Source organism: Arachis hypogaea, chromosome 14 (genome assembly GCF_003086295.3).
Source record: "Arachis hypogaea cultivar Tifrunner chromosome 14, arahy.Tifrunner.gnm2.J5K5, whole genome shotgun sequence".
NCBI classification, from domain to species: Eukaryota; Viridiplantae; Streptophyta; class Magnoliopsida; order Fabales; family Fabaceae; genus Arachis; species Arachis hypogaea.
The window spans coordinates 58,008,549-58,080,637 of record NC_092049.1 but is presented as its reverse complement, the minus strand read 5'-3'; the positions used below and the strand labels follow the sequence as shown (position 1 = coordinate 58,080,637).

General features: G+C 41.5%; 1 protein-coding gene across 1 annotated transcript; it reads right to left on the bottom strand.

Moving 5' to 3' along the window:
* Nucleotides 1-14,177: 14,177 nt before the first annotated feature.
* On the bottom strand, nt 14,178-67,979 carry LOC140178597 (uncharacterized). Its single transcript, XM_072215795.1, has 3 exons — nt 67,937-67,979; nt 15,845-16,078; nt 14,178-14,851 (listed from the first exon to the last, which is right to left on the bottom strand). Exons 1-3 carry the CDS (start codon nt 67,977-67,979, stop codon nt 14,178-14,180), a joined length of 951 nt encoding a protein of 316 aa, XP_072071896.1.
* Between the last annotated feature and the right edge of the window lie 4,110 nt (nt 67,980-72,089).

Genomic DNA, 72,089 nt, shown 5'->3' with positions numbered 1-72,089 from the left:
ATAATCCACACAAGAATGGAAGTAAGTGGTTATGTATGATGTAACCACACATTTAAGCTCAAATCTCACATGCTTGTGTTCTTAGCTCAAAACATGATCCACAAGTATATAGTTCAAGCAAGTTCTAAAAAAAAAATTTTTTTTTAACCAATTGAGGTGGTGCCCTAAGAATGAATTTCTTGGAAATTTTCATCATATTGACTATGCTTATTCTAATGCAATATTGTGATTTAGAAAATTTAAAAAAAATTTTGCTAGTTTTACCCCTTTTCAATCAAAACACATTTCTTATATAAAAAGGGTTGACTAAATTTTTAGCAATCCAGAAATTTTCTAATCACAATCAACAACTAAGATGCAAAACACACACACACACACACACACACACACACACACACACATATATATATATACACTAAGAGTGTGCAACAACCAAAACAAGAGTATCCCCAATAGCAAATATGTACAGTAATCCCAAAATGATCTAAAACATAAAGTGTGGAATGAAACATAATAAAGTAGTAGCGAATAGAAATAGAAGTCTGAAAGTTCACCACATAAATGCAAATACCGGTCATGAACGGTGACCTCCCCACTTTGCCTTCAAGTGGACCACGTGAGAGTATCGGCGCGTGCGTGCCATGTGCGCATGCGCATCGATTGGCAAATTCTCAACCTGTGCGGACGCGGCGTGTACGCGTGCGCGTCTATAGGTGAAACCGCTTTTGCACGTGCGCGCCTGGTGCGTGTGCGCATCCTTTGGTGCATTCCCAATCTTTGTTTCTTCATGCATTCTCCCTTTTTGTATGCTTTTCTCCTCATTTCTTCCTTCCAATACGTGCCTTATGGACCTGAATTCACTCATCAAACACATCAAGGCATCGAATAGAACTAAAGTGAATTAAAATCACCAATTTAGGGCCTAAAAAGCACATTTTTATACTTAAGAAAAATTCAAGGGAGAATTACAAAACCATGCTATTTCATTGAATAAATGCGAGAAAATGTGACAAAATCTCCCAAAATAAGCACAAGATAAATCACGAAATCGAGGTTTATCAATGCTCAATCTCCACCGGAAGGTGGCATGCCTTACCATAGACGATCCGGAAGGGACTCATCCCTATCAGAGTCTTGTAGGCTGTTCTATATGCCCATAGTGCATCTCCTAACCGGAGGCTCCAATCCTTCCTTTGCGGATTGACCACTTTCTCTAAGATTCTCTTAATTTCCCGGTTGGACACTTCTGCTTGTCTATTTGTTTGCGGATGATAAGCAGTAGCAACCTTATGTGACACTCCGTAGCGCTTGAGCAATGCTTCTACCTTCCTGTTACAAAAGTGGGATCCTTGGTCGCTCACGATTGCTCGTGGCGACCCATAACGGCATACAATGTGATTCCTAATAAAAGAAACAACGGTATTGGCGTCGTCAAGGCGGGTAGGTATGGCCTCTACCCACTTTGACACGTAGTCAACTGCTAACAGAATATACAGATACCCACTAGAGTTGGGAAATGGTCCCATAAAGTCAATGCCCATACATCAAATATCTCACAGAACAACATAGGTTGCTGAGGCATTTCATCCCTTTGGGATGTGTTTCCCGACTTCTGACACTGATGACAAGACACACATAACCGGTTAGCATCCTTGAATAAGGTTGGCCACCAGAATCCATAATCCAACACCTTTTTAGCGGTTCTTTATGGGCCAAAGTGGCCTCCACATTCGGACAAATGGCAAGCTTCAAGAATAGGTTGGATTTCAGACTCCGGGACACATCTTCGAATTACTTGGTCCATGCCTATCTTCCATAAGTGAGGGTCATCCCAAATATAGTATTTGGAATTACTCCTCAACTTATCCTTTTAGTTTTTCGAAAAAGTGGGAGGGAAGATTTTCGCAACCAAGTAGTTCGCCATTGGGGCGAACCAAGGAAAGCTATCCGACACAGCATGCAAACTATCCAATGGGAATGAGTCATTGATCGGAAATGGATTAAATTTCAAATTCTCAATGCGGCTTAAATGATCCGCAACCAGGTTTTGAGATCTACTCCGGTCCCTAATCTCAATGTCGAATTCTTGCAAAAGAAAGATCCAACGTATGAGTCTAGGCTTTGACCCATTCTTTGTTAATAAGTACTTTAAAGCTGCATGATCCGTGTATACCACTATCTTTGATCCTAGCAAATAAGATATGAATTTATCTAAAGCATGAACAATGGCTAAGAGTTCTTTTTCAGTAGTGGTATAGTTGGATTGTGCTGCATCCAGTGTTTTAGAAGAGTAAGCAATGACATAAGGGAGTTTACCATCGCGCTGTGCAAGCACAGCACCTACAGCATGGTTTGACGCATCGCACATTATCTCAAATGGTAACGTCCAGTTGGGGCCTCGCACAATCGGTGCCGTGGTAAGAACTCTCCTTAGCTCTTCAAAAGCTTTAACACATTCACTATCAAACTCAAAATCCACATCTTTTTGGAGTAGGCGCGACAATGGCAAAGCAATCTTGCTGAAATCCTTGATAAAGCGCCTATAGAATCCTGCATGTCCCAAAAACGAGTGGACCTCCCTCACAGATGAGGGGTGAGATAAAGTGATGATAACATCAACCTTGGCTGGGTCTACAGAAATGCCTTCATGAGATACTACATGTCCTAACACTATGCCTTGTCGTACCATGAAGTGACATTTTTTGAAATTTAAGACAAGGTTAGTGTCAACACATCTAGCTAAGACCTTGGCCAAGTTCTCTAAGCAACAATCGAATGAAGTACCATAAACGCTGAAGTCATCCATAAAGACTTCCAGACAATTCTCCATTAGATCGGAGAAGACACTCGTCATGCACCGCTGAAAAGTAGCGGGTGCATTACATAGTCCAAATGGCATCCTTTTATAGGCAAAGGTGCCAAACGAACAAGTAAACATGGTCTTCTCCAAATCTTCAGGAGAAATATGAATCTGGAAGTAGCCAGTAATCCATCAAGAAAGCAGTAGTGAGATTTACCTGCCAAACGGTCTAATATCTGATCGATGAAGGGCAAGGGGTAATGGTCCTTCCGTGTAGCTGCATTCAATCTTCTGTAATCAATACATACTCGTCATACATTTTGTACTCTTTTAGTGACCATTTTACTGTCGTCCTTCTTGACCGTTATGAAGCCCGACTTCTTGGGAACAACCTGGACCGGGCTCACCCACTCACTGTCGGAGATTGGGTATATGATATCTGCATCTAGTAATCTGGTGACCTCTTTCTTCACTACATCGAGGATGGTTGGGTTGAGCCTCTTTTCCGGTTGCCTAACTGGCCTAGCTCCATCTTGGAGAAATATCCTATGCATGCACTTGTGGGGGTCAATTCCCATAATATCCACTAGGCTCCATCCTATTGCTTTCTTGTACTTTCTTAGAACACCTAGGAGCTTTTCTTCTTCTTCACTTGAAAGCTCACTAGCAATAATGACCGGAAACCTTTGATTGTCCTCTAAGAAAGCATACTTCAAATGAGATGGAAGGGGCTTTAGTTCACTTTTTACCTTAAGTTGAGGTTCCTTTTCATCAAGCTCATGGAGTTCATTCTTGACAATTTTCTTATGTTCATCCTCTTGGTCATTCGTCTCCTCAACAATAGGGTAGCATAACTTGTTGTGGTCTTCTTCTTGCACTTCCGCTACCACTTCATCAATTACATCACATCGGAGCACGGAATGTTCTTCAGGATGGTGTTTCATGGCTTCTTCTAAATTGAACTTGATAGTTTTGTCTCTAACCTCAAAGGAATATGTGTCGGTGAAGGCATCTAACTTGAATTTAGAGGTCTTGAGGAAGGGTCTACCAAGTAGAAGGGAAGAGGAGTTTCTATTTTCTGTTGGAGGCATTTCAAGGATGTAAAAGTCAACCGAAAAAACCAAATCCTTGATCGCCACAAGTACATCTTCCGCTATTCCCATCACTGTGGTCACACTTTTATTGGCTAAGGCAAACCTCGCTGCTGACTTCTTTAATGGAGCTAAATTCAACCGCACATAGATAGAAAGTGGCATGATGCTTACACAAGCTCCCAAGTCACATATACAATCATGAAAAGTGCGTCCACCAATACAACAAGACACCAAACAAGGTCCAGGGTCACCACATTTCTTTGGAATAGGTTCCATCAAGGAAGAAATTGAACTACCCAAGGATAACGTCTCCAAATCCCCTATCCTATCTTTGTGTGCACACAAGTCTTTCAAAAATTTTGCATACTTTTGGAATTTGTTGAATAGCATCAAGAAGGGGTATGGTTACCTCAACCTTCTTGAACACTTGAAGCATGTTCAAATCAAATTCTGGTGTTTTCGTTGCCTTCTTCACCATGGAAGGGAATGGAATAGGAATGGACTTATCCATTATAGCTTTCCTCTTGGGTTCTTTGAGATTTACTCCTTCTTCCTCATGCCTTTTGTCTACCACCTCTTCTTCACGTGGAGCTTCAATAACCACTCCTTCCTCATAAATGTCTCCCATGACCCTTGGAGGTATCTCCTCCAATGTAGTCTCCTACCATAGAGTGATGGCGTTGAGACCGCCTTTTGGATTTAGTTGGGGTTGGGATGGAAGGTTAGAAGAGCTTGAGGGTTGGTTGGTGTTGTTGTTGGGATTGATGGTTGGTTTGGCATGGTCATCTTTGAAAGCATGTTGGTGAGGTTAGCCAATTTAGCGCCCAAGGCATCAAATTGAGCCTTGTTGCTCTCATCTCGTTTCTCCATGGCGGCTCTAAGCTCATCAACTTGATTGTTGGAAGATGGAGGAGTTTGGTTAGATTGTTGTCTATGGTGTGGTACTTGGTATTTGGTGTAGTTGTTTTGGTTTTGGTTGGAGTGATTTTGGTTGGCTTGGTAATTGGTGTTGTTATGGTGGTATTGGGATGAAGATTGGTTATTGTTGTGATGAGAAGAAGAGTTATTCCATCTTTGGTTTTGATTGTTTCCTTTTGCATTATCTCTCCACCCTTGATGTTGATTACTACCTTGAGGGTAATTATTTTGGCCTTGAGAAGGATAGGGTGGACGGTTGTTGTAATTCACACTGGCTACTACAAGAGCATGTTCCTCTTGGATTTGATGGCATTGATCGGTGTAATGTGTGGTGCTAGAGCACAAACCACAAATCCTAGGAGGGCCTTCAAGTTTAGCAACCGGAGGTGGGGCTTGGATGGCTTGGATGGAGTAGTATTCCTTTTGATCTTTTTGTATTTAGGTAAGGATGGTAGTCATATCTCCAAGTGCTTTGGTTAGACTTGATTCGGAAGGGGATGGTTCTACCACACCCTTTAGAGAATTACTTCTCACCCTTGTATGTTGTGTAGCTTCGGCAACATCCTTTATCAAATTCCAAGCTTCTCCCTCCGTCTTGTTTTTCGAAAGGGAACCACCGCTAGAGGCGGTAAGCAATCTTCTATCTTCCACACAAAGACCTCTGGTGAAGTAGCTAATGAGTAAGTGAGTGTTCATCCCATGGTGTGGACAAGATTCCAATAGCCTCTTGAACTGAGACCAATACTCATACAAATCTCTTGGTCTCTTTGCATTATGCCCGAAATCTCCTTCCGGATGTAGTCGGTCTTCTCCGGTGGGAAGAATTTATCTAGAAACTCTCTCTTCAAGAAATCCCAATTAGTCACAATCTCATCCGGTAGCGAATAAAACCATGTCTTTGCTTGCCCTTCAAGAGAGAAAGGGAAGGCAAAAACCACGATAGCCACCTCATTGGCTCCATGCCTTCGAGCTGTAGAACAAGAAACTTGAAAATCCTTTAGATGTCGGATGGGGTCTTGACCCAGCAAACCATGATACTTAGGAAGCAGATTTATCAAGCTACTCTTCAATTCAAAGTTTGGATCAAGGTTAGGATACCTTGCTTACAACGGTTGAAGTATGATATCCGGAGCTCCTTCTCATGCAAAGTGATCCGTCATGGCTCCGCCATGTGTGGCTCACCTGTAGGATGTAAAGATGTATTATTAGTGCCAACAGAAGAATAGGAAGTAGCGGACTCTAAGTCACTCTCGGTACCGCCTAGTGATTCGGTATGTTCCTCAAGAGAGGCCAAAGTACTAGCCGTATAATCCAACCGCCGTCTAGCTTGCCGAGTATGTAACAAAGTTCTTTCAATCTCGGGATCAAAATCGGCTAAGCTAGAATTCGGTTGAGACCGAATCATCAAACTTGAGAGTCATAGCACAAATGTAAAAGAAATATAAACTATAGCTAAGTATTGAAAGCAATTAAACTATCTACAATATTCACATATTCACATAACCAATATCAAGGCATATGTTGTAACCATTCCCCGGCAACAGCGCCAAAAATTTGATGGTTGTCAAGGAACTATTGTCGGTAAAGATTTTTTTCAATAAAATTGTGTTGCAAGTATAGTTCTACCAACAACAAGCCTCGAGTATCAAATTTAGAAGAGGGATTTGGTTGTCACAAGTTCAACCCCAATAGAAGTAACCGAAGTATTCAAACCTCGGGTCGTCTCACAAGGAATGGGCAAACATGTGCTTCAACATTGGTTAGAATTCCGGGGTTGTGAGTCATAAGCATGAAAATAAATGGGAATTTTAACAAGCAAGCAACCTTACAATGCAAGAAACTAATTCAAATAACTAAGCAAGACATGAGCAATTTCAAACTAACAGTTAACAATCAATATGATTCTATTCTAACTAAACAAGTAACTATAACTAAGACAAGTAATTAAGAAATTTGGGTTTTCAAATATGAATAAAAAAAGCAATTCTTGGCTAGGCATGGAAATTGGGGTCACCATCCTTGTCTATTAACCATATCTTGACAATTATGAGGAACCAAACTCATTAAGTCTACTTCTATACTTGAAGTACGTCAAATAGTTTGGTCAACATCAACCCATAAGTTCTAACCTCACTACTAATTGACTTAATAGAAGGTTAGCATCAATGGTTATCAAATTGACCACTAGGGGCTCCCAAATCATCAAATCCATTAGACCCAATGACTCAAGTTTACCCAATTCCCTTAGCCTAAGCCAAGAGTGAAGAGAACTACTCCATAATCAAGGTAAACAATTCATCAAACACTTGGTAAGCATTAACAAAAGACATGTTCAAAATAGCAATTAAATTGAAATCAACAAGTACCCACTAACAATTATCAACATACAAGCATCCAAACAACACAATTAATCATAGAAATCATCAATACAACATCAACAAGTCAAGATTCACAACATTCATGAAATAGGTACAAAATGACAATTGACAAGAATTCAAAAAACTAACACAAGATCTAAGCAAAATTATACTAAGAAATTCAAATTTGACTATCAAAACTAGTAATTAACAAGATCCAATTCACAATTCAACAAGGGAAGATCAAATTGAAACTAGATCTAGAGAGGAACAAGGGTTTCTCTCTCCAGAAGAACAAAAGAAACAAAAATTAGCTAAAAATTGTGTCTTAGTGTAAAATGAATGATCCCCTCCTTCCCCTAGCATCCTTGGGTCTTTTCCATGCAGAAACAGCTTGAAATTGGGCCTCATGAGCCTCAGAAATCGACAGGCATGATTTCCTTTAATGAGGTCACGTGCAGCTTCCTACGCATACGTGCCATGCGTGCGTGCGCGCCGATTACTTTTGTGATCCACGCGTGCTTGCCAAGTGCGCGTGCGCGTCGATAGGAATCTTCTGATCCGCGTGGATGCGTCCATCCTTGCGTGCCGCTTCCAGCCATCCTCATCCACGCGTGCTCGTGGAGTGCGTGTGCGCGCCAATGCTGCTTTTCCCAAAAAAACTCAAACCTTCATGTTCCTCCCTTTTGTACATGCTTCCTTTCTCTCTTCTAGGCCATTCCTACCCTATAATTCCTGAAATCACTCAACAAATACATCACGGCATCGAATGGAAATAGAAGGGGATTAAAATATGGCAATTTTAAGGCAAAACAAGCATGTTTTTCATCGTGGAGCAATATTAGGAAGTGAACACAAAACCATGCATTTCTTGTGAATAAGTGTGAGAAATACTGACAAAACCTCCCAAATTCTATACAATATAAACCACAAAATTGGGGTTTATCAGAGCTCTTTAGCCCAAGCTTCCTTTGCATCATGTAGTCTCCTTTTTAACCCAGCTAGTATGACTTTATTGGTGGCTTCTGCATGTCCATTGGCTTGTGGATGTTCTACAGATGTGAATTGGTGCTTTATTTTCAAGTCAGCTACCAAGTTTTCGAAACCTGTGTCAGTGAACTGAGTGCCATTATCTATGGTGATGGAGTAAGAGACCCCAAATCTTGTGATAATGTTCCTATATAGAAATTTTTGACTTCTTTGGGCGGTGGCATTAGCTAAGGGCTCTGCCTCAATCCATTTTGTGAAGTAGTCTATTCCTACAATGAGGAACTTGACTTGTCCTGACCTTTGGGGGAAGGGTCCAAGGAGATCGAGCCCCCATTTTGCGAATGGCCAGGGCGACGTAACACTGATGAGCTCCTCTGGTGGAGGGATTTAGCATGCTTCTGACATGGTGGGCATGTTTTGACGAACTCTGTTGCTTCTTTTTGCAAGGTTGGCTAGAAGAACCCAGCTCGGAGTACCTTTTTGGAAAGAACTCGTGCCCCCAGGTGGTTGCCATACATGCCACTTCTTCCAGGACTTCCCTTGTATTGGAGGTCAACACACATTTTAGGAGGGGTGTTGAGATCCCTCTCCTATATAAGATGTCGCCCACTATGGTGTAGTTGATTATGGGGGTCATCCATCCTTGATCCTGACCTGATATGGTTAGGTCATTTTCTTCCTCCGAGATCGATGGGCTTCGTAGTATTTCCTAGATGAGGCTTCTGTTATTGCTCCCTGGTTTGGTGCTGGCTAGTTTTGAGAGTGCATCAGCTCGAGCATTCTGTTCCCGAGGTATATGTTGGACCTCATATTCCCCGAATTGTCCGAGCTTTTCTCTGGTCTTGTCTAGATATTTTTTTATGGTGGGATCCTTAGCTTGGTAGCTCCCTTCTATTTGTGAGGTAACTACTTGTGAATCGCTGAAGATGGTAAGCTTTTGAACTTCTATCTCCCTAGCCAACCTCAAACCAGCCAGTACTGCCTTATATTCAGCTTGATTATTTGAGGCAGGGAATTCAAACTTTAGCGAGAGCTCGATTTGGATTCCCTGATCATTTTCTATAATTACACCTGCACCACTCCCAGTTTTGTTTGAAGAACCTTCCACGTAGAGATTCCATTTTGTGGGAGTTCCCGGGCGACCAGATACTGTGATTTAATGGCTGTCTGAGCTTCATATTGAAGATCGAATCCGGATAACTCGACTGCCCACTGTAGGATTCTTCCAGCTAAGTTTGTTTTCTGTAATATGCTTTTTATGGGTTGGTTGGTCCGAACTTTGATAATATGAGCTTGGAAGTTTTGGCAGAGTCATCGAGAAGTGAGTATGAAGGCGTAGGTAAACTTTTCTATCTTTTGATAGTTTAGTTTGGCCCCTTGTAGAGCCTTGCTGATGAAGTAGATGGGTTGTTGCCCTCTTTCGTCTTCTCTGACTAGAGCTGAGGCTATTGCCTGACTTCCCACTACGAGGTATAATATGAGTGCTTCTCCTTCCTGTGGTCGGGTAAGAATGAGTGGTTGCCCCAAGAATTTTTTGAAATCTTGGAAGGCTTGCTCGCATGCTGTTGTCCATTCAAACCTCTTTCCCTTCCTTAATGTTGCGTAAAAGGGGAGAGATCTTATGGCTGATCCGGCTAGAAATCTGGATAGGGCTGCTAGTCTTCCGTTGAGCTGTTGTACCTCTTTGACGCAGGTCGGACTTTTCATGTTGAGTATAACCTGGAATTTATCTGGGTTTGCCTCGATTCCTCTTTGTGTGAGCATGAAGCCTAAGAATTTGCCAGCTTCTACTGCAAAGGTGCACTTTGCGGGATTAAGTTGCATACCATGCTATCTTATGGTGTCGAACACTTTGGTGAGGTCAGAAAACAACGATTCCTCACTTTGTGTTTTTACCAGCATGTCGTCTACATAAACCTCCATCAACTTTTTGATATGGTCAACAAAGACTTTGTTCATCAATCTTTGGTAGGTAGCTCCTGCATTTTTGAGCCCAAATGGCATGACAATATAGTAGTAATTTGCTTTTGGGGTTAGGAACGAGGTCTTTTCTTGATCGGGTGGATACATCGGGATTTAGTTGTATCCTGAATAAGCATCCATGAAGGAGAGGTACTTGTATCCGGAAGAGGCATCCACTAGAGTGTCTATATTTGGGAGTGGGTAGGGATCTTTTGGGCAAGCCTTATTGAGATCGGTGTAGTCAGTGCACATCTGCCACTTTCCATTTGACTTTTTTACCAAGACAACGTTGGCTAGCCATAGTGGGTACTTGACCTCCCTTATGAATCCTACCTCCAGTAAAGCTTGTACCTGCTCTTCCACAGCTTGGGACCTTTCTGGTCCAAGCTTCCTACGCTTCTGTTGCACTGGCCGAGATCCTGGGTATACCGCCAGTTTGAGGCACATTAGTTTGGGATCTATGCCCGACATGTCTGTAGCCTTCCATGCAAAGAGGTCGGCGTTATCCTTTAGGGTTGCCCCGATATTTGTTGTTTTATCTTTGGGATCACCGATCTGGACTTCGTCAGTCTCGCCTTTAGGTTGTGGACAAAGTTCCTCGCGAGCTCGAACTCCCCCGAGTTCGATAGTGTTGATTTCCTCCCCTTTAGGGTTGCCTTTAAGGTTCACACTTTCATTGTAACAGTGTCGTGCAATCTTTTGGTCTCCTTTTATCTTGGTGATCCCTTCCGGAGTTAGGAACTTCATGTACAGATGTGGAGTCGAGACCACTGCGGTGAGCTGGTTCAGTGTTGTCCGACCTATTCGGGCATTGTAAACTGAGCTCACGTCGACTACGATGTAATCTATGTTGGGTGTCCTTGACCGGGTTCCCTTTCCAAAGGTTGTGTGTAGTGAGATATATCCAAGTGGTTGGATTGGAGTGTCTCCTAGTCCGAACAAGCTATTCGGATATGCTCTGAGCTCTTTATCTTGCAAACCGAGTTTGTCGAAGGCAGATTTAAACAAGATATCCACGGAGCTTCCTTGGTATACCAGTGTTCGGTGGAGATTAGTGTTGGCCAATATGATGGTGATGACCATGGGATCATCGTGCCTTGGGATGATGCCCGCTGCGTCTTCTTGAGTGAAGGTGATATTGGGGAGGTCAGCCGACCTGTCTCCTCCTCCGACATGGTACACCTCTTTAAGGTGTCTTTTGCATAATGATTTAGAGATCCCTTCTCCTACGAATCCTCCATTGATCATGTGAACATGCCTCTCGGGAGTGTGATGGGGACGTTCAGCTCATTCGATCTCTTCATCTCTTCTTCTTTTCTTTGGTTCATCTATTTTATTGGCCAGGAACCTATCTAATCTTCCTTCCCGGGCTAAATTTTCTATGACATTCTTTATGTCGTAGCATTCATTGGTAGGGTGCCCATAGACTCAGTGGTATTCGCAATACTCTGTCTAACTTCCTCCTCTTCTATGCTTAATCGGATGAGGGGACGAGATCTTTTCAGTGTTGCATATCTCTCTGTATACATCCACAGGGAACACTCTGAGTAGAGTGTAATTGTGGTATTTTCTAGGTTTTTCAGTAGGCTGGTCTTCTTTTTTCTAGACTTTTTATCCTTTTCCCGAGGGAGGCAGGAGAATCCAGATTTAGAGGTTTCTCCTAGTCAGGAATTCTCCTCCATGTTAATATACTTCTCTGCCCGTTCTTGTACTTCGTTCAGAGATGTTGGATGCTTTTTTGATATGGAGTGGCTAAAGGGTCCCTCTCGCAATCCATTGATGAGACCCATGATGGCTGCTTCTGTTGGCAGACTTTGTATATCCAGACATGCCTTGTTGAATCTCTCCATGTAGTTGTGGAGGCTTTCCCGATCTCCTTGCTTAATTCCTAATAGGCTCGGGGCATGTTTGGCTTTGTCTTTTTGGATGGAGAATCTGGCTAGGAACTTCTCGGCGAGGTCATCGAAGCTTGTTATTGATCTCGGTTGCAGGCTGTCGAACCATTTTATTGCTGTCTTGGTTAAAATGGTCGGGAAATACATCCTACTTCTGAAATTGCTGAGATGATGGCTTGGATCTGATATGCCATCGTATGGGGTCATGTTAGGAGCATTGAAGTCCTTTGGGACTTTAGCTTTCATGATCTCTTTGGTGAATGGGTCTTGATCTTTGTGGGAGCTGTCTTCATGACTGGATCGAATGGTTTTGGTTTTAAGGTCGGCCTCGAGCTTTAGGAGCTTGTCCACTAACTCTCGACGTCATCTTGTTTCCCTCCGGAGGTCTCTTTCGGCTTCACACCGGTGTTCGGCTTCTTGTTCGAGCTGCTTGAGACGATCTTGCTGTTCTCGGAGGGCATCTAAAATTTCGGTGTTTTGAGAATGCTTGTCTCCGTTTGGTTGAGGTGTATCTTTTGGTGTGATATCCGCGTTCTTATGCGGCGTTCTATTTTCCAAATCAGAATTGTGGTTGTTGTCAAGGTTGTCCACCATGATGATGGAATGACTTCCAGGTTCCCCGGAAATGGTGCTAATGTTCCGAGGGTTACCTAAAACTGAAGGTCGATCTCGGACGAGATCTTCTTTGCTGGTCGGTGCTGCTGTGTTCGACCTGTTAGAGCTGAAGATGTTGCCAATCCTTTGTCACCGGAGGATAGTGGTACCTGCAAAAGACTCCGATGCTTATGTTAGCACGTGCTTTAGACAGGTGTTTGGTAGAATTAGAGTATGAATTATACCTAGGTGCTCCAGTGTATTTATAGTAGTGTAGATAAGTTAGTTATCTTATCTTATCTTTTAGGGAAACCGCCTTATCTTTCTAGGCTTTGCCGCCTTTAGAATGGGCTGCGTCCCTTTGTTTGGGCCTGCTTTGGGCTCTTATGGCGATTTGGCCGAACTCTTTTGAGGAGAGGTCGGGGGCGACCCAACCTGATGAGGTCGGTCGCTCTTGTCTTCAGTCAGCCCGGGACGCGTAGCTCGACCCCGAGTATGAGCAGTAATCAATCTAAGTGTATAGAATACCCAAAATAAGATGCCAATTGTCAAAGCACACCTCATAACATAAACAAGCTAAAATATAGCAAAATAATTAGCCAAATATAGCTCCAACAGCAACATAAAAATGCAAGATAAAAGAATGAAAAAGAAATCACAAATAATAAAGCTAAAATGCTATGAATAAAAGAAGAATGAAAAAAAAAAGTAGAAGAAAGGAAGAAAAGAAACCTTAAAGAGAAGATGGAAATAGAGGAATAAATGGGGTAAGAATGAGAGAAGAGGAGTAAGAAGGGAAGAAGAGAAGGAAAGAAAATTGTAGTTGCCAGAGTTGGTGGTCTCGGGTGGTAGTCCGCCAGTGGTGTGACGGAAGGGAAGAGAAAATAAGGAAGAAGTAGAAAGAATGAAGAAGAAAGTAGGGAGAAGAAAGAAGGAGAATTAGGATTTGAAAAAAGAAAAGATGAGTGAAAGAAAGACAATTTGGGCGGCGCACTGAGTTAAGTGACGCGGCGCATATGATGCGCACGCGTGGCCCACGCTTACGCGTCGGTGGGCAAAATTTAAGGTGACGCGTAGGCATCGATCATGCGTATGCGTGACCACTGGTCGTGCCAGACGCACGATTCCAGCACCATGGCCGCACAACTCTCTGTTTAATTAGCCAAATTACGCCGATTTTCATCCCACGCATACGCGTCGCTGACGCTTACGCGTGGATTGACAAAATTGTAGGTGACGCGCACGCGTCACCCATGCGTACGCGTGAGTTGGCTTGTGTGCTGGGCACCTTTCCCGTACGTTTCCAGCATAACTCTCTGTTCATTTTTTTAATATTGCGCATTTACATATGACGCGTGCGCGTTATAGACGCTTGTGCATCATATGCACTTTTTTTTATATAAAAATAAAGCAAAATAAAGAGAACTATGCAGAAGTGAAAATTAACACTGATATTAATAAAATAGAACTAATAAAAAGGGAAGACCATACCATGGTGGGTTGCCTCCTACCTATCACTTTTCTTTAACGTCCTTAAGTTGGACGATCCATATGCTCAGTCCTCTTCCTATGTTGGGTCCTTCAAGAGGAAGATCTCTAGCTCCTTGTTGTTCTTCATCTTCACACCATGATACAGCTTCAAATGGTGGCAATTGACCTTGAAGAAGGTGGGGCTTGAGGGGTGACTTCGGTGGACAACTCCATACGGTTCCACCTTCTCCACCACGTAGGGTCCATCCCATCTTGATCTCAGCTTGCCCAGCATTAACCTCATCCTTGAGTTGTAGAGAAAGATTTGATCCCCAGCTCTAAACTCTCTTCTCTTGATGTTCTTGTCATGCACCGCCTTCACCTTTTTCTTGTAGAGCCTTGAGTTCTCATATGCCTCTAATTGAAGGCACTCCAATTCCTCAAGTTGTAGCTTCCTTTCAATCCTGGCACCTCCCAATCCTGAGTTGCATTCCTTCATATCCCAGTAAGCTTTGTGTTCCACTTCTACCAGAAGGTGACAAGCCTTTCTGTATACTAGGCGGAACGGACTCATTCCGATGGGTGTCTTGTAAGCTATCCGGTAAGCCCAAAGTGCATCCGCAAGGCTAGTACTCCAATCCCTTCTATGAGGTTTGACAACCTTCTCCAGTATGTGCTTGATCTCTCTATTAGACACCTCGACTTGGCCATTTTTTTGGAGATGGTAAGCCGTTGTCACCTTGTGAATGATGCCATATTTCTTCAGTAAACCTGTCATTATTCTGTTACAGAAGTGAGAGCCCTGATCACTCACGATTGCTCTTGGTGATCCAAAGTGACAAATAATATTATTCCTAACAAAAGAAACAACAGCATCATCAGTACGGGTAGGAATTTCTTCCACCTATTTAGAAATGTAGTCAACAGCTAACAAAATATATAAAAAACCATTTGAGTTAGGAAATGGACCCATGAAGTCAATGCCCCAAACATAAAAAATTTCACAAAATAACATAAGTTGTTGGGGCATCTCATTTCTCTTGGATATATTTCCAAACCTTTGGCATTGGTGGCAAGAGTCACAGAAAATATTAACATCCTTAAAAAGTGTGGGCCACCAAAATCTGCAGTCTAAAATTTTTCTTGCAGTTCTTTGAGGACCAAAGTGTCCACCACTCTCAGAAGAGTGGCAGGCCTCTAAAATTAACTGGATCTCGGATTGTGGCATACACCTTCCAATTATTTGGTCAGCACTACATCTCCACAAATATGGGTCATCCCATATGTAATACTTGGACTTGCTTTTAAGCTTGTCCTTTTGATGCTTGGTAAAATTTGGAGGAAAGGTACGACTAACCAAATAATTAGCTATAGGTGCATACCAAGGAACTACCTCAGATATTGCTTCCAAGCTATCTAGTGGGACTGCATCATTGATAGGAGTGGAGTCATTTTTAATTTGTTCTAGGTGACTCAAGTGGTCCGCCACTAAATTTTGGGAATCACTCCTATATTTGATCTCTAAATCAAACTCTTGCAACAACAATATCCAATGGATTAACCTTGGTTTAGACTCTTTCTTAGCTAACAAATATTTCAAGGCCGCGTGGTCTGAATATACTACGACCTTAGTTCCAAGTAAATAAGCTCGGAATTTATCCAAAGAAAAAACAATAGCTAACAATTTTTTTTCAGTGGTAGTATAATTAGACTGGGCACCATCTAGAGTTTTAGAAGCATAGGCAATTATTTATGGGTCCTTACCTTCGCGGTGAGCCAGCACCGCTCCTACCACATAGTTGGATGCATCACACATGATCTCGAACGGCCTACTCCAGTCAGGCCCTCTCACAATAGGAGCTTGGGTCAAGGCAATCTTCAGCTTGTCGAGTGCTTCCATGCAGTCCTCACTCAACTCAAACTCTACGTCCTTTTGTAGTAGATGGGATAAAGGTAGTGTAACCTTACTAAAGTCCTTGATATAACGCTGGTAGAAACCTGCATGACCAAGAAATGAACGAACTTCCCTCACAGAGGAGGGATAAGTTAAACCAAAAATAACATCTACATTTGAAGGATTAACAGATATACCAGTATTAGAAATAACATGGCCTAGAACAATACCTTGCTTTACCACAAAATGACATTTTTCAAAATTAAGCACAAGGTTTGAACTAACACATTTTTCTAATACTCTAGCAAGATTATCCAAACAAAGGTCAAAGGAATCACCATAAACACTAAAGTCATCCATAAAAACTTTCATACAGCACTCAAGAAGATCTGAGAAGATACTCATTGATGTGGGGTACGGGAGTCAGCCAATTAAGAAATTATAATATAAGAACAGTGTTGCGAGTATAGCTCTTAACCAGCAAAAATCCGCTCATCAATTTAGAAAGGTTGTCACAAAATCAGAATAAAAATACTGGGTGTATGAATCCCAGGTCGTCTCCCAACGAGTTGACTGATGAGCGGATATTTTATACGCTTTTTGGGGTTAATTTCATATAGTTTTTAGTATGATTTGGTTAGTTTTTAGTATATTTTCATTAGTTTTTAGGAAAAATTCATATTTCTGGACTTTACTATGAGTTTGTGTATTTTTCTGTAATTTCAGGTATTTTCTAGCTGAAATTGAGGGAGCTGAGCAAAAATCTGATTCAGGCTGAAAAAGGACTGCCGATGCTGTTGGATTCTGACCTCTCAGCACTTGAAATGGATTTTCTGGAGCTACAGAAGTCCAATTGGCACGCTTTTAATTGCGTTGGAAAGTAGACATCCAGGGCTTTCCAGCAATATATAATAGTCTATACTTTTCTCAAGAATAGATGACGTAAACTGGCGTCCAACGCCAGTTCCATGTTGCAGTCTGGCGTCCAGCGCCAGAAACAAGTTACAAGTTGGAGTTTCAACGCCAGAAACAGGTTACAACCTGGCGTTGAACACCCAAAACAGCCCAGGCACGTGAGAAGCTTAAGTCTCAGCCCTAGCACATACCAAGTGGGCCCCAGAAGTGGATTTCTGCACTATCTATCATAGTTTACTTATTTTTTGTAAACCTAGGTTACTAGTTGAGTATTTAAACAACTTTTAGAGATTTATTTTTCATCTAATGACATTTTTAGATCTGAACTTTGTAATCTCTGATGGCATGAGTCTCTAAACTCCATTGTTGGGGTGAGGAGCTCTGCTGTGTTTCGATGAATTAATGCAACTATTTCTGTTTTCCATTCAAACATGCGTGTTCCTATCTAAGATATTCATTCGCGCTTAATTATAGTGAAGGTGATGATCCGTGACACTCATCACCTTCCTCAATCCATGAACGTGTGTCTGAAAACCACCTCTGTTCTACATCAGATTGAATGAGTATCTCTTAGATTCCTTAATCAGAATCTCTGTGGTATAAGCTAGATTGATGGCGGCATTCATGAGAATCCGGAAAGTCTAAACCTTGTCTGTGGTATTCCGAGTAGGATTCTGGGATTGGATGGCTGTGACGAGCTTCAAACTCGCGAGTGTTGGGCGTAGTGACAGACGCAAAAGGATCAATGGATCCTATTCCAGCATGAGTGGGAACCGACAGATGATTAGCCGTGTAGTGATAGCGCACGTTGACCCTTTTCACTGAGAGGACGGATGGTAGCCATTGACAACGGTGATCCACCAACACACAGCTTGCCATGGAAGGAACTTTGCACTTTTGCATGCATGAGGGAAGAGGAATACAAGAGAAAAGCTGAAATTCAGAAGACAAAGCATCTTCAAAATCCCAACATATTCTCCATTACTGCATAACAAGTAACCTGGAATTCATGCTCTCTTGTTCATTTGCAAGTCAACTGATAACCACAAATTAATATCCTGACTAAGAGTTGCAAGATAACCATAGCTTGCTTGAAACCAACAATCTCCATGGGATCGACATTACTCACGTAAGGTATTACTTGGACGACCCAGTGCACTTGCTGGTTAGTGGTACGAGTTGTGAAAAGTGTGATTCACAATTTGTGCACCATTGACAAAAGGGTGCTATCTTATTAATCAGGAGTTTTCTGGGAAATTTTGAGTTTGGGCAATGGGCAAATAAATGATTGTAAATTAAAACAGTGAAAATTAAAAAAGATTTATATATTCAGAAATAAAAGGCCTTGATTGGTGGAATGATTAATTGGAAGTTCTATCCTTGTTGGAATTCTCTCAAGTGTAGTATAAAGAGGTTGCTGTTTTCACTTAGTTAAGCCTAACTAAATAAAGGAAAGTCAAGTGATTGAGCTAACTCTTATTCGCAAATCCTAGTCCTCTCCCTTGGGAAGGTCTAGCGTTAGTAAATAGAGAATTAGCCAACAACTTCCAATTTAACTAATCACTTGAGCATTCCAACTCAAGTGTCTCCTCATAATCAACCCCCATGTCAAGTTGGGAGTCTACTCCATCAACATGGATACCATCCTCATTGTTGGGAGTAGGGAATAGAAAAGAGATATGATAAATTAAATAAAATAAGGATTGAAAATTAATTAAAGGTAAAAGTAATTCTCTGTATTAAGAATATGGAATAATAAGGGAATAAGAAAACAAACTAGAATAGTAACTTCAACAGAGGTGATGACTCTTCAATATCCAAAAGCGAAAGCATAAAACTATAAACTAATGAATGTAAAGAAAACCTAGAGGAAGAGTAGTTTCTCTCTAGATTCAGATCTAAAACTAAAAATTATGCTAATGAGAATGTGTATTGAGTCTCTGCATGTTCCCTGGCTTTAGTCTGTGTTTCTGGGCCAGAAACTGGGTTAAAACTCGGCCCGAAATTGCCCCCAGTATTTTCTGTTAATTCTGCAGAACGCGCATGTCATGCGTACGCGTCAGTCACCCGTACGCGTCGCTGGTCATCTTGGCGTGTCACGCGTATGCGTCATCCACGCGTACGCGTCAGGTACGCGCATGCGTTGCTGCAAATTTCTCCATGTCGCGCGCACGCGTGAGCCATGCGTGCGCGTCGATGCTCGCTAGTTATCTCCTTAGTTTCTTGTGTTCCTTCAATTTTTGCAAGCTTTCTCTCTATTCTCTAAGACATTCATGCCCTATAAAGCCTGAAACACTTAACACACAGATCATGGCATCGAATGGTATAAAGGAGAATTAAAATACACAAATTAAAGATCCCTATGAAGCAAGTTTTCAACCATAGAACAAAACTAGGAAGGAATTGTAAAATCATGCAAATCATATGAATAAGTGGGCAAAGACTTGATGAAACCACTCAAATGAGCACAGGATAAACCATGAAATAGTGGTTTATCAACCTCCCCACACTTAAACATTAGCATGTCCTCATGCTTAGCTCAAGGAGATTAAAAGACTAAATAAGGGAAAATAAGACTCATGAAATGCAACCTATGTATGCAACTATATGCTAAGATGATTCTGCCTACTTGGTTAAAAGTAAATAAGTTCTTCAAGACAAATATAAATCAAATATCACTAATTAAAATCATACAGCAAAGACAAGTAAACTTCTGAGAAGATAGCTCATAAAAGCAGGGAACATAGAATCAAGCATTGAACCCTCACTGATGGTGTATATGTACTCTAATCACTCAAGTGTATAGGGTAATCCACTCTAGTCTTCTCTAGTCATGCTTTCTAAACTTTGTTCTTCACCTAACCAATCAACAAATATTTAATGTATCAATGCAAACATCATGAGGTCTTTTCAAGGTTGTAATGGGGCTAAGGTAAAGGTGAGGGTATATATATGGCTAAGTGAGCTACGAATTGAATCCTTGATCAACCTAAGCTTTCACCTATACACACACTCTATATACTTTTAAATTCATGCCTAGCTACCCAAAATTCCCACTTTTGCATTACATACTCATGCATCAACTTTTCTTCTAATTTGTATCACATATGCATTGATCTTTTCATTAACTTAACATTGGGGTAATTTTGTCCCCTTATTTATTTATTTATTTATTTAATTGAATATTTTTGGTTTTTTTTTTTATAAAATAAAAAATAAACATAACTTATCAATGCACATGGATTTTTAATTTTTCTGGTCTTACATGAGTAGGTACCCAAATTCCCAATAGTTTATCAATGTAAAAACATAACACATTCCCTTGTTAACCCATGTTCCCACAGCTTTCTCACACTTAATTGATACACAATCTCTATCTTAAGCTAACCAAAGATTCAATTTGGGGTAATTAATTTATTTTTCCGTTTAAGGCTAGTGATGTGGTAAAATCTAGAACAATTGGGGATTAAAAGGCTCAAAGTGGCTAACAAAGGTGAATTAAAAGGGTAGGCTAATTGGGGTAAGTGAGCTAATAATCAATTAATGGTCTCAATCATATGCATGCATATAAACACATTAAACATTGGACATATAGGATGGAACAAAATATAGATTACAATCATAGAGAAGTAAACACACAAGAATAAAATATTATGGTTAAATAATGTAACCATGTGTTCCGAGGGTTACCTGAAACGGGAGGTCGATCTTGGTTGAGATCCTCTGTACGGATCGGTACCGATGTGTCCAGCTGGTGGGAGACGGCCGGAGGTGTCGTGTCTGACTTGTTGATCTAGCTGCACTGCTGATCCTTCGTCACCGGAGGGTGGGGGGTACCTGCAAGAGACTCCGATGCTTAAGTTAGCATGGGTATTAAACAGGTTTTTTGTAGAATCAGAGTATGAGTTATACCTGGGTGCTCCAGTGTATTTATAGTAGTTGTAGAGTGACCTTTCTAGATAAGATAAGTTGGTTATCTTATCTTATCTTTATCTTTGAGTTGAGGTCAGCTTATCTTCAAGGGAACCGCCCTTATCTCTATAGGCTTGGACGGCCTTTGGATTTGGGTCGTGTTCCTCTACTTGGGCCCTATATGGGCTTTCCTGTCGATTTGGCCGAGTTCTTTAAGAAGAAGTCGGTCCGCTTGACCTAAAGAGGTCGGTCGCTTTGTCGTTGATCATCCCAGGTCGGATAGCTCGACCCAGGGTATGAACAGTGCCCCTGCTTGAGCTCGGTCTTAAGGTCGAGTCCTTGACTTTGGTCCTTCTCGTAGCGAAGCCAAACTCAAGCATTTTGTCGACTCCTTTTTGTAGCAGCTTTTGAATGTAGAACGTTTTTCTCTAAAAGCGCGCGCTTTTATATCAACGCTTTTTTGGGAACGCAAGCGGTTTTAATATCCGCATTTAATTGGCATTTAATTGCCCCCACTCTCTCTTGGCTTTTATTTTGAATTTCTCGATCAAAAACGGTTTCTCTTCTTCGCTTCTTCTTCGTAACTTCTCCCTTTACTTTCTCACTTTCAACTTTTTCCTTTGATTTTTCTGAAGCCTCTGCCTGTAGCTTTCGCGTTTCAGCCCAGCGACGTTGCTTAGTGACTTTGCTTTTTCGTGGGGGAAGGGGTGATTCTGGATTTTGCCTTCCGCCTTTCTGCTTTTCTTTGGAGCTTTCTGTCATTTTTCCAGGTTTGGTTCTTCTTTCTTCCTCCCTCTACGCCATTTTTGTGTCTGTTTTGAGAAAGTTTTTATCTTAGTTGGGAAAAGTTTGGATCTTTCTGTTGTGCCTGATCACTGTGCGTCTCGTAATTTCTTCGTCTTTTGCATGGTCTTTTTCACTTTTCCTGTTGCTTGATACCTTTAGGGCTTTTGCATGTTGTGAAATGCTTTTGATTTTGAAGCTTTGGAATGATAATTTTGTTTGATTCTGAAAAAAGGTTGCATCTTCGACGATTTTTGCCTGGTATGTTTGACGTTTGTTTCTTGCTGATAGACTGTAGGAAGATGACTTTCTATTTTGTTTGTGTTTTGTCTTTCTCCTATGAAAAATGCTTGCTGTTTGAGATCTTCTATTCTTGTTTGCGAGGTGCCGGAATGTAAGTAGATTTTCCTTGATACCCTGCTTTGTTATCGCCTCCAAAGGATGCCCCAGGACTTTCAGTTTGAGTCTTGGGGTTTTTCCTTTTCTGTGTATTCGCCCGTCGAGATGTTTTGCCCCCTTGTCCGAGATGTTTTTGAGTAATTCGTTCTTCTTTTCTTTTTGTAGGATTTAGTTGGCCTCATGTCTTCCCGAAATAACGTTGTAGAGATGCCTTCCCAGGTTCCTGAGGGTATAGCCGATTGGGTGGACTCGATGGTTCTTATGTGTGTCTCTCTGGTTGATTCTGAGTTTTGTGCACAGCTTAGGCAGTTTCATAGTGTTTGTAGTAATCCCACTGATGAGAAGAACTATGAGCTTGTCCCTCCCTCTTCTGACGAAAGAGTCTGCTTTTCTACTCAGGTTGTTGATGATCGCCCTTTCTTTTATGTTTATGATTTTTTCTTCGGTCAACTGGGTATCACCCTTCCTTTTACTCAATTTGAAACCGACCTGTTATGGTCCTGTAATGTTGCCCCCTTTCAACTTCACCCCAATTTCTGGGGTTTCATAAAAATTTTACAATTGTTGTGCAATGGCTTTGGTATTTCTGCTTCCCAATCTCTCTTTTTCTATCTGTTTGTCTTGACTAAGCCCGGTGTGGTAAAAAAGAAGTTGGCTTGGGTCTCCTTTCGTTCTATCCAGGGAAAGAAGGTCTTTTCCATGTTTGACGAGTCATTCCGTGATTTTAAAAACTATTTTTTCAAGGTCCGAGCTGTTGAAGGAGCTCGGCCCTTCTTTTTGGATGAAAATGACGAACCTGTTTTTCCCTTGGAATGGCGAAAAGATGTGAGGGTCTCCATATATGCGTGGGAAATGTTGGATGAGGCTGAGCGAGCTTTTGTGACTGTCTTGGAAGAACGCTAGGGTCAACCTCCCCATCTTGACACAAAGAAATTTCTAACCAATCCTTCTCTTCTTCAAACTGAACTGGGTATCTTGTGTTTCCTTTTATGTTGCTTGTAGCTGTCTTTCCGACTTGTCCGACTTGTAGCTTAATTTCTGTTTTATTTGCAGAGGCAATGAAGAATAATGAATCCATGAAAGCTTTTAAGAGGGCGCAGAGGGCGACTGCTGCCAGAAATATTGCGGCCAAGGCGGCTGGGGAGGGGTCCTCCCAAGTGCGCGAGAAGCCATCAGTGCCGAGTTCTCCTGGGGTGAAGAAGGTGATCCCTACACCCCGAGTCCGTTTGGTGGATCCTCACCCTACTTCTGCCGCTCCATCTGTTGCTCCTCCCAATAAAAAACAAAAAACAGCTAAGCCCTTCGACCTCGATGCTCCTGATTTTAATGCCATTGAATTTGTGGATCAGCAAATCGGTCCCTATGGTGCCCTCTCCATGGACGATGTGTCCATCCTCCATCACTTAGAATTTATGGCCCGAAATCACGTAAAGATGGCGTATATGGCAGCTGCCATATATCGGACTGCTCAGAATCTCCCTCTCCACGCCACTAAAGCGTTTATGGAGGAGACAAAACAAGAGTTTGATCGGATGAGGGAGTTGAAGGAGGAACTTGAGATAAAAGTAGCCAAGCTGGAGAAGGATTTAGAGAATGAGAAGGCGAGTTCTCAATCACTGGCAGCTTCTTTGAGGTTGGCTGAGGACACAACCATGATGCATAAGGATAGTTACGTTACATCTTATCGGGAGGTGATGCGCCTGAGGGGGGAGCTCGACAATGTCCGGGAAGATTATTCTGAGCTCCAAAGTCATCTTGTTGGCAGCGTGACTGCTGCTTACGAGAATTTGAAGGAGCAAGTTCGGGTCATTGCTCCCGAGGCCGATCTCACCCCCTTTAGCCTGGATAACATTGTCAGAGATGGCAAGATTGTTCCTGATGATGAGGATGATGATGAGGAGGTTGCTCCTCCCCCTACGTCCTCTGCCAAAGTGTCGGCCTCTTCTGCTCCTCCGGTTGCACCTGACTTGGATTGCTAGATTCTGAACCGGGAGGATGGAACTGTGGATGTTGTGCCGATTCAGACTCGTCCTCTTTCTCCTTGTCCTGATGCTACCAAGAAGGCTCCTGATGTTTGCTGATCTCTTTCTGGATATGTAGTTGGCCCGGCTTGTGGGCTTTTAAAACTTTTTATTTAATTGCTGACATTTCCTAGTTGCTTGTTTAGCAACTTTTTATTTTGAAAAACAAAAGGTAGCTCGCTATCCCTTTACTGTAGGTTTTTGTAGCCTTCCGGGATTTATAACTTTCGTAGAGTAAAAAAGATATTTTTTTTGACTTGGCATCTTTTCTGTTTTCTACTGATGTTTGAAATCTTGCATCTCGACCTCCTCGGATTGTTTTGTTTTATTGTTTGTAGCTTGGATCCTTTGAGGTTGTGATTTATGGGTCCAACTTCTTTCTCGGTGGTTCTTTTGCACTGGTCCCCTTTTTAAGTTATTTCTATAATCCTCTTTCTTGGACCTTTGTCAGGTCTCTTTTCGGGGATTACTTTTATAACTCGTTTGTAGGAGATCGAATTCGTTAGGTCGATCTCTTTCTAGGTTATTTTTGTAATCCTCTTTCTTGGACCTTTGTCAGGTCTCTTTCAGGGATTGCTTTTATAACCTTTTCATTTTGTAGGAGATCGACTTCGTTAGGTCGATCTCTTTTTAGGTTATTTTTGTAATCCTCTTTCTTGGACCTTTGTCAGGTCTCTTTCAGGGATTACTTTTATAACCTTTTTATTTTGTAGGAGATCGACTTCGTTAGGTCGATCTCTTTTTAGGTTATTTTTGTAATCCTCTTTCTTGGACCTTTGTCAGGTCTCTTTCAGGGATTACTTTTATAACCTTTTTATTTTGTAGGAGATCGACTTTGTTAGGTCGATCTCTTTTTAGGTTATTTTTGTAATCCTCTTTCTTGGACCATTGTCAGGTCTCTTTCAGGGATTACTCTTATAACCTTTTCATTTTGGGCTGACTTTGTTCGGTCAAGCCCTTCTAAGTTAAAGTAATCCTCTTTAATAGGGTTGGCCAGACCTCTTTCCAGGGTTTACTTATAACTTGGGTTGACTTGGTCCGACTTCTGGACGTCGGCCAGTCTTTAAGTTATTATTTTAGCTATCCGTAAGACCTCGTTAGGTTCTTTTTTGGATTTCTTTCGATAACTTCTTACATTATTCTGTGTTCATCTTTGCCGATTTGTAGAAAGTGGTTGGCATCTTTAGATCGTCCTTTGGGTGAATCGCGCTTTCACCTTTATCGGACGGTTTATCTTTATCGTGGTCGTGCAGTGAAATTGTTTTTCACTTTCTGCCGACCTGTTGCTTTATAATCGGACGATGAATACTTCAGATTAATGCGTCTTGAATTCTTGTAGAATATCTAAATAAACTTTATTCAAAGTAAAAGTGCAAATATATACATGTGGGAGTTTTTCATTCCTTTATGTCGGGTATGGTCTAGGTCTCAACCTGGTGCCTCATTAAAAAACCTTTTCAGGAAAAAGAGTGCATCCACTAATGAGATCCTTCACCTTTTTTAACTGTAGTACCTTCTTAGGTTGCAGGCGTGCCATGATCTGGGAAGCTCCCGTCCATCAAGCTCGGACAGTCTATAGTAGCCCTTCCCGAGTAATTCTATAACTCGGTAGGGTCCCTTCCAGTTCGCTGCCAGCTTCCCTTCTCTGAGTCTAATTGTTCCAATGTCATTTCGGATTAGGATGAGATCGTTCTCAGCGAAACTTCTCGGTACTACCCTTTGATTATATTTGGAAGCCATTCGGCGCTTTAGAGCTTCTTCCTTGATTCGAGCTCTTTCTTGGATTTCAGGTAGTAGGTCGAGCTCTTCCCTCTGAAGTTGGGAGTTTGCTCCCTCATTATAATGGACTACTCTATGCGATCCTTCCTCAATCTCTATTGGAATCATTGCCTCTATTCCGTATGCTAACCGGAAGGGGGATTCCTTTGTGGTGGAATGTGGTGTCGTTCGATATGCCCATAGAAAATGTGGAAGCTCCTCTGCCCAGGCTCCTTTTGCGTCTTGCAGTCTCCGTTTTAACCCTGCCAATATGACTTTGTTGGCGGCTTCGGCCTGTCCATTGGCTTGTGGATGTTCGACGGAGTTGTACTGGTGCTTTATATTCAAGTCGGCTACTAGTTTTCTGAAGCCTGCATCTATGAATTGAGTACCATTGTCTGTGGTTATTGAATATGGAATTCCGAACCTTGTGACAATATTTCTATATAAGAATTTTCGACTTCTTTGGGCGGTGGCGTTGACCCCTACTATGAGGAATTTAACTTGCCCTGATCCCTGGGGAAAGGGACCAAGAAGGTCGAGTCCCCATTTTGCAAATGGCCAAGGCGAAGTCACGTTGATGAGTTCTTCTGGCAGGGCGATGTAGAAGTTGGCATGTTTCTGGCATGGTGGACATGTCTTTACAAATTCTGTAGATTCTTTCTGTAGAGTTGGCCAATAAAGTCCTGCCCGAAGTATCTTTTTGGCGAGAGCCCTTGCTCCGAGATAATTGCCACAAATGCCGCCGTGTACTTCTTCTAACACTTCCCTGGTGTGGGAGGTCGGCACGCATTTTAGCAATGGTACTGAGATCCCTCTTTTGTACAGGATGTTGTTTATGATGGTATAGTACTGTGCCTCCCTTTTTAGCCTCTTGGCCTCCTTTTCTTCCGTGGAGAGTGTTCCTGTTTTGAGGTAGTTGATTATGGGGGTCATCCATCCTTGGTCATGGCCTGTTATGGTTAGGACTTTTTGTTCCTCCGAGATCGACGGGCTCTGTAGTATTTGATGAATGAGACTTCTATTGTTGCCCCCCAGTTTGGTGCTGGCTAATTTTGAGAGTGCGTCAGCTCGGGCATTTTTTTTCTCGGGGTATGTGGTAGATCTTATATTTCCCGATTTGTCCGAGCTGTTCCTTGGTCTTATCCAAATACCTTTTCATGGTAGGATCTTTGGCTTGGTAGCTCCCTGTTATTTGTGATGTGACAACTTGCGAATCGCTGTAAATGTTGAGTTTCCGAGCTCCAACCTCTTCAGCCAGCTTCAAACCAGCTAGCAGTGCTTCGTATTCCGCCTGGTTATTTGAAGCCGGGAACCTGAACTTGAGGGAGAGCTCAACTTGGGTTCCCTGGTTGCTTTCTATTATCACTCCTGCGCCACTTCCAGTTTTATTTGAAGAACCGTCCACATAAAGATTCCACTCTGTGAGGGTTTCCAGGGCATCTGTGAATTTTGCGATAAAGTCGGCCAGATATTGTGACTTAATGGCCGTCCGAGCTTCATATTAGAGGTCGAACTCTGACAGCTTGACTACCCATTGTAGAATTCTACCTGCTAAATCTGTTTTCTGTAATATTCCTTTCAAGGGCTGGTTAGTGCGAACTTTGATGGTGTGGGCCTGGAAGTAAGGGCGGAGTCGTCTAGATGTTAGAATGAGAGTATAGGCAAATTTTTCTATTTTCTGATAGTTCAACTCGGATCCGTGCAGTGCTTTACTAATGAAGTAGACGGGTTGTTGTCCGTTTTTGTCTTCTCTGACTAGTGCTGACGCTACTGCCCGGCTTCCTACTGCGAGATATAATATGAGTGGTTCTCCTTCTCGTGGTCGAGAGAGGATAGGTGGCTATGCTAAGAACTTCTTAAAGTCTTAGAAGGCTTGCCCATATTCTGTCGTCCATTCGAATTGCTTTCCCTTTCTTAAAGTAGCATAGAAGGGGAGATATCTTATCGCAGCTCCTGCTAAGAATCGGGATAGGGCGGTCAATCTCCCGTTGAGTTGCTATACTTCTTTGACACAGGTTGGGCTCTTCATGTTGAGTATGGCCTGACATTTGTCTGGATTTGCTTCCATTCCTCTTTGTGTGAGCATGAAACCTAAGAATTTTCCTGCTTCTACTGCAAAGGTGCATTTCGCGGGATTGAGTCGCATGTCATGCTTCCTTATGGTGTCGAATACTTGGGCCAGGTCGGACAATAATGTCTCTTCACTTTGTGTTTTTATTAGCATGTCGTCCACGTAGACTTCCATGATCTTTCCGATGTGATCCGAGAAGACTTTATTCATTAGCCTTTGATAAGTAGCTCCTGCGTTCTTGAGACCGAAAGGCATCACAATGTAGCAGTAGTTTGCTTTGGGTGTTAGGAACGAAGTCTTTTTTTGATCTGGTGGATACATGGGGATCTGGTTGTATCCCGAGTATGCATCCATAAACGACAGATATTTATATCCGGAGGAAGCATCTATCAGAGCGTCGATATTTGGGAGTGGGTAAGGATCCTTTGGACAAGCCTTGTTGAGATCGGTGTAATCGGTGCACATTCGCCACTTCCTATTTGATTTTTTCACCAAGACAACGTTGGCTAGCCATAGTGGATATTTGACTTCTCTTATGAATCCTGCTTCTAGTAGTGCCTGTACTCGTTCTTCCACAGCCTGGGATCGCTCTGGCCCAAGTTTTCTTCGTCTCTGCTATACCGGCCGAGATCCTGGATAGACCGCCAACTTATGACACATCAGCTTAGGGTCTATGCCTGGCATATCTACGGCTTTCCATGCGAAGAGATCGACGTTATCTCGCAAGAATTGTATTAGTAATTCCTTTGAATCTCCTTTTAGGATTGTGCCGATATTAGTTATTTTTTCTGAAGTGTCCACGATCTGAATCTTTTCTATCTCACCCTCTGGTTGGGGACGAAGTTCTTCTCGTTGTTGAACTCCGCCCAGCTCGATTGTGTGGAACTCTTCTCCTTTGCCTCTGAGGTTTAGGCTTTCGTTATAACAGCGACGTGCCATTTTTTGATCTGCTTTTATCGTGGCTATCCCTTTTCGTGTTGGGAATTTCATACATAGGTGTGGGGTCGAGACTATTGCGCCGAGTTGGTTGAGTGTTGTCCGACCTATGAGAGCATTGTAAGCTGAACTTACATCGACCACGATGTAGTCTATTTTGAGGGTCCTGGATTGGTTCCCTTTTCGAAGGTTGTATGTAGTGGTATGTATCCTAGTGGTCGAACCGGGGTGTCTCCTAGTCCAAACAGACTGTTTGGATATGCTTGAAGTTCTTTTTCTTCTAAGCCGAGTTTATCAAAGGCTGTTTTGAATAAGATGTCGGCAGAACTCCCTTGGTCTATTAAGGTGTGGTGTAGGTTGGTGTTTGCTAATATGATGGTGATGACCATGGGATCGTCGTGTCCTGCGATGATGCCGGATACGTCCTCTTTAGTGAATGTTATTGCCGGGATGTTGAGTGCTTCCTCCTCTCCTTCGACATGATATACTTCTTTGAGATATCTTTTGCAAGAGGATTTGGAGATCCCACCTGCTGTGAATCCGCCATGTATCATATGGACATGTCTTTTTAGTGTCCGAGGTGATCGTTCTGTTCGTTCGGTATCTTCATCCCTTCGTCTCTTTCTTTGATCATCATCTCGGGTGGCCAGGAATCGATCTAACTTTCCTTCTCTCACCAATTTTTCTATGATATTTTTTAAGTCGAAACATTCGTTTGTGGAGTGTCCTCGGACTTGATGGTATTCACAATATTCCTTCCGGTTTCCTCCTCCCTTTTTGCCTTTGAGTGGCCGTGCTGGGGGGGATTTTTTCTGTATGGCAGACTTCTTTGTATATCTCGACCAAGGATGCCCTGAGAGGAGTGTAATTATGGTATTTTTTTATTTTTTTCGCCATCAATGAATGCTTCGACTTAAAAAATATCATAGAAAAATTGGTAAGGGAAGGAAAATTAGATCGATTCCTGGCCACCCGAGATGATGATCAAAGAAAAAGACGAAGGGATGGAGATACCGAGCGAACAGAACGATCACCTCGGACACCAGAAAGACATGTCCACATGATACATGGCGGATTCGCAGTAGGAGGGATCTCTAAATCTTCCCGCAAAAGGTATCTCAAAGAAGTATATCATGTCGAAGGAGAGGAGGAAGCACTCAACATCCCAGCGATAACATTCACTAAGGAGGACGCGTCCGGCATCATCACAGGACACGACGATCCCATGGTCATCACCATCATATTGGCAAACGCCAACCTACACCGCACCTTAATAGACCAAGGGAGTTCTGCCGACATCTTATTCAAGACAGCCTTTGACAAACTCGGCTTAGAAGAAAAAGAGATTAAGGCATATCCAAACAGTCTGATCGGGTTAGGAGATACCCCGGTTCGACCACTAGGATATATATCACTACATACAACCTTCGGAAAAGGAGACCAATCCAGGACCCTCAAAATAGACTACATCGTAGTCGATGTAAGTTCAGCTTACAATGCTCTCATAGGTCGGACAACACTCAACCAACTCGGCGCAATAGTCTCGACCCCACACCTATGTATGAAGTTCCCAACTCCAAAAGGGATAGCCACGATAAAAGCTGACCAAAAGATGGCACGTCGCTGTTATAACGAAAGCCTAAACCTCAGAGGTAAATGAGAAGAGTTCCACGCAATCGAGTTGGGCGGAGTCCAACGACTAGAAGATCTTCGCCCCCAACCAGAGGGCGAGATAGAAAAAATTCAGATCGGGGACACCTCGGAAAAAACAACTAATATCGGCACAATCCTCAAAGGAGATTTAAAAGAATTGCTAATACAATTCTTATGAGATAATGTCGACCTCTTCGCATGGAAAGCCGCAGACATGCCAGGCATAGACCCTAAGCTAATGTGCCACAAGTTGGCGGTCTACCCAGGATCTCGACCGGTACAGCAGAGACGAAGAAAGCTTGGGCCAGAGCGATCCCAGGCTGTGGAAGAGCAAGTACAAGCACTACTCGAAGCCGGATTTATAAGAGAAGTTAAATACCCGCTATGGCTAGCCAACGTCGTCTTGGTGAAAAAATCGAATGGGAAGTGGCGAATGTGCACCGATTACACCGATCTCAACAAAGCTTGTCCAAAAGATCCATACCCACTCCCAAGTATTGACGCCCTGGTAGATGCTTCCTCTGGATATAAATATCTCTCGTTTATGGACGCATACTCGGGATACAACCAAATCCCCATGTACCTACCAGATCAGGAAAAAACCTCGTTCTTAACACCAAAGGCAAACTACTGCTACATCGTGATGCCTTTTGGTCTCAAGAACGCAGGAGCTACTTATCAAAGGCTAATGAATAAAGTCTTCTCAGATCACATCGGCAAAATTATGGAAGTTTATGTGGACGACATGTTGATAAAAACACAAACCGAAGATACATTATTATCCGACTTGGCTCAAGTATTTGACACCATAAGGAAACACAACATGCGACTCAATCCTGCAAAATGTACCTTCGCAGTAGAAGCAGGAAAATTCTTAGGTTTCATGCTCACACAAAGGGGAATTGAAGCAAATCCAGACAAATGTCAAGCCATACTCAACATGAAGACCCCAACCTGTGTCAAAGAAGTATAACAACTCAACGGGAGATTGGCCGCCCTATCCCGATTCTTAGCAGGAGCTGCGATAAGATCTCTCCCCTTCTATGCCACTCTAAGAAAGGGAAAACAGTTCGAATGGACGACAGAATGTGAGCAAGCCTTCAAATACTTCAAAGAATTCTTAGGACGGCCACCTATCCTATCTCGACCATGAGAAGGAGAACCTCTCATATTATATCTCGCAGTAGGGAGTCGGGCAATAGCCTCAGCACTAGTCAGAGAAGACGAAAATGGGCAACAACCCGTCTATTTCATTAGCAAGGCACTACAGGGATCCGAGCTGAACTACCAGAAAATACAAAAATTTGCCTATACTCTTATCCTAACCTCTCGACGACTCCGCCCGTACTTTCAGGCTCACACCATTAAGGTTCGAACTAATAAGCCCATAAAAGGAATATTGCAGAAAACAGATCTAGCAGGCAGAATTTTATAATGGGCAGTCGAGTTGTCAGAGTTTGATCTCCAATATGAAGCTCGGACGGCCATTAAATCACAGTATCTGGCCGATTTTATCGCAGAATTCACAGATGCCCTAGAAACCCCCACAGAATGGAATCTTTACGTGGACGGTTCTTCAAATAAAACTGGAAGTGGTGCGGGCGTGATAATAGAAAGCAACCAAGGAACCCAAGTTGAGCTCTCCCTCAAGTTCGGGTTCCCCGTCTGAAACAACCAGGCAGAATATGAAGCATTATTAGCTGGTTTGAAGCTGGCTAAAGAAGTTGGAGCTCAAAAACTCAACATTTACAGCGATTCACAAGTGGTTACATCACAAATAACAGGGAGCTACCAAGCCAAAGATCCCACCATGAAAAAGTATTTAGATAAAACCAAAGAACAGCTCGGACAAATAGGGGAATATAAGATCTGCCACATACCCCGCGAACAAAATGCCCGAGCTGACGCACTCTCAAAACAAGCCAGCACCAAACCAGGGGGCAACAATAGAAGCCTCATCCAGGAAATGCTGCAGAACCCGTCAATCTCGGAAGAGAAAAAAGTCTTGACCATAACAAATCAGAACCAAGGATGGATGACCCCTATAGCCAACTACCACAGAACAGGAACGCTCCCCACAGAAGAAAAGGAGGCAAAGAGGTTAAAAAGGGAGGCACAGTACTACACCATCATAAACAACATCCTGTACAAAAGAGGAATCTCAATACCTCTACTAAAATGTGTACCAACCTCCAACACAAAAGAAGTGCTAGAAGAAATACACGGCGGTATTTGTGGCAATCATCTCGGAGCACGAGCTCTCGCCAAAAAAGTACTCCGGGCGGGATTTTATTGGCCAACTCTACAGAAAGAAGCCACAGAATTTGTAAAGACATGCCCACAATGTCAGAAACATGCCAACTTTCACATCGCCCCACCAGAAGAGCTCATCAGCGTGACCTCGCCTTGGCCTTTGCAAAATGGGGACTCGATCTTCTCGGTCCATTCCCATAGGGATCAGGACAAGTTAAATTCCTCATAATAGGGGTAGATTACTTTACAAAGTGGATTGAGGCAGAGCCCCTGGCCAATGCCACCGCTCAAAGAAGCCAGAAATTCTTATATAGAAACATTGTCACAAGGTTCGGGGTTCCATATTCAATAACCACAGATAATGGCACCCAATTCATAGATGCAGGCTTCAGAAAACTAGTAGCCGACTTGAATATAAAGCACCAGTACACCTCCGTCGAACATCCACAAGCCAATGGGCAGGCCGAAGCTGCTAACAAAGTCATATTAGCCGGATTAAGACGGAGATTACAAGATGCAAAAGGAGCCTGGGCAGAAGAGCTTCCACAGGTCCTGTGGGCATACCGAACAACGCCACATTCCACCACGAAGGAATCCCCCTTCCGATTAGCATACGGAATAGAGGCGATGATTCCAGTAGAGATTGAAGAAGGGTCACTTAGAGTAGTTCACTACAATGAGGGAGCAAACCCCCAACTTCAGAGAGAAGAGCTCGACTTGTTACCCGAAATCCAAGAAAGAGCCCGGATCAGGGAAAAAGCTCTAAAATGCCAAATGGCTTCCAGATATAATCAAAAGGTAGTGCCAAGAAGTTTTGCAGAGAATGATCTCATCCTAATTCGAAATGATATTGGAACAATTCGACCAGGAGAGGGAAAGTTGGCAGCAAACTGGAAAGGACCCTACCGAGTTGTAGAAGTACTTGGAAAGGGCTACTACAGACTGTCCGAACTCGATGGACGAGAGCTTCCCAGGTCATGGTACGCCTGCAACCTCAGAAGGTACTACAGCTAGAAAGGATAAAGGATCTCATCATTGGATGCACTCTTTTTCCCGAAAGGGTTTTTTAATGAGGCACCAAGTTAAGACTCAGACAATCCCATATGTATATATTTGCATTTTTCCTTTGAATAAAATATATTTTAGATATTCTACAAAGATTTCAAGATGCATTAATCTGAAGTATTCATCGTCCGATTATAAAGCAACAGATCGGCAGAAAGTGAAAAACCATTTCACTGCACGATCACGACAAAGACAACCGTTCGATAAAGGTGAAAACGCGATTCACCCAAAGGACGATCTAGAGATGAAAACCACTTTCTATAAATCTACAAAGATGAACACAAAATAATGTAAGAAGTTATCGAAAGTGATCTAAAAAAGAGCCTGACGAGGTCTTACGGATTGCTAAAATAATAACTTAAAGACTGGCCGACGTTGAGAAGTCGGACCAAGTCAACCCAAGTTATAAGTAAACCCTGGAAAGAGGTCTGGCCAACCCTATTAAAGAGGATTACTTTAACTTAGAAGGGGCTCGACATGAAAAAGTCAGCCCAAAATGAAAAGTTATAAAAGTAATCCCTGAAAGAGACCTGACAAAGGTCGAAGAAGGAGGATTACAAAAATAACTTAAAGAAGACCAGTATAACCAAGTCAGACTCCTACAACTTAAAAGTTATCAAAGTAATCCCTGAAAGAGACCTGACAAAGGTCCAAGAAGGAGGATTACAAAAATAACTTAAAGGAGACCGGTATAACCAAGTCGGACTCCTACTACTTTATCAAAGTAATCCCTAAAAGAGACCTAACAAAGGTCCAAGAAAGAGGATTACAAAAATAACTTAAAGGAGACCGGTATAACCAACTCGGACTCCTACTACTTAAAAGTTATCAAAATAGTCCCTGAAAGAGATCTGACAAAGATCCAAGAAAGAGGACTACAAAAATAATTTAAAGGAGACCGGTATAACCAAGTCGGACTCCTACTACTTAAAAGTTATCAAAATAGTCCCTAAAAGAGATCTAACAAAGATCTAAGAAAGAGGACTACAAAAATAACTTAAAGGAGACCGGTATAACCAAGTCGGACTCCTACTACTTAAAAGTTATCAAAGTAGTCCCTGAAAGAGATCTGACAAAGATCCAAGAAAGAGGACTACAAATAACTTAAAAAAGACCGACCTAATGAAGTCGGACTCTTACAACTGGAAAGTTATAAAAGTAATCCCTGAAGGAGACCTAGCAAAGGTCCAAGACACAGGATTACGAGAATAGCTTAGAAGGGGACCAACGAAAGCATACAAAGCAAAGAAAACCAAAGAAACAAGTTGGACCCCTACAACCATGACCTCAAAGGATTCAAGCTACAAATAACATAACAAAAACAACCCAAGAAGGTCGAGCCGCAAGATTTCGACATCAGCAGAAAATAGAAAAGATGCCTAGTCAAAAGACTACTTTTTACAGAGTTATAAGGCCTCGAAAGGCCACCAAATACTACTATCAAAAAGATAGCGGGCTATTGTTTGTTTTTCAAAATAAAAAGTTGCTAGATAAGCAACTAAGAAGTATCAGCAAATAAATAAAAGAGTTCTAAAAAGCCCACAAGCCGGGCCAACTACACAAAATTTTAAGAAAAGATCAACAAGCATCAGAAGCTTTCTTGGCAACATTAGGACAAGGAGAAGGAGGGCGAGTCTGGATCGGCACAGCATCCACAGTTCCATCCTCCCGATTCAGGATCTCGCAATCCGGGTCGGGCACAGCGGGGGGAACCAAAGAGGTCGGCACTTTGGTAGAAGACACAGGAGGAACGACATCATCATCATCACCCTCATCATCAGGGACAATCTTGCCATCCCTGACAATATTATCCAGGCTAAAAAGGGTGAGGTCGGCCTCGGGAGCAATGACCCGAACTTGATCCTTCAAGTTCTCGTAAGCAGCAGTCACGCTGCCAACGAGATGACCCTGAAGCTCAGAATAATCTTCCCGGGCATGGTCGAGCTCCTCCCTCAAGCGCAGCACCTCTCGATAAGAGGTAACATAACTATCCTTGTGCATCAGGACTACGTCCTCAGCCAATCTCAAAGAAGCCGCCAATGACTGGGAACTTGGCTCCTCATTCTTCAAGTCCTTCTCCAGCTTGGCTACCTTCGTCTCAAGCTCCTCCTTCAGCTCCTTCATTCGATCAAACTCCTGTTTTGCCTCCTCCAAAAATGCTTTAGTAGCGTGGAGAGGGAGATTCTGAGCAGTCCGATATATGGCAGCCGACATGTACGCCATCTTCACATGATTTCGGGCCATGAATTCCAAGTGATGGAGGATGGACACATCGTCCATGGAGAGAGTGCCATAAGGACACCAATTTGTTGATCTACGAACTCAATAGCATTAAAATCTGGAGCATTGAGGTCAAAGGGCTCAGCAGTCTTTTGTTTTTTATTGGGAGGAGCAACAGAAGGAGCAGCAGAGGTGATGTGAGGATCTGCCAAACGAACTCGGGGTGTAGGGATCACCTTCTTCACCCCGGCAGAACTCTGCACCGATGGCTTCTCGCGCACTTGGGAGGATCCCTCCCCAGCCGCCTGGGCAGCAGTATTTCTGGCAGCAGTCGCCCTCTGCGCCCTCTTATAAGCTTTCATAGATTCATTATTCTTCATGGCCTCTGCAAACAAAACAGAAAACGCAGCTACAAGTTGGATAAGCCGGAAAAGACAGCTACAAGCAACATAAACAAAATAATAAAAGAAACACAAGATACCCAGTTTAGTTTGAAGAAGAGTAGGATTGGTTAGAAATTTCTTTGTGTCAAGATGGGGAGGTTGACCCCAGCGTTCTTCCAAGATAGTCACAAAGGCTCGCTCAGCCTCATCCAACATTTCCCACGAATACCTAGAGACCCTCACATCTTTTTGTCATTCCAAGGGAAAAGCCGGTTCGTCATTCTCATCTAGAAAAAAGGGTCGAGCTTCTTCAACAGCTCGGACCTTGAAAAAGTAGTTTTTAAAATCACGGAACGACTCGTCAAACTTGGAAAAAACCTTTTTCCCCTGGGTAGAACGAAAGGAGACCCAGGCCGACTTCTTTTTTACCACACCGGGCTTAGTCAAGACAAACAGATAGAAAAAGAGAGATTGGGAAGCACGAATACCAAAACCATCGCACAGCAATTGGAAAATTTTTTATGAAACCCAGGAGTTGGGGTGAAATTGAGAAGGGGCAACATTACAAGACCATAACAGGTCGGTTTCAAATGGAGTAAAAGGAAGGGTAATACCTAGTTGACCAAAGAAAAAATTGTAAGCATAAAAGAAGGGGCGATTGTCAACAACTCGAGTCGAGAAGCAGACTCTCTCATTAGAAGAAGGAGGAACAAGCTCGTAGTTCTTCTCATCACCAGAATCACTACAGACACTATGAAACTGCCTAAGCTAAGCACAAAACTCAGAATCAAGCAGCGAGACAAACATGAGAACCATGGAGTCCACCCAATCGGCCATACCCGCAGGGACCTGGGAAGGCATCTCTACAACGTTAATTCGGGAAGACATGAGGTTAACTAAATCCTACAAAAAGAAAAGAAGAATGGATTACTTAAAAACATCTCGGACAGGGGGCAAAATATCTCGACGGGCGGATAAACAAAAAAGGGAAAACCCCAAGACTCATGACAAAAAGTCTTGGGGCATCCCTTGGAGGCAGTAAACAAGCAAGGTTTTCAAGTTATTTCTACGGCCTACATCCCAGCACTCATCAAAATATTATCCAGAAAGAAAACAAAAGAAAGTGAAAATTCAAAAGGTCCACTCTTATACAGTTTATCAGAGGAAAGCGCTATTTCTACAGTTTATCAGAAATGGCCAAGCGGAAAGGCGCAAACTTTTTCAAAGTCAAGCAAAAAATCATCAGCAAAGAACAAGCACCAACACCGAGCATACCAAAACAGAAATCATCAAAGACACAGCCTTTTTTCCAGAATCAAACAAATTATCATCAAAAGCACAAATGAGAAATAACATACCGAAGCCCTAAGCACATTAAAGCAATAGGAAAGGCGAAAAGATTCATACAAAAGGATGAAAAAACTTCAGAGCACGCATTACGATAGTAAACCAGGCACAGTAAAAGTAGAAAGATCCAAACTTCCCTCAGAGCAAAATCGCAACTTAATCACAAAAGCCAAAGTAGCGAAAGAGAAAGAAAGTACGAATGGAACTCACCTGGAGAAGAGAAAAGCTGCAAAAGAAAGAAGGAGATGTAAAAATGAAAGTTGTCCCAAGAATCGCCAAACGACGCTGCAACGAAGGAAGAAACGTAGGCGAAAAATAGAGAACGAGAAAAACGGAGGAAAATGGTGAAGAAGTTACGAAAGAGCAAAGAAGAGAAACCGTTTCTGAGTTTTCAAAAATCAAAATAAAGAGCCAAAGGAAAAACAGGGCAATTAATACTAATTAATTAGGGTATTAAACCCTCGCACGTTTCCCAGGACAAAGCGCTAATACAAAAGCGCGCACTTTTAGAGAAAAAATGTTCTACATTCAAAAGATTCTACAAAGGGAAGAAATCGACAAAATGCTTGAGTTCGACTTCGACAGAGAAGGACCGAAGTCAAAGACTCGACCTCAACAAAAAGACCGAGCTCAAGCAGGGGCACTGATGTGTGGAAAACGATCCGACACAAAACTCACCGGCAAGTGCACCGGGTCGCATCAAGTAATAATAACTCACGGGAGTGAGGTCGATCCCACAGGGATTGAAGGATTGATCAATTTTAGTTTAGTGGTTGATTTAGTCAAGCGAATCAAGATTTGGTTGAGAGATTTGTGATTTGCATAATTTAAATTGCATGGAAAGTAAAGGGAATGCTTAATACCCATGCTAACTTAAGCATCGGAGTCTCTTGCAGGTACCTCCCACCTTCCGGTGAGGAAGGATCAGCAGTACAGCCAATCCAACAAATCGGACGCACCCGATCCGGACGTCATCCACCGACCGGACACGTCGGCTCCAACCAGTACAGAAGATCTCGTCCGAGATCGACCTCCAGTTTCAGGTAACCCTCGGAACAGATCCCAACCATCATCTCAGCAATTTTAAAAGTAGAATGTACCTTACCGACGCCTCAGATGCCGTTCGCTGCAAAGCTTTTCCAACAACTCTCACGAAGACAGCAATTAGATGGTTCGACAACCTACCTCCAAAGTCCATCTCAAACTTTGACGACCTGGCCAAAAAGTTCCTGGCCAGATTCTCCATCCAGAAAGATAAGGCCAAGCACGTCCCCAGTTTACTAGGGATCAAGCAAGGAGAACGGGAGAGCCTCCGCAACTACATGGAGAGATTCAACAAAACATGCATGGACATTCAAAGCTTACCAACAGAGGCCTCCATCATGGGACTCATCAACGGCCTACGAGAGGGACCTTTTAGCCAATTTATATCAAAGAAGTACCCTACCTCCTTAGACGAAGTACAGGAGCGAGCAGAAAAATACATCAACATGGAAGAAAATGCTCGGTAGGGAGAAACCTCCAAATCTGGGGTCCCCTATCGAGATAAAGACAAGGAATCCAAAAGGAAAGAAGATCGGCAAGGGGAGAAAATCAAAAAATACCATAATTACACTCCTCTCAAGGTATCCCTAGTTGACGTATACAAAGAAGTCTGTCACACGGAGAAAATACCCCCAGCTCGGCCACTCAAAGGCAAAAGAGTGGGAGGAAATCGGAATGAGTATTGTGAATACCATCGAGTGCGAGGTCACTCCACCAATGAGTGCTTCGATTTAAAGAACATCATAGAAAAGTTGGCGAGGGAAGGAAAACTAGATCGGTTTCTAGCAACCCAAGATGATGATCAAAGAAAGAGACGAAGGGACGAAGATATCGGACGAACCACGCGATCACCTCGTACACCAGAAAGACACATCCACATGATACATGGCGGATTCGCAGGGGGAGAAATCTCCAAATTATCTCGTAAAAGATATCTCAAAGAAGTATATCATGTCAAAGGAAAGGAGGAAGCACCCGACATCCCTGCAATCACGTTCACTAAAGAGGACGCATCTGGAATCATCTCGGGACACGACGACCCCATAGTCATTACCATCATACTGGCAAATGCCAATCTCCATCGTACACTAATAGATCAAGGAAGCTCTGCCGACATCTTATTCAAAACAGCTTTCGACAAACTCGGTTTAGAAGACAAGGAGCTTAAGGCATACCCGAACAGTCTGTTCGGACTGCGAGATACCCCGGTACAACCATTAGGATACATATCACTACATACAACCTTCAGAAAAGGGAACCAATCCAAGACCCTCAAAATAGACTACATTGTGGTCGACGTAAGTTCAGCCTACAATGCTCTAATAGGTCGAACAACACTCAATCAACTCGGCGCAATAGTCTCGACCCCACATCTATGCATGAAATTCCCAACTATAGAAGGGATAGCTACAATAAAAGCAGATCAAAAGATGGCACGCCGCTGTTATAACGAAAGTCTAAACCTGAGAGGCAGAGGAGAAGAGTTTCATACAATTGAGCTTGGCAGAGTGCAACGACGAAAGGAACTCCGTCCGCAGCCAGAAAGCGAGATAGAGAAGGTTCAGATCGGAGACACCTCGGACAAAACAACTAATATCGGAATAATCCTAAGAGGAGACTCAAAAGAATTACTGATACAATTCTTACGCGATAATGTCGATCTATTCGCATGGAAAGCTGCAGACATGCCAGGCATAGACCCCAAGCTAATGTGCCACAAGTTGGCGGTCTATCCAGGATCTCGGCCGGTGTAGCAGAGACGAAGAAAACTTGGACCGAGCGATCCCAAGCTGTGGAAGAGCAGGTATAGGCACTACTGGAGGCAGGATTCATAAGAGAAGTCAAGTATCCACTATGGTTAGCCAATGTCGTCTTGGTGAAAAAATCAAATGGGAAGTGGCGAATGTGTACTGACTACACCGATCTCAACAAAGCCTGCCCAAAAGATCCTTACCCACTCCCAAGTATCGATGCTCTGGTAGATGCTTCCTCCGGATATAGATACCTCTCGTTTATGGACGCATACTCGGGATACAACCAAATCCCCATGTATCCACCAGATCAAGAAAAGACCTCGTTTTTAACGCTGAAAGCAAATTACTGCTACATCGTGATGCCCTTCGGTCTCAAGAACGCGGGTGCTACTTATCAAAGGCTGATGAACAAAGTCTTCTCAGACCACATCGGAAAAATCATGGAAGTCTATGTGGACGACATATTGATAAAGACACAAAGCGAAGACACATTACTGTCCGACCTGACTCAAGTGTTCGACACTATAAGGAAGCACGACATGCGACTCAATCCTGCAAAATGCACCTTTGCAGTAGAAGCAGGCAAATTCCTATGTTTCATGCTCACACAAAGAGGAATTGAAGCAAACTCGGATAAATGCCAAGCCATACTCAACATGAAGAGCCCCACCTGCGTCAAAGAAGTGCAGCAATTCAACGGGAGATTGGCCGCCCTATCCAGATTCTTAGCAGGGGGAGCGATAAGATCTCTTCCCTTCTATGCTACTTTAAGGAAGGGAAAGCAGTTCGAATGGATGACATAATGTGAACAAGCCTTCCAAGACTTCAAGGAGTTCTTAGGACGGCCGCCTATCTTATCTCGACCACGAGAAGGAGAACCGCTCATATTATATCTCGCAGTAGGAAGCCGAAATAGCCTCAGCACTAGTCAGAGAAGACGAAAGTGGGCAACAACCCGTCTACTTCATTAGCAAAGCGCTACAGGGATCCAAGCTGAACTACCAGAAGATAGAAAAGTTTGCCTATGCTCTCATTCTAACATCTCGACGACTTCGCCCGTACTTCTAGGCTCACACCATTAAGGTTCGAACCAACCAGCCCATAATAGGAATACTGCAAAAAACAGATTTAGCAGGCAGAATTTTACAATGGGCAGTCGAGTTATCAGAATTCGACCTCCAATATGAAGTTCGGACGGCCATTAAATCACAGTATCTGGCCGACTTTAACGCAGAATTCACAGATGCCTTGGAAACCGCACAGAATGGAATCTCTACGTAGACGGTTCTTCAAATAAGACTGGAAACGGCACAGGCGTAATAATAGAAAGCAACCAAGGAACCCAAGTTGAACTCTCCCTCAAGTTTGGGTTCCCGGCCTCAAACAACCAGGCGGAATATGAAGCATTATTAGCCAGTTTGAAGCTGGCTACAGAGGTTGGAGCTCAAAAACTCAACATTTACAGCAATTCACAAGTAGTCACCTCGCAGATAATAGGGAGCTATCAAGCCAAAGATCCCACCATGAAAAAGTATTTGGATAAAACCAAGAAACAGCTTGGACAACTCGAGGAATATAAGATCTGCCACATACACCGCGAACAAAACGCCCGAACTGACGCACTCTCAAAACTAGCCAATACCAAACCAGGGGGCAACAATAGAAGCCTCATCCAGGAAATGCTACAGAACCCGTCAATCTCGGAAGAGGAAAAAATCCTAGCCATAACAAGTCAGGACCAAGGATGGATGACCCCCCTAATTAACTACCTCAAAGCAGAGACGCTCCCCACAGAGAAAAAGGAGGCAAAGAGATTAAAAAGGGAGGCACAGTACTACACTATTATAAACAACATCCTGTACAAAAGAGGGATCTCAATACCGCTACTAAAATGTGTGCCGACCAACAACACAAAGGAAGTGCTAGAAGAAGTACACGGCGGCATGTGCGGCAACCATCTCGGAGCACGCCAAAAAAGTACTCCGAGCGGGATTTTATTGGCCAACCCTACAGAAAGAAGCTATAGAATTTGTAAAGACAAGTCCACCATGTCAGAAACATGCCAACTTCCACATCGCCCCGCCAGAAGAGCTTATCAGTGTAACCTCGCCCTGGCCATTTGTAAAATGGGGACTTGATCTTCTCGGACCCTTTCCCCAGGGATCAGGACAAGTAAAATTCCTCATAGTTGGAGTAGATTATTTTACAAAATGGATTGAGGTAGAGCCCCTAGCCAACGCCACCACTCAAAGAAGCCGCAAATTCCTATACAGGAACATTGTCACGAGGTTCGGGGTTCCATACTCCATCACCACAGACAATGGCACTCAATTCACAGACACAGGCTTCAGGAGACTAGTAGCCGACTTGAATATAAAGCACCAGTTCACCTCCGTCGAACACCCTCAAGCCAATGGACAGGCCGAAGCTGCCAACAAAGTCATATTGGCTGGGTTGAAACGGAGACTACAAAATGCAAAGGGAGCTTGGGCCGAAGAACTTCCACAAGTCCTATGGGCATATCGAACAACGCCACACTCCATGACAAATGAATCACCCTTTCGACTAGCATATGGAGTGGAGGCAATGATCCCAGTAGAGATCGAGGAAGGGTCATCCAGAGTAGTCCACTACAATGAAAAGGCCAAATCTCAACTTCAGAAGGAAGAACTCGACCTACTACCTGAAATCCAGGAAAGAGCTCGGATCAGGGAAGAAGCACTAAAACGTCGAATGGCTTCCAGATATAACCAGAAGGTAGTGCCAAAAAGTTTCACGGAGAACGATCTCATCCTAATCTGAAATGATATTGGAACAACTCGATCAGGAGAAGAAAGTTGGCAGCAAACTGGAAAGGACCCTAAAGAGTTGTAAAAGTACTTGGGAAGGGCTACTACAGACTGTCCGAACTCGATGGACGAGAGCTTCCCAGATCATGGCACGCCTGCAACCTAAGAAGGTACTACAGCTAGAAAAGTAAAAGATCTCACTATTGGGTGCACTCTTTTTCCTGAAAAGGTTTTTTAATGAGTCATAAACCACTCTTTTATGGTTTATCTTGTACTCAATTGAGTGGTTTTTATTAACTCTTTACCAACTTATTCATACTATTTGCATGGTTTTACATTTGCCTTCCTAATTATGTGCTATGATTAAAAACATGCTTCTTTGATCTTATAATTGCTAATATTAATCCTCTCTTATTACCATTAGATGCCTTGATATGTATGTTAAGTGATTTCAGATATTACAGGGCAAGAATGGCTTGGAGGATGGAAAGGAAGCATGCAAAAGTGGAAGGAATACAAGAAGTTGAAGGAACTGCAAAGCTGTCAACCTGACCCTCTCGCACTAAAACGACCATAACTTGAACTACAGAGGTCCAAATGATGCAGTTTCAGTTGCGTTGGAAAGCTAACGTCCGGAGCTTGGATTTGATATATAATATGCCATAGTTGCCCTGACGCTAGGTGACGCGACCGCGTGCTCCATACGGACGCATCGCAGTGACGAAAATTCAGCATGTTTGAATTCGCAACCAGCGAATTTTGGGTTGTTTCTGACCCAGTTCTCGGCTCAGAAAACACAGATTAGAGGCTATAAAGTGGAGGAATGCATCCATTCATAAAACATGCTTTCATATTCACAATTTTAGGAGTAGATGTAGTTTTTAGAGAGAGAGGTTCTCTCCTCTCTCTTAGGATTAGGATTTAAGATTTCTCTTAGATTTAGGAGTGACTCTCAATCCCAGGTTCAATGTTCTTTTTATTTATTTTCTCAATTTAATTTATGAACATCTATGCCAGATTTAATTTCTTTTGTTAATGCAATTCGAGGTATTTTCAGATTTAAGATTACTTTGCTTTATTTATATTGATGCTTTTAATTTAATTTAGATGTTTTTCTCCCTTTTGGCTTTGGTCAAGTGATTGGTAGTACTTGAGTTATCAAACTCAGCAAATGATTGAAATTGGCAGATTCTGCTTGAGCTAGGATTGCTCTAACACTAGTCTCTCCACAGGATTTGACTAGGACTTGAGAATCGAGCTAATCAGTCCACTTAACCTTCCTTTGTTTAATAAAGGCTGACCAAGTGGGATTAAAACCCAATTCTCTTCACACCTGATAAGGATAACTAGGATAGGAATTCCAATTCTTATACCTTGCCAAGAGATTTTATTATTATTATTTTATTTTACTTGTCATATAACATATTCCCTCCTTACTTCTAAAACCCCAATTTACAAACTCATAACCAATAATAAGAACATACCTCCCTGCAATTCCTTGAGAAGACGACCCGAGGTTTAAATACTCGGTTATCAATTTTAAAGGGGTTTGTTACTTGTGACAACCAAAATATTTGTATGAAAGGACTTTTGAAGGTTTAGAAACTATACTTGCAACGAGGATTTATCCGCAAATTTCTAAACCACGCAAAAGTCCTCTCATCAATGAGGCACCAAGTTGAGACTCAAACACTACTCGACATAAAGGGATGAAAAATTCCCACATGTATATATTTGCACTTTCCTTTGAATAAAATATATATTTTAGATATTCTACAAGTATTCAAGACGCATTAATCCGAAGCATTCATCGTCTGATTATAAAGCAACAGATCGGCAGAAAGTGAATAACAATTTCACTGCACGATCACGATAAAGACAATCGTCCGATAAGGGTGAAAACGCGATTCACCCAAAAGACGATCTAAAGATAGCAACCACCTTCTACAAATCGGCAAAGATGAACAAAGAATAATGTAAGCAGTTATCGAAAGTGATCTAAAAAAGAACCTGACGAGGTCTTACGGATTGCTAAAATAATAACTTAAAGACTGGCCGACGTTAAGAAGTCGGACCAAGTCAACCCAAGTTATAAGTATACGTTGGAAAGAGGCCTGGCCAACCTTATTAAAGAGGATTACTTTAACTTAGAAGGGCCCGACATGACAAAGTCAGCCCAAAATGAAAAAGTTATACAAGTAGTCCCTGAAAGATACCTGAGAAAGGTCCAAAAAAGAGGACTACAAAATAACTTAGAGGAGACCGACATAACGAAGTCGGACTCCTACTACTAAAAAGTTATAAAAGTAATCCCTGAAAGAGTTCTGACAAAGATCCAAGAAAGAGGATTATAAAAATAACTTAGAAGAGACCGACATAACAAAGTCAAACTCCTACTACTAAAAAGTTATAAAAGTAATCCCTGAAAGAGATCTGACAAAGATCCAAGAAAGAGGATTAGAAAAATAACTTAGAAGAGACCCACATAACGAAGTCGGACTCCTACTACTAAAAAGTTATAAAAGTAATCCGTGAAAGAGATCTGACAAAGATCCAAGAAAGAGGATTACAAAAATAACTTAGAAGAGACCGACATAACGAAGTCGGACTCCTACTACTAAAAAGTTATAAAAGTAATCCCTGAAAGAGATCTGACAAAGATCCAAGAAAGAGGATTACAAAAATAACTTAGAAGAGACCGACATAACGAAGTCGGACTCCTACTACTAAAAAGTTATAAAAGTAATCCTTGAAAGAGATCTGACAAAGATCCAAGAAAGAGGATTACAAAAATAACTTAGAAGAGACCGACATAACGAAGTCGGACTCCTACTACTAAAAAGTTATAAAAGTAATCCCTGAAAGAGATCTGACAAAGATCCAAGAAAGAGGATTACAAAAATAACTTAGAAGAGACCGACATAACGAAGTCGGACTCCTACTACTAAAAAGTTATAAAAGTAATCCCTGAAAGAGATCTGACAAAGATCCAAGAAAGAGGATTACAAAAATAACTTAGAAGAGACCGACATAACGAAGTCGGATTCCTACTACTAAAAAGTTATAAAAGTAATCCCTGAAAGAGATCTGACAAAGTTCCAAGAAAGAGGATTGCAAAAATAACTTAGAAGAGACCGACATAACGAAGTCGGACTCCTACTACTAAAAAGTTATAAAAGTAATCCCTGAAAGAGTTCTGACAAAGATCCAAGAAAGAGGATTATAAAAATAACTTAGAAGAGACCGACATAACAAAGTCGGACTCCTACTACTAAAAAGTTATAAAAGTAATCCCTGAAAGAGATCTGACAAAGATCCAAGAAAGAGGATTACAAAAATAACTTAGAAGAGACCCACATAACGAAGTCGGACTCCTACTACTAAAAAGTTATAAAAGTAATCCCTGAAAGAGATCTGACAAAGATCCAAGAAAGAGGATTACAAAAATAACTTAGAAGAGACCGACATAACGAAGTCGGATTCCTACTACTAAAAAGTTATAAAAGTAATCCCTGAAAGAGATCTGACAAAGTTCCAAGAAAGACGATTACAAAAATAACTTAGAAGAGACCGACATAACGAAGTCGGACTCCTACTACTAAAAAGTTATAAAAGTAATCCCTGAAAGAGATCTGACAAAGATCCAAGAAAGAGGATTACAAAAATAACTTAGAAGAGACCGACATAACGAAGTCGGATTCCTACTACTAAAAAGTTATAAAAGTAATCCCTGAAAGAGATCTGACAAAGTTCCAAGAAAGAGGATTGCAAAAATAACTTAGAAGAGACCGACATAACGAAGTCGGACTCCTACTACTAAAAAGTTATAAAAGTAATCCCTGAAAGAGTTCTGACAAAGATCCAAGAAAGAGGATTATAAAAATAACTTAGAAGAGACTGACATAACAAAGTCGGACTCCTACTACTAAAAAGTTATAAAAGTAATCCCTGAAAGAGATCTGACAAAGATCCAAGAAAGAGGATTACAAAAATAACTTAGAAGAGACCCACATAACGAAGTCGGACTCCTACTACTAAAAAGTTATAAAAGTAATCCCTGAAAGAGATCTGACAAAGATCCAAGAAAGAGGATTACAAAAATAACTTAGAAGAGACCGACATAACGAAGTCGGACTCCTACTACTAAAAAGTTATAAAAGTAATCCCTGAAAGAGTTCTGACAAAGATCCAAGAAAGAGGATTATAAAAATAACTTAGAAGAGACCGACATAACAAAGTCGAACTCCTACTACTAAAAAGTTATAAAAGTAATCCCTGAAAGAGATCTGACAAAGATCCAAGAAAGAGGATTACAAAAATAACTTAGAAGAGACCGACATAACGAAGTCGGATTCCTACTACTAAAAAGTTATAAAAGTAATCCCTGAAAGAGATCTGACAAAGTTCCAAGAAAGAGGATTACAAAAATAACTTAGAAGAGACCGACATAACGAAGTCGGATTCCTACTACTAAAAAGTTATAAAAGTAATCCCTGAAAGAGATCTGACAAAGTTCCAAGAAAGAGGATTACAAAAATAACTTAGAAGAGACCGACATAACGAAGTCGGACTCCTACTACTAAAAAGTTATAAAAGTAATCCCTGAAAGAGATCTGACAAAGATCCAAGAAAGAGGATTACAAAAATAACTTAGAAGAGACCGACATAACGAAGTCGGATTCCTACTACTAAAAAGTTATAAAAGTAATCCCTGAAAGAGATCTGACAAAGTTCCAAGAAAGAGGATTACAAAAATAACTTAGAAGAGACCGACATAACGAAGTCGGACTCCTACTACTAAAAAGTTATAAAAGTAATCCCTGAAAGAGTTCTGACAAAGATCCAAGAAAGAGGATTATAAAAATAACTTAGAAGAGACCGACATAACAAAGTCGAACTCCTACTACTAAAAAGTTATAAAAGTAATCCCTGAAAGAGATCTGACAAAGATCCAAGAAAGAGGATTACAAAAATAACTTAGAAGAGACCGACATAACGAAGTCGGACTCCTACTACTAAAAAGTTATAAAAGTAATCCCTGAAAGAGATCTGACAAAGATCCAAGAAAGAGGATTACAAAAATAACTTAGAAGAGACCGACATAACGAAGTCGGATTCCTACTACTAAAAAGTTATAAAAGTAATCCCTGAAAGAGATCTGACAAAGTTCCAAGAAAGAGGATTACAAAAATAACTTAGAAGAGACCGACATAACGAAGTCGGACTCCTACTACTAAAAAGTTAAAAAGTAATCCCTGAAAGAGATCTGACAAAGATTCAAGAAAGAGGATTACAAAAATAACTTAGAAAAGGATGACATAAAGAAGTCGGCCTACTACAAAGCAAGTTACAAAGGTAACCCCTGAGAGAGACCGGACAAAGGACTACCAAAATAACTTGGAGGACCAACTTGAAGAAATCGGTTATAAATCGTCAGAAATACAAGCAAGAGCGAGAAAATCGAAAAACAAGTTGGACCTACATAACCATTACCTCAAAGGATCCAAGCTACAAACAATAAAGCAAATCCGAAGAGGACGAGCGGCAGGGTTCCAACATCCTCAGAAAACAAAAAAGATACCAAGTTAAGCGCGAAAGCATGATATAATCTACAAAGTTATAAAGCTTCAGAGGCCACCAAAATCTACCTCAAAAGCTAGAAAGTTACTTTTGTTTGTCAAAACAAAAAGTTGGTAGGCAAGCAACGAGAAAGTATCAGCAGTTAATAAAACATAAAGAGTTTAAAAAGCCCACAAGCCGGGCCAACTACATAAATATCCAGAATAAATGGGCTAAGGGTCAGAAGACTTTTTAGCAGCATCAGTCCGAGGAGATGGAGGGCGAGTCTGGAGAGGAACAGCATCCACAGTACCCTCATCCCGGTTTAAGATCTGGCAGTCAGGATCAGAAGCAGGAGGGCCGACCTCGGTAGGAACAGCAGGAGTTGACACCTTGGCAGAGGACACAGGGGGAGGTTCAACATCATCATCATCCTCGTCATCAGGGACAATCTTGCCATCCCTGACAATGTCATCTAGGCTGAAGAGGGTCAGGTCGGCCTCGGGAGCAATAACCCGAACTTGTTCCTTCAGGTTCTTATAAGCAGCAGTTACACTACCAACAAGATGACCTTGGAGTTCGGAGTAATCAGCTCGGGCATTCTCCAACTCCTCCCTCATGCATAACACCTCCCGGTAAGATGTCACATAACTATCCTTATGTCTCATAGCTGTGTCCTCGGCCAGCCTCACAGAAGCCGCCAGAGAGATGGAACTCGCCTTCTCATTCTCCAAATCTTTTTCCAACTTGGCCACCTTCACTTCAAGCTCCTCCTTCAAGCCTTTCATCCGATCAAACTCCTGTTTGGCCTCCTCCATAAAAGCTTTAGTGGCATGGAGAGGAAGACTTTGAGCAGTTCGATATAGGGCCGCTCCCATGTGTGCCATCTTGATACTACTCCAAGTTATATAATCAAAATGATGAAGAAGCGACACGTCATCCATAGGGAGGACACCATAAGGGCCGATTTGTTGATCTACAAACTCGACCGCATCAAAGTTAGGAGCATCAAGGTTGAAAGGCTCAATCGTTTTTTGCTTCTTACTAGGAGGGGCACCAAAACCTGCAGCAGAAGATTGTTGAGGATCAACCAGACGAACCCGAGGAATAGGAATTGCTTTCCTCGGTCCAGGAGAACTCGGCACAGGAGGCTTCACTGGAACCTGAGAAGATCCCTCTCCGACCGCCTTGGCCAACATGTTTAGAGCAGCAGTTGCCTTCTTCGCCTTCTTGTAGACCTTCATGGAATCATTATTTTTCGATATCTCTGAAAATACAGAATCAACCACAAAAGACAAGTTACAACATAGGAGAAGAAAAGCTCAGAAGTAAGTATAAAAACAAGTCAGACAGTACCCAAAGCAGTTCGAACCAAAGATAGATCACTCAAGAATCTCTTCGTATCTAGATGGGGAGGTTTCCCCCACAAATCTTCAAGAACAACTACAAAGGCCCGCTCAACCTCATTAAGCATCTCCCATGTATAACGTGGCACTCTCACATTCTTTTGCCACTCTAGAGGAAAAGCAGGCTCGTCATTTTCATCAAGAAAAAAGGGACGGACCCCCTCAACAGCACGGACTCGGAAGAAATAGTTCTTAAAATCTTTAAACGAGTCATCATACATGGCAAAAACTTTATGCCCCTGGGCCGATCTGAAAGAAACCCAGGAAGCTTTCTTTTTGGAGGAACCTCTGGGCTTGGCCGAGACGAAAAGATAAAGGAAAAGAGTTTCAGAAGGTGTTATGCCTAACTCTTGGCAAAGCAGTTGAAATATTTTGATAAAACCCCAAGAATTCGGATGAAGCTGGGACAGAGCAATGTTACATGACCACAACAGGTCAATTTCAAAAGCAGTAAAAGGAAAAGTAATGTTTAATTGGCTGAAGAAGTACTCATAAGCATAGAAGAAGGGATGCTCCCCCTCGATGGAAGTCGGAAAACAAACTCTCTCATCAGAATCAGGGGCAACAAGTTCATAATCCCCCTCACGGGCACTGTTACCACAAATCCTATGGCGCTTCCTCAGCTCTGCGCAAAATTCAGCATCCACAACAGAAACACACAACAAGACAAGGGAGTTCAGCCAATCGGACATCCCCTCGGGAACTCTGGAAGACATCTCTACAATGTTATTGTGAGAAGACATGAGGCCAACTAATCCTACAAGTAAGAAAAGAAGATGGGATTACTAAAAACATCTCGGACAAGGGAGAAAACAACTCAATACGATACAGGCGAACACACAGAAAAGGAAAACCCCAAGACTTAAACCAAAGTCCTGGGGCATCCTTTGGAGGCAATAATAAAGCAAGGTTTCTAGTAAAAATCTACTTTTCGCACCCCAGCATCTCTCAAAACAAGAAAAGAAGGCTTCAAACAGCAAGCATTTTCCATCAGAGTAAAACACAAAAGTCTTCAAAAAACATTGCCTTACAGTCTAAACCAGCAAAAAACCATCCCCAAACATCAAGCACGCCAAACAGAGACCATTAAAGATACAACCTTTTTCAGAAATCAGACAAAAGCAACCTTCAAATAAAGCAAGGAACAGATGCGGATAGCGGTATCAGAACAGAAACAACAAGGAACATGCAAAGCCTTAAAAGCATCAAGCAAAAACAAAAAGGATCATGCAGAAGATGGAGAAACTCCCAGAACGCACATTTCAACAACAATAAGGCACGATGGAAACAGAAAGATCTAAACTTTCTCTAAAGGAAAATCAAAATCAAAACCTCATCACAAAAACAAAAAGAAAGCACAAAATGGGACTAACCTGGAGACGAAAGAAACTTCGAGGAAGAAAAATGGAGGTGCAGAAATAAAAGCTGCCCAGAAAATCACCAAACAAACGCCGCAACACAAGGAAGCAGAAGTGCAAACGAAAATAGGGAGCAAAGAGAGCGGAGAAAAGAAGTTACGAAAAGGACGAAGGAGAGAAACCGTTTCTGGGTTTTCAAAAATCAAAATAAAGAGCCAAAGAGAAACAGGGCAATTAATGTTAAAATTAATGAAAACATTAAACTCTCGCACGTTCCCAAAGCGCCGATATAAAAGCGCACGCTTTTAGAGGAAAAACGTTCTACATTCAAAAGCTTCTACAAAGGAATCAACAAAATGCTTGAGTACGGCTTCACTAGAGAAGGACCAAAGTCAAGAACTCGACCTCAAAAAGAAGACCGAGCTCAAGCAGGGGCACTGTTCATACCCTGGGTCGAGATGACCGAGCCGGGATGTTCAGTAGCAAAGCGACCAACCTCTTTAGGTCAAGCGGACCGACTTCTTTACGAAGAAGCAAGCCAAAGCGACAGGAAAAGCCCAAAGAAGGGCCCAGCTCAAGGAATACGACCCAGATCCAAAGGCAGCCCAAGCCGATAGAGATAAGGACGGTTCCACGGAAGATAAGCTGACCTCAACAAAAGATAAGATAAGATAAGATAACTAACTTATCCAAAGAACGTCACATCTCACTACTATAAATACACTAGAGCACCCAGGTATAACTCATACTCTGATTCTACAATAAACCTGCTTAATACCCGTGCTAACTTAAGCATCGGAGTCTCTTGCAGGTACCCCCCACCGTCCGGTGACCAAGGATCAGCAGTGCAGCAAGTCCAACAAGTCGGACACAACAGCTCCGGCCGCCACCAGCCAGTCGGACACACCATCTCCGACCAATACAGAAGATCTCATCCGAGATCGACATCCAGTTTCAGGTAACCCTCGGAACAGCCGGTCAAGTCGGTCTAACCTCTCCAGTATCTGAAGGAGCAGTTGATTTGTTGAAGGTGCTTGTGAGTGGAAAGAGAAGGAATATCTCTGGCCGGTTCTACAGGCCGGCTAGTAGTGGCTTCTGTGGGTCTGATGTACTTCCCGTTATGGACGTACTGATCATCTCGTGGAATAATGGCCTTGGTGTCCCCAGCTCTGTAGAAGACTCCGGCTGCTGAGACTAGATCTAAAACTAAGGCAGGGAAGGGTAGGCTGCCCGCGATCTGTACGTGTCCCATGGCATGCTGAAGGTGTCTTGGTAAATTGAAAGGCTGGTCTGTAAGGATACACCAGAGGAGAACAACTATATCTGCAGTAAAGGAGGACTCGTGAATGCTTGGAAAGACGTAATGGGATATAATCTGTGCCCGTACTCGAGCCTCCAAAGTAAGTGCTAAAGCCAATATGCCCTTAGGTCGGGATCGATGGTATCCATAGATCCAATTGCTGCCAGGTTATGCTATAACTCTGAGGACTGTGTCCCAGTCAAATTAGTATGTCTGGGACTTGAAGGAGGCTTCTTGGAATGCGTCCAATCCTTCTAGAGCAGGGGGAAGATCTAAAGCTTGCTGAATGACCTCTTCAGTTATGGGGACTTGCTTCTGACGGACATAGACAAACTACAGGGTTGGCGTGTGAAAGTTGGAGTAGAATTCAACTACCCATTAGAGATTAACCTGCCGTGGCTGTCTCCGTAAGAATCTCCATTGTCTACGTTCAATTCGGGGCTCTACAAAATCAACAATGTTGGTCGGGAGGATGAGTAGGTGCTCATTGTTATAGTTCCGCTCAGCCAAGATGGAAAACATCTACTCACAGTAGCAGTTAGTGAACCGTGAAGTATCCCTTGTTGGAAAAGCTTTCTTTGTGTCATTGACCTTAATGATCCTCTTGACCCTCTTTGTTGTTGGTTTGACTGCTGTTGAGGATGGTTCCACAGCTAGTGCTCTTTTTGTTCCTTTCCTTGTCGGTTGTTTGGGAGTAGCTTTCTCTTTACCTTTCTTGGTGGCCATCCTGAAAAGGGAAATGGAAAGTTACATGTAAAGCTAAGGGTTAAAGCAAGAAAGAGGACGGTACAAGTGATAATCAATGCCAAGGTAAAGAAGGATGACTTTTATCACATGGTCGCGACTACATGTGATTAGTTCATCACTGGAAATATAGCAAGTGCGTATTATGGCAGTTAGATGCAAGATGTTTATTGGCATGCCGGCAAAGGCATGAGTAGCATAGATCAAGCATTAATTGCCCAATTTGAATATCAAATGTTCCAAACTAACAATCTATTTGTATTGACAATTATATTCAATTAATAAAATATTGATGCGTTAGGGTAGAAGGATAGAATAATTAAAATGCACAATGCCATACGGGCTTTTTCATAAACACTTAGCATGCATGGTAAATATGTTATTGAAAGTATTAAATTTGAACACGGAAGCAACCCTAAGAAGTAATATTAATTGTCAAACAGTGCCTCAATATATTCACAAGCAAAATATAGAAGAAAATAATCACCCAAATAAATTTCTAACACCAATTAAAATAATACAAAAAGAAAGAAAAAGAAAACATAGATAATGAAGATAAAAAGAAAAAGAAGAAGAAAACATAAATAAAAGTAATAATGGAAAAGTAAAAAAGGGAAGAAGAAAAGAAAAGAACCTTGATGATGAAGATGAAGAGGGAAAGAAGAAAGTAAAAAGTAAGAAGGAATAAAGAAGGAAGGGAGAAGAAAGAAGAAAGAACGATAACAGAAAGATAATTAAGATTGTGGGTGGGAGATTTAAAATCAGGCGCTGAGGTGGATTAGCTGTGCGTCGCTTGCGACGCGGGCGCGTATATCATGCGTTCGCGTGGGTTGTGCTATTTTCAAATGACGCGTATGCGTGGGGGACGCGTACGCGTGACGTTAATTCTGATATTGGTGCGAGAGCAGCCTCGCGCACGCACAACTCTCTGTTTCAATACGAACATTGCCAAAATTTAGGGCGACGCGTGCGCGTTAGGGATGCGCACGCGTGAATGTCCTAAATTGGAAAAATGACGCGTACGCGTTAGGGACACATACGCGTGATGGGGTTTTGTGCTTCCAGCATAATTCCAGCCCAACACCATCATAACTCTCTGGCCATACACTCATTTACGCCGATTTGTAGGGCCACACGTTCGCGTGAATGACGCGCACGCGTGGAGGGCTGATTTTGCGTCAGGGATGTGTACGTGTGGGCGTGTTTGTGCCTAAGGCACGCCTCCAGCCAAGATCCCATGTAACTCTCTGTTTCATTCTTATTTGTTTTGCATGGACTTATGACGCGTACGCGTCAGCGACGCTTGCGCGTCGTGTGCTCTTTTCTTTTTTTTTCTTGTGTAGAATACATAATGAAACATGCAAATGAATATGCATACATTATGAATGAACACTATAAAAATAAAGTAGAATAAAATAAAAGAAAACTAAGACTGAAACGGAACGATCATACCATGGTGGGTTTTCTCCCACCTAGCACTTTGCTTTTACGTCCTTAAGTTGGACGGTCTTCAGGCTCATTCTGCTTCTGTTGGTGGGACCTCCAAGAGAAAGACCTCTAGCTCTTTGTGATCCTTCATCTTCTCCCCATGATAAAGCTTTAGGCGATGTCCATTGACCTTGATGAATTTGGAGCTAGAAGGATGACGCAGGTGAAAAACTCCGTATGGCTCTGCCTTTTCTACTCTGTAGGGACGTTCCCATCTTGATCTCAGCTTGCCTGGCATGAGCCTCAGTCTGGAGTTATAAAGGAGAACCAACTCTCCTGTTATGAACTCTCTCCTTTTTATGTGCTTGTCATGCACAACCTTCATCTTCACTTTGTATCACCTGGAGTTGTCATATGCTTCTAGGCGAAGGTTCTCTAATTCTGCTAGTTGCAGCTTCCTTTCAGCGCCAACTTCCTCAAATCCCATGTTGCACTCCCTCACAGCCTAGAAAGCCTTGTGTTCCACCTCTACTGGAAGGTGGCAAGCCTTTTCGTACACTAAGTGGAAGGGGCTCATCCCAATGGGTGTCTTGTACGCTGTCCGATACGCCCAGAGAACATCAACAAGTCTGGTGCTCCAATCCTTCCTATGAGGCTTTACTATCTTCGCCAGAATGCATTTTATTTCTCTGTTAGACACTTCTGCTTGTCCTTTGGTCTTGGGATGATAAGCTATTGCTACTTTGTGAACTATCCCATGCTTCTTAAGTAGTCCTGCTAATCTCCTGTTACAAAAGTCAGTGCCTTGATCACTCACGATTGCTCATGGTGATCCAAAGTGACAGATAATATGGTTTCTAACAAAGAAAACAACAGTGTGAGCATCATCAGTACGGGTAGGAATTGCTTCCACCCATTTAGAGACATAATCTACAGCTAACAGTATATAAAGGTAACCACTAGAGTTTGGAAATGGCTAACTAGATAATTAGCTATAGGTGTATACCAAGGAACTACTTCAGATACTTCATGCAAGCTATCAAATGGAAAAGCATCATTGATAGGAGTGGAGTCATCTTTAATGTGCTCAAGGCGACTCAAGTGGTCTGCCACTAAATTCTAGTTACCACTCCTATCCTTAATTTCTAAATCAAATTCTTATAGCAGCAGTATCCAATGTATTAGCCTTGGTTTAGACTCTTTTTTAGCTAATAAATACTTTAGAGCTGCATGGTCTGAGTACACTACCACCTTAGTACCAAGTAAGTAGGCTCGGAATTTATCCAGTGTAAAAACAATAGCCAGAAGCTCTTTTTCAATGGTGGTGTAATTAGACTGAGCAGTGTCTAAGGTCTTAGATGCATAAGCAATTACGAAAGGATCCTTACTTTTGTTATGAGCCAGCGCCGCTCCTACTGCATGGTTGGAGGCATCACACATAATCTCAAATGGCTGGCTCCAGTTCGGTTTTCTCACAATCGAAGCTTGAGTCAGGGCGATCTTCAGCTTATCAAATGCTTGCATGCAATCCTCACTCAGCTCGAACTCAGTATCTTTCTGCAGCAGTCTGGATAAAGGCAATGCTACCTTACTGAAGTCCTTAATAAATCTCCGGTAGAAACCTGCATGGCCAAGGAATGAACGGACTTTCCTCATGGAGGAGGGGTAAGGTAAACTAGAAACGACATCTACCTTTGCTGGATCTACAGAAATACCAGTATTAGACACAACATGTCCTAGTATAATACCTTGTTTTACCATAAAGTGACATTTTTCAAAATTCAATACATGGTTTGAACTAACACACCTGTCTAATACTCTAGCCAAACTATCCAAGCAAAGGTTAAAGGAATCACCATATACGCTAAAATCATCTATGAAAATTTCCATACAGTTTTCAATAAGATCTGAAAAGATACTCATCATGCATCTTTGGAAAGTAGCCGGTGCATTACACAAGCCAAAAGGCATCCTCTTATATGCATACGTTCCAAAGGGACATGTAAAAATAGTCTTTTCCTGATCTTCAGGAGCTATATGAATTTGAAAATACCCTGTATAACCATCTAAAAAGTAGTAATGGGATTTACCTGACAGGAGATCAAGCATCTGATCAATAAATGGTAAGGGATAATGATCCTTGCGAGTGGCTTAGTTGAGACACCTGTAATCAATGCAAACTCTCAATGAATTCTGCACTCTAGTTGTCAGGAGCTCTCCATGCTCATTCTTCACTGTTGTGACTCCAAACTTCTTGGGCACCACTTGTACTGGACTAACCCATTCGCTATCTGAAATGGGGTAGATGATATCTGATTCAAGTAGCCTGGTCACTTCTTTCTTGACAACTTCTAAGATGGTGGGATTCAATCTCCTTTGGGGTTGACAGACAGGCCTTGCTCCCTCTTCCAAGAATATTCTGTGCTCACAAACATGAGGGCTGATGCCTACTATATCCGCCAAGCTCCACCTAATTGCTTTCTTGTGTCTTCTCATCACACTGAGCAGCTGTTCCTCCAGTTGGGAAGCGAGTTCCCTTGCAATGATAACTGGAAATTTCTGATTGTCCTCAAGGTAAGCATACTTGAGATGGGGAGGAAGGGGCTTTAATTCCGATTTCTGCTCATGGCTAGGCTCTGGATCATCTTGAGCTAGTGATAATGGTAAAGTGTCCTCATTGTGTTCAGAGGGTGTCCCCACACTTGGACCTTTCTCCATCTACTTCTCTTCTACTTCTTCTTGGTGAACTTCAGCTACAGTTTCATCAATGATGTCACACTGGAAGATAGAATGATCTTCCGAAGGGTGCTTCAAAGCTTCATTTAAACTGAAATTCACTGCTCTGCTATCTATCTCAAAGGAGTAAGTTCCTGAGAATGCATCCAGCTTGAACGTCGAAGTCTTCAAGAATGGTCTTCCAAGCAGGATTGATGATGGTCTTCTTGAGTCATTAGGGGGCATTTCCAAGATATAGAAGTCAATGGAAAATGTGAGCCCCTTAATGCTCACCAGCACGTCTTCAGCAATACCAACCACTGTAATAATGCTTTTATCTGCTAACACAAAATGAGCTGCCGACCTTTTTAAAGGAGGGAGCCTCAAAGCATCATATATAGACAATGGAATTATACTAACACACGCTCCTAAATCACACATGCAGTCAGAAAATATCACACCTCCAATGGTACAGTTAACCATGCATGGACCTGGGTCACTACTTTTTTCAGGTATACCCCCATTAAAGCAGATATAGAACTACCTAAAGGAATTATTTCTAATTCATTAATTTTATCTTTATGTATGTACAAATCCTTCAGAAACTTTGTATATTTAGGTACTTGTTGAATAACATCAAAAAGGGGAACAGTTACCTCAACCTTTTTGAAGATTTCTACCATTTTGGGATCAAGTTCCATCAGCTTTCTGGACTTCCTTGTAAGGTGTGAAAATGGAATAGGAATGGCACCACTTGCAGCCTCTGTGTCCTTTGGTGCTCCACTCCTTGGTTGAGCTGCTTCTTCTTCAACCATGTCTTGTACTACCTCTTCCTCTTTAGCATCTTTCACTTCAACTATGTCTTCAACTGGGGCGTGTTCTTGTGTGCTTGGCTCCTCCTGATTCCTCTCTTGCAGTGTGGTTCCGAACCTCAAAGTGATGACACTGATGCCACCCTTGGGGTTAGGTAAGGGTTGAGAAGGAATTCCACTGGAGCTTGAAGGCTGGTTGGTGGAAGCAGGTAATCAATCTATCCGGGAGACGAGAGTTTGTAAAGTGGCATTCTGACCATTTAAAGTAGAGTTCAATGTAGTCTACATGTCTTGTTGTCCTTGTACAAGAGAACGAAGCATCTCGTCATTTAATGAGGAAGAAGAGTAAGTGATCTGAGGAACCTTTAGTTGGTTGTGCTGGGGTCCTTAGGACTGCCTTAGGTGAGGTGCTCTGTAAGGCTGTTTCAGATTCTATTGTTGATAGGAATGGTTCTGTTGATTCTGGTTCTGCTGATTGTTATTGTTATTCCACCTCTAATTTCCCTGGTTGTCTCTGCCACCTTTGTTATAGTTGTCCCTCCAGCCATGGTTGGAATTATCTCTCCAACCCTACTTGGAGTTGTCCTGCCACCCTTGGTTATAGTTCCCACCTTGGTTGTAGTTGCCGCCTTGTTGATTGTATCCTTGGTTTGGGCGGTCATAGAAGTTATGAGTAGCCGCCACAGTGTTGTCTTCTTGTTGGAGCTGCGGGCACTCATTAGTGTAATGACTATAATCAGCACAGATTCTGCATACTCTTTAGGAGACCAACTGTTGGCTTTGTTGTGGTGGGGGAGGCTGAGGTTGTTGTTGATTCAACTGCATCTGCTTCAGTAGGTTGGTCATTTCACATATAGCTTGTGTGACGGCAGTAGTCTCACTGCTAGAGGAAACCTCTGCAACAGCCTTTGAGTGGCTGTTCCTGTGCCTGTGATTCCGAGTGGACTCAGCTAAATTGCTGATCAGTTGCCATGCTTCATCTGCGATCGTGTACTTTTTTAGAGAACCATTACTAGCACCATCCAGTGTAGTCTTATCCCGAGGCTTCATGCCTTGAGTGAAGTAGCTGATCAACAACAGCTTGTCAATCATGTGGTGGGGGCATGCGTCCAGAAGATTCTTGAAATGCTCCCAGTACTCATAGAGAGTCTCCGATTCACCTTGAATAATGCAGGAGATCTCTTTCCTCAATCTATCTGTAACTTTAGCTGGAAAGTATTTTTCCAAGAATTCTCTCCTGAGCGTATCCCAGTTGGTAACAGTTGCTTCAGGTTGGGAGTAGTACCATTCCCTCGCATTCCCCTCAAGAGAAAATCGTAAGGAGGTTAACAGAATAGAAGTTTCATTTGCACCATGACGCCTAACAGTAGAACAGGCTGTCTAAAAATCCCTGAGGTGCTTGATAGGCTCCTGAGCAGGTAAGCCATGAAACTTGGGCATCAAGTTGATTAGTGCAGTATTCAGCTCAAAATCTGTAGCTAGATTTGGATGACGCACTTGATACGGTTGCAGTGTAAAATATGGGGCTCCAGCTTCCTAGAGAGTGATCCTCCTAGGTGCTGCCATGTTATCTGCACGTGAATCAACTGAATGAGTAGTAAAGAAGCTTGTTTCCTCCTCAGATGGCGGTTCAGATTCGCCCTCAGATGAGACTGGTGAATCGATAACAATCACTTCACCACCCTCAGAGGCTAACCGACGCCGAGCCCGCCTAATACGTGAAATAGTTCTTTCAATTTCAGGATTAAATGCGGCTAAGCTCGGATCAGGTAGTGAACGCGTCATTCAATGAGAGAAACATATAGCTCATGGTAATAAAATAAAATTAAATACGTAAATAAATAAGATTAAAAATATTTACACCAGCTAATAATTTAGCACACAATTGCAACTCTCCAGCAACGGCGCCAAAAATTGATGTGGGGTACGGGAGTTAGCTAATTAAGAAATTATAATATAAGAACAGTGTTGTGAGTATATCACCTAACCAGCAAAAATCCGCTCATCAATTTAGAAAGTTGTCACAAAATTAGAATAAAAATACTGGGAGTATGAATCCCAGGTCGTCTCCCAACGATTGACAAAAGGGTGCTATCTTATTAATCAGGAGTTTTCTGGGAAATTTTGAGTTTGGGCAATAGGCAAATAAATGATTGTAAATTAAAGCAATGAAAATTAAAAAATATTTATATATTCAGAAATAAAAGGCCTTGACTGGGGGAATGATTAATTGGAAGTTCTATCCTTGTTGGAATTCTCTCAAGTGTAGTTTAAAGAGGTTGTTGTTGTCACTTAGTTAACCCTTACTAAATAAAGGAAAGTCAAGTGATTGAGCTAACTCATATTCGCAAATCCTAGTCCTCTCTCTTGGGAAGGTCTAGCGTTAGTAAATACAGAATTAGCCAACAACTTCCAATTTAACTAATCACTTGAGCATTCCAACTCAAGTGTCTCCTCTTAATCAATCCCCATGTCAAGTTGGGAGTCTACTCCATCAACATGGATCCATCTTCATTGTTGGGAGAAGGGAATAGAAAAGAGACATGATAAATTAAATAAAATAAGGATTGAAAATTAATTAAAGGTAAAAGTAATTCTCTGTATTAGTAAATCTAAAAACAATCCAATTGTAACTCTAAACAAGAATTAAGAATATGGAATAATAAGGGAATAAGAAAACAAACTAGAATAATAACTTCAACGGAGGTGATGACTCTTCAATATCCAAAAGCGAAAGCATAAAACTATAAAACTATGAATGTAAAGAAAACCTAGAGGAAGAGTAATTTCTCTCTAGATTCATATCTAAAACTAAAAACTATGCTAATGAGAATGTGTGTTGAGTCTCTGTATGTTCTCTGGCTCTAGTCTGTGTTTCTGGGCCGGTCAAAACTCGGCCCGAAATTGCCCCCAGTGTTTTCTATTAATTTTGCAGATCGCGCATGTCACGCGTACGCTTCAGTCACGCGTACACGTCGCTGGTCATCTTAGCGTGTCACGCGTACGCGTCATCCATGTGCACGCATCTTTGTGCAGACTCAAATCCACGCATACGCATCAGGCACGCGCAGGCATCGCTGCAAATTTCTCCATGTCGCGCGCACGCTTGAGCCATGCGTGCGCATCGATGCTCGCTGGTTATCTCCTTAGTTTCTTGTGTTCTTTCCATATTTGCAAGCTTCCTCTCCATTCTCTAAGCCATTCCTGCCCTATAAAGCCTGAAACACTTAACACACGGATCACGGCATCAAATGGTATAAAGGAGAATTAAAATACACAAATTAAAGATCTCTAGGAAGCAAGTTTTCAACCATAGAACAAAACTAGGAAGGAATTGTAAAATCATGCAAATCATATGAATAAGTGGGCAAAGTCTTGATGAAATCACTCAAATGAGCACAGGATAAACCATGAAATAGTGGTTTATCACTCATCAAGCACCTTTGAAATGTAGCTGGTGCATTACATAAGCCAAAAGGCATTCTTTTATATGCATACGTTCCAAAGGGGCATGTAAAAGTAGTTTTCTCCTAATCTTCTGGAGCAATATGAATTTGAAAATAACCAGTGTAACCATCTAGAAAGCAATAATGTGATTTACCTGACAGGCGATCAAGCATTTGATCGATGAAAGGCAATGGGTAGTGATCCTTGCGAGTGGCCTGGTTAAAACGTCTATAGTCAATTCACACTCTCCAGGAATTTTGCACTCTAGTAGCCATGAGCTCCCCATGCTCATTCTTCACTGTTGTGACACCAGACTTCTTCGAAATTACCTGTACTGGGCTAACCCATTCATTATCCGAGATTGGATAGATGATGTCAGCTTCAAGCTGTAACAACCCTAATTTTCGAGTACGCGAGATCTTTTCTGAAAACACGGATTTCTCCGAAAGATCAGTAAAGGGAACACTTCTTCTGTATCATCAAGCATCTCAATCCTCATTGTCATTATATTATCTTTAACTCAAGACCTTAGTTGAGACAAGCCCGACAACGCAATCGCGAAAAACCTAGTTTTTGAACCGTATCGGTTAGGAGTTCTGATTCTAGTTTTCGTAAACAGTCCCAGTTTGATGAACCGGACTCGACTCATGAGAGAAGAGAGATAATAGTATAATATTATCATTATATTAGTATTATAAGATGCTTGAATGATATTATAAGGTTACCTGGTCTGTTTTAGTTAAAAACAGGAAATCGGTTTAACCGAGTTCACAGTTTACTGGTGCAGCTTAGCATCAGCACTCTCTGATGACTTTAGCAATGCTAAGGCATCATTATACATGTTTTATTCTTATAATAAATATGTTACTAGTGTCATTTATGCTTGTAGCTCAGAAAATAATTTTTAGAGATGTTTTTACAAGTGTTCCGATACACTTAGTTTTAGTAGTTATACACTAGAGATATTTTAATATTATTTTAACCCACCTCCAAGCCAACCAATCACAACTCACCTTACACCCCCAAGACACTCCAAGGCTGGTCATTTACTCCCTTTGGCCGAAATTGAAAGGAGAGAAAAGAGAGACTTTCATGAATACTTAATCTTCAAAGCTTGATTTCTTCTGAACTAAAACTCAAATCAAAACACCGATTTCACCAAAATGATCCTCTCTTCTTCCTCTACATAAGCATGTAACTTATCAAGGCTGGAAATAAGGTGAGATGTCTGTTCCTTTCCCCTTTCAATTCGGTTTTCAAGGAAACATGCTTAAACATGTGTTTTCTTGATGTTCTTCCTTAGGAACCATGCTTAACTTGACTTGAGGGCCAATAAACATGACTTTCCATCAATTCTAAGGTTAGAAATCACCTCCTAACGTGATGAGGGATATTTGGTTAGTTGAGGGTTTTTGGATTTAAAGTTGTTCTTGATGTGATTTAGGAGGAAAAAGTGCTAAAGGACCACCTGAAAGTCTAACTGAATTAGGAGCAGCAAAACCAGGTAGGGTGTGACGAATTTAATCTTGATTGATTGTGTTTGAGATGTGTGATTATGATATGGTTTGTTTATGCTTGAAATTGATTGCTTATATGAGTTATTCTTGGTGAAAGTTTGTTGAAATTTTGATGAAATTTGATGATATTTAAGCTATGAATGTTGTTCTTGAGGGCTACTTAAAAAACGAACCCTAATCCTTAAATTGGGGTTCAATTTATGTTGAAATCATGTAGAAATGATGGTGTTTTAGTGGCTGCTAATTTATTTTGAATTATGGTAAAAATCGGTTGCTGAAAAGACTGAAAAACGGGTAAAAACAGAGAAAGAATCTGAAGAATTTATGAAGAACATGAAGAACACTTTGAGTGTGATGAAAAATATTGAAGAACGCCTTTTAGATCTTAGAAAGGGCAAGGTTGTAATTATTTTGGTGTTTGAGGGGTTATTTGGTAATTTCTGAAAGTTAGGGTGGTAAAAGTAGAAATATTAAAAGTTACAGGTGGTAAAAAGTGAATTTTAAAGGTTAAAGCTTAAAGTAAAGTTAATTTTCGAAAATTTAATAATAAAATAATAAATAATAATAAAATATTAAATAATAATATTTAATTAAAAATAATATTTTAATAAAAATAATAAAATAATGTGAAAAAGGCAGTCTTTCGTAAAAGCATTAGAAAGACAACTTTAAGCGTAGAATTCCATAATTACCTTCATAAAATACCTAGGGAGTGGTAATAACATGATAGTGAGGCAAACATAAAGGAAAGATAAGAAGTTAAAGAAAAGATAAAAACACAAAGAAAAGTCTGTAAAGTTTTAATGACAGAAAACAACAGGGATTAGTGAACGAACTAGGAGCAACATAGTTAGTTCTTGAGTTGCTCCCAGGGTTAGATATTATATGAAAAGTTAAAATATTTCAATATAGACTTAATGATCCTATACTTGGGACAGGCTAACTATTCATACCGAAATTTACATAAGCTTTAAATACATACGTTAAGTACAGAAAAGAGTACCAGAGCAGAGTAAAGAAATACAGAGAACAGAGTAAGGAGAATAGAGAAAAGAGATCAAGAGAAAAGAGTAATTTGATAAAGAGAAATGGTTTGAGTTAAGATGTTGTAAAAGTAAAAGCTGTAAAGTTTGTATAGCATGATTGAACAGAGAAAGAAAGAGGTACTGTATAAGAATGTGAAAGTAATGATGAATAATGAGAATGATAATGAATGATGATAATGAGAATGATTATGTAAGAATCTGTTGTAGAGAGGCAGTCAGATAGATGGTGGTACGACCACTGAGAGTGCTTTCCTGGGATACTTAGCTATAATGCTATTCTGTAAGTCAGAGGACTCTTACAGAGGTATCGAGAAAACACAACTAGCATATACTCCTGTAAGTCAAAGGACTCTTACAGTGAGTGTGTTGAGCAGATATAAGTTAACTAGCTCTACCATGCAAGTCAAAGGACTCTTACAGTGAGTGTGTTGAGCAGATATAAGTTAACTAGCTCTACCATGCAAGTCAAAGGACTCTTGCAGTGGTTTGCCTCACAAGTCAAAGGACTCTTGCGAGGGGCATTGCCAACAGGGAAGCCTTACCTGGTCAAAGGACTTCGGGTAACGTCGGGAGCGGGTATGTAACCGACAAATGAGCTCATTACCTGAACTAGGGCTAGACATGCATCATACTTGGTTGTGCATTTCTTTTGTTATGATTGTGGTATGAATGTATGCTTTCCTTGTTTGTATTCTATTCTCTGTGTCTATGTTGTATTTTCTTGTATCCTTCTGTTTGTGTTCTGTTTTCTATTTTCTCTATTTCCTCTATTTATCTTCATCTTCTATTTACTGCTTTCTGTATTTTGCTATTTATTTGCAAAACAACATATAGTTAATGAACTTAACTAATAACCCCGACCCTACTAAGAACTTCCCAGTTCTTTCCCCTTCTCTCTTCCTTCCCCCTTCAGATGGAAGAATGAGTACCCTTCCATAGTTTGCTGACGATCGTTCTCAAAAAGGATTCCGCTCTAGGTAGTCTTCTGAGTCTAGGGTGAATCTCGTTCTCTATTTATATGTATATACTATGAGACCAGCCAATGTCTGCACCCCGTTTGTACGTGAACTTTAACCTAAATCATGTGTACGAGACTCCTATTGTGTGGCTACTTGATGAGGTACCAGAGAGACGTCCTATGGCAATGTCTGATCGTGCAGAGGAGTAACAGATGATGTTCTACCTTTTGGTGACATTCCACCTGACTTGAGTTTTGAAGACCTAGAACGTACTTTCCCTCGCTTTAGTAGTTTAGAGGGACTAGGCGAGTATAGAGTCTAGGCTAGCCTAAATGCCAGCTTAGGGACCTCTTGAACAGGTCAGGACCTGGGATGTTGTATGTATATATATGTATATAGATATGATTTAGCTATATCTAGGGCTGTTCTAACTAACAGTCTATATTCTAATAAAGGCTGAATCACCGAATGTTGTCAACTACTTGTGATGTATTTATGTGTGGTTGTTTATAACTGTTTTATCTGTTATTATTTGTGAATTGATTATAAATGATTCTGTTTATTAATTCAAACGTTTTAAAAAAAAAGTACCTCTCTAACTAACTACGCTTTTAACAACGAATCAGGCTCATATAATAAATAATAGATAATAATTAGGATGACAAATTGGTAGCACTCAGTTTCTAGTATGTCCTAGGCGTACTGAAAATTGGGTCGTTACACAAGCAGTCGGGTCACTTCCTTCTTCACAACTTCTAAAATGGTGGGGTTCAACCGCCTTTGTGTTTGACGGATAGGCCTTGCTCCCTCCTCTAGAAATATGCGGTGCTCACAGACTTGAGGGCTTATACCTACTATGTCTGCCAAATTCTACCCAATAGCTTTCTTGTGTCTTCTCAGCACACTAAGCAATCACTCCTCTTGTTGGGAAGTAAGTTCCAATGATAACCGGGAGCTTTTGATTGTCCTCAAGGTAAGCATACTTGAGGTGAGGCAGAAGGGGCTTCAACTCCATTTTCAGCTCATGGCTAGACACTTGATCATCCGAAACCATTGGAGGTAACAAGGTGTCTTCAGTATCCTCGGAGGGCTTCCCCACACTTGCACCTTGCTCCATGGTCTTTTCTTCTACTGCCTCTTAGTGAATTTCAACCACAATCTCATCAATTATGTCACATTGGAAGATGGAGTAGTCTTCCGGTGGATGCTTTATAGCTTCATCAAGGTTGAAGCTCACTGCTCTTCCATCAATATCGAATGAATATGTACCCGAGAAGGCATCCAATTTAAACTGCGAAGTCTTCAAAAATGGCCTTCCAAGCAAGATGGATGAAGGTCTTCCTAAGTCACTAGGAGGCATCTCTAGGATATAGAAGTCAATAGGAAATGTCAACCCCTTAATGCTCACCAGAATGTCTTCCATAATACCAACCACTGACATTATGCTCTTATCTGCCAAAATAAAATGTGCTACCGACCTTTTCAAGGGTGGGAGCCTCAAAGCATCATATATAGATAATAGCTTAATACTAACACATGCACCTAAATCACACATGCAGTCAACAAATTGTACACCCCCTATAGTACAAGTAACCATACAAGGACTAGGATCAACACATTTCTCCGGTATATCACCCATAAGAGCAGAAATTGAGCTACCCAAAGGAATGGTTTCTAAATCATGTATCTTTTCTTTATTCATGCACAAATCTTTTAGAAACTTAGCATATTTAGGCACTTGGTGAACAACATCAAAAAGGGGAATAGTTACCTCAACCTTTTTGAAGATCTCCACCATCTTGGGATCTAGCTCCACTTGCTTCTTAGTCCTCCTAGCAAGGTGTGGAAAAGGAATGGGAATGGCTTCTCTCACAGCATCATCTTCCTTAGATACTCCATTCCTTGGTTAAGCAACTTCTTCTTCAACCGCATCTTATACCTCATCCTCTTCTTCAACATTTTCTACCTCAACAACATCTTCAACTTGAATATCTTCTCTTGAGCTTGGCTCTTTGGGACTCCTCTCTTGCAATGTAGTGCCGGACCTCAAGGTGATAGCATTGATTCCACCCTTGGGGTTAGGTAAAGGTTGAGAGGGAAGTGCACTAGAGCTTGAAGGTTGATTATTGGGGTAGATGGTGGGTCCATACAGGTTATAAGAGCTTGTAGAGTGGAGGTAAGACCAGTGAGGCTAGAGGTAATGGAATTTTGAAGCTCTTTTTATCCTTAAAGGATAGAACGGAGTGTTTCATCTTGGTTGGAGAAAAAAAGAGGGTAGGTAATTTGAGGGGCTTGTGGTTGGTTGGGTTGAGGTGCTTGGGCTTGCCTTTGATGAGGTGCTCAGTATGGAGGATTTTGTTGATACCGGCTCTGTTGATAGTTGTTGTTCCAACTTTAATTTCTACCATTGTCTCTGCCTCCTTGGTTGTAGTTGTCCCTCCATCCTTGGTTGGAATTTTCTCTCCATTCTTTGTTGGAATTGTCTCTCCATCCTTGGTTGGAATTGTCTTGCCAAAGTTGATTGTAGTTACCACCTTGGTTATAATTACCGCCTTATTGATAGTACCCTTGATTCGGACGGTTATAATAAGCATTTGTAGCCACCAAGGTGTTGTCTTCTTGGAGTTGTGGACACTCATTAATGTAGTGAGAGTAGCAAGCACAAATTCCACAGACTCTCTGAGGGACCAACTGTTGACATTGTTGCTGTGGAGGAGGTGGAGGTTGTTGTTGATTAAGCTGGAGCTGCTTGAGTATATTGGTCATCTCTCCCAGAGTCTTGGTGAGAGCAGCGGTCTTACTACTAGTAGAAACTTCGGCAATAGCTTTGGGATGATTAGTCCTTTGGCTTGTATTTCGGGTAGACTCAGCAAGATCGGTGATCAGTTGCCACGCTTCTGTCGTCGTCTTATACTTCGTCAGAGAGCCATTACTCGCAGCGTCTAAGAGGGTCTTGTCTCCAGGCTTCATGCCTTGGCTAAAGTAGCTAATCAACACCAACTGGTCAATCTTGTGGTGGGGACATGAGTCTAGGAGATTCCTGAAGCATTCCCAATACTCGTAGAGAGTCTCTGATTCACCCTGAATAATACAGGAAATCTCCTTCCTCAATCTATCTGTAATCTCTGTTGGAAAGTATTTGACCAGGAATTCCCTTCTGAGCAAATCCCAATCAGTAACAACAGCTTCCGGTAGAGTGTAAAACCACTCCTTTGCCTTTCCCTCAAGAGAGAATGGGAAGGCGTATAGCCAGACGACAATCTCATCAGCACCATGCCGCCTAGTAGTTGAGCAAGCTGTTTGAAAATCCCTAAGGTGCTTGATAGGCTTTTGAGCAGGTAAGCCATGGAACTTAGGTAGTAGATTGATCAGAGCGGTCTTCAGTTCGAAGTCAGCAGTCAAGTTCGGATGACGCGCTTGATATGGCTGCAGTATAAAATCTGGAACTCCTGCTTCCTTAAGCGTAATTCTTCTAGGAGCTGCCATAGTATCTGCACTTAAATCAACAGAATTGGTGTTAATAGAATAAACAGGAGAGGAACTAGTTTCTTCCTCAAATGACGTTTCAGACTCAACCTCAAATAAGACTGGTGAATTGGGTGAAACACCTTCACCACCCTTAGAGGCTAACCGACGCCGAGCTCGCCTAATACATGAAATAGTCTTTTCGATCTCAGGATCAAATGTGGCTAAGCTCGGATCTGGTAATGAACGCGTCATTCATTGAAAGAAACATAGAGCTCATGGTAATATATTAAGAAAATTAAATAATAAAATTACTAATAAATAGAAAGGAAAAAAATTAAAAAAAATGTAATTATGTAAATATAAAAATATTTACACTAACCAATAATTTAGCACACTATTACAACTCCCCGCAATGGCACCAAAAATTGATGGTGGAAAAATGTCGGTTAAGAATTTCTAATAAAAATAGCGTTGCAAGTATAGTTCTTAACTGACGAAAATTCCACTATCAATTTAATTTGTCACAATTAAAATTAAATAACTGGGAGTAGAATTTCCAGGTCGTTTCTCAAAGAGTTGACACATGGTGCAATTTATTGGTTAGGAATTTTTTGAGTAATTTTTGAAGTGGAGACAGAGAAATAAATGGCAAGAAATTAAAACAGCAAAAAATAGCAAGAGATGTTATGTATTTGAAATAAGAGATCTTGGTTAGGAGAGATAATTAGAATTTCTATCCTTGTTGTCTTTCCCCAAGTGCAATAGTAAAGGTTTATTACTTCCACTCAGTTATCCTCTTGCAGTTACAAAGGAAGGTTAAGTGGGTAGCACTAACTCTGATTCACAAGTCTTAGTCATTTCCTAGAGAAGGACTAGAGTCAGTGAAAATTAAGTTAGCCAGTAATTCTGAATTACATATTACACTTGAGTATCACAACTCAAAGGTTTTCAATTAATCAACTCCTAAGCCAAGTTGGGGCTCTACTCCATTAACATGAATGCCATTTTCACAAACATGTGAAAGGTGTAAATAGGAGACATGGTAATTAAAATAAATTAATAAAACTAAAATTAGCACTGATAATTAATTAAAAGGAATTAAACAAGTAGTATAATTAAATATAAAAATACTTCATTGATTTAATAAATTCAAAATAACAATATCCAATTATGAACACAAGGCAACGAAATGGAAACAGTAATTGAGTTATTAGGAAAGCAAACTATAAAGATGACGACTTCAATCGAAGGTAGTAGCAGCTCTCTCAATATCCAATTCACAGCAAAAACTAAAAATGCTAAGAACCCTATGAGAAGTAGTGTTTCTCCCTTTAGAATTCAAAAATAAAACTAAACTAAAGTGAAAAATGAAAGTATGTTCAGTCTCCCCTATACCCCTACCTCTAGTTTGCATTTTTTTGGGCTTGAGACTGGGTCCAAATCAGCCCAAAAATCACCCCCAGCAAGTTCTGATAAGTGCAGCATGTGACGCTCTGTCACGCGTACGCGTCGGTCACGCGTACGTGTCGCTGTAAGATGCGCCATTTCACCCGCACGCGTCAGCCATGCGTGCGCGTCGCTCCTCGCTTCTAATCTCTTTGGTTTCTTGTGTTCCTTCCACTTTGACATACCTCCTCTTCATCCTTTAAGCCATTCATGCCCTGTAAACCTGAAAACACTTCACAAACACATCACAGTATCGAATGGTAATAAAGGAGAATTAAAAATTAAATATTTTAAGGCTTAGGAAGCAAGTTTCCAATTATAACACAAAATTAGGAAGGAAATGAAAAACATGCAATTTATATGAATAAGTGTATGAATGATTGATAAAATCCACTCAATTAAGTACAAGATAAACCATAAAATAGTGGTTTATCAGGTCTAAGGAAACAAAATCTTGGACTAAAAAGTTCAAATGAGCTGCTTCCCTAACTAAATGCTTGTGGTGTGAAGGTGTCAAGTAAAAAGCTTGAGACTGAGCAGTTAAAGTCGTGATCCCAAAAGCAGAAGGGTGTGTCTAAGAACTTTGGACACCACTGTTTGGGACTTTAAGCGAAGCTAAATTTGAATCCAAGGGTTCCCCCAATTAAGTGTTTGTGGCGTTTATGTATCCAGTGGTAATACTAGAAAACAAAGCGCTTAGGGTCATGGCCAAGCTCAAAAGGAAGTTGTGTTCAAGAATAAAAAAAAGCTAAACTAAGAAAATCAATAATATCATTCGAATTCTGAGTTCCTAAAGATGTCAATACTTCTGAGCTTCAAAGGAAAGTGAGATGCCAAAACTATTCAGAAGTAACATAGCTACTAGACCTGCTCATCAATTGGAACTGAGCTTCATTGAAAACTCTGAGATTTATTGTCTCCTTCTCTTCTTTTTAATCCTACTCTATTTTTGGTTGCTTGGGAACAAGCAATAGTTTAAGTTTGGTGTTCTGATGTGCGGATATTTTATATGCTTTTTGACATTATTTTCATAGTGTTTTGGTTATGTTTTGTTAAGTTTTATTAAGTTTTAGTAGGTTTTAGTACAAAAATCACTTTTTGGATGCTACTTTGAGTTTTTGTGCTTTTCCTATGTTTTTAGGTGATTTTTAGGTGATTATGGCAAGTTTTCAAAATGCCTGATTTAGAGACAGAGAAATGACTGCAGATGCTATCAGATTCTGACCTCCGTGCATTCAAACGAGCATTTCTGGAGTTACAGAGGTTCAATTGACACTCTCTCAATAGCGTTGGAAAGATAACATGCAGGGATTTCCAGCAATATATAATGGTCCATACTTAGTTTTGGAAATGAAGGCCCAAAACGGGCATTGAACGCCCATCTAACCCCCTGCCTGGTGTTTGGATGCCCCAGAAGGACCAAGATGGCGTTTGGACGCCTAAAATGGAGCATGCCTGGCGTCCAATGCCCCAAAAGGAGTCCCAGCACGTGGAGTCACCCCAAGCTCAGCCCAAACACTCACCAAGTAGGCCTAGGAAGTGGATTTTTGCACTAAGAGTCTAGTCTATCTTATTTCTGTAATCCCTAGTTATTAGATTAGTAT

What these genes read in the sequence shown, in the direction of transcription:
- LOC140178597 (XM_072215795.1), bottom strand. Translation starts at nt 67,979, where the DNA reads ATGGTAGAAATTAAAGTTGGAACAACAACTATCAACAGAGCCG. An exon ending in AACAACTATCAACAGAGCCG is followed by an intron (nt 16,079 to 67,936) that starts GTATCAACAAAA and finishes TTGGTCATGCAG; the next exon opens with GTTTCTACCAGCGTTATATC. An exon ending in GGTGCTGGCTCACCGCGAAG is followed by an intron (nt 14,852 to 15,844) that starts GTAAGGACCCAT and finishes GAATAATGACAG; the next exon opens with GTTTACTGAAGAAATATGGC.